The sequence below is a fragment of the Bos javanicus genome, chromosome 16 (genome assembly GCF_032452875.1).
Source record: "Bos javanicus breed banteng chromosome 16, ARS-OSU_banteng_1.0, whole genome shotgun sequence".
In the NCBI taxonomy this organism is placed as follows: Eukaryota; Metazoa; Chordata; class Mammalia; order Artiodactyla; family Bovidae; genus Bos; species Bos javanicus.
This window is the reverse complement of record NC_083883.1, coordinates 11494562-11566650: the sequence shown is the minus strand read 5'-3', so window position 1 is coordinate 11566650 and position 72089 is coordinate 11494562.

Genomic DNA, 72089 nt, shown 5'->3' with positions numbered 1-72089 from the left:
ATCTTTGTCAGGTTTTGGTATTAGGGTGATGGTGGCCTCATAGAATGAGTTTGGAAGTTTAACTTCCTCTGCAATTTTCTGGAAGAGTTTGAGCAGGATAGGTGTTAGCTCTTCTCTAAATTTTTGGTAGAATTCAGCTGTGAAGCCATCTGGACCTGGGCTTTTGTTTGCTGGAAGATTTTTGGTGACAGTCTCAATTTCCGTGCTTGTGAAGGGTCTGTTAAGATTTTCTATTTCTTCCTGGTCAGTTTTGGAAAGTTGTACTTTTCTAAGAATTTGTCCATTTCTTCCACGTTGTCCATTTTATTAGCATATAATTGTTGATAGTAGTCTCTTATGATCCTTTGTATTTCTGTGTTGTCTGTTGTGATCTCTCCATTTTCATTTCTAATTTTATTGATTTGATTTTTCTCCCTTTGTTTCTTGATGGGTCTGGCTAATGGTTTGTCAATTTTATTTATCCTTTCAAAGAACCAGCTTTTGGCTTTGTTGATTTTGCTATGGTCTCTTTTGTTTCTTTTGCATTTATTTCTGCCTAATTTTAAGATTTCTTTCCTTCTACTAACCTGGGTTCTTCATTTCTTCCTTTTCTAGTTGCTTTAGGTGTAAGGTTAAGTTATTTATTTGACTTTTTCTTGTTTCTTGAGGTGTGCCTGTATTGCTATGAACTTTCCCTTAGGACTGCTTTTAAAGTGTCCCACAGGTTTTGAGTTGTTGTGTTTTCATTTTCATTAGTTTCTATGCAAATTTTGATTTCTTTTTGATTTCTTCTGTGATTTGTTGGTTATTCAGCAGGGTGTTGTTCATCCTTCATATGTTGGAATTTTTAATAGTTTTTCTCCTGTAATTGAGATCTAATCTTACTGCATTGTGGTCAGAAAATATGCTTGGAATGATTTCTATTTTTTTGAATTTACCAAGGCTAGACTTATGGCCCAGGATGTGATCTATCCTGGAGAAGGTTCCATGTGCGCTTGAGAAAAAGGTGAAATTCATTGATTTGGGATGAAATGTCCTATAGATATCAATTAGGTCTAACTGGTCTATTGTATCGTTTAAAGTTTGTGTTTCCTTGTTAATTTTCTGTTTAGTTGATCTATCCATAGGTGTGAGTGGGGTATTAAAGTCTCCCACTATTATTGTGTTATTGTTAATTTCTCCTTTCATACTTGTTAGCATTTGTCTTACATATTGCGGCCCTCCCATGTTGGGTGCATATATATTTATAATTGTTATATCTTCTTCTTGGATTGATCCTTTGATCATTATATAGTGACCATCTTTGTCTCTTTTCACAGCCTTTGTTTTAAAGTCTATTTTATCTGATATGAGTATTGCTACTCCTGCTTTCTTTTGGTCCCTATTTGCATGGAAAATCTTTTTCCAGCCCTTCACTTTCAGTCTGTATGTGTCCCTGTTTTGAGGTGGGTCTCTTGTAGACAACATATGTAGGGTCTTGTTTTTGTATCCATTCAGCCAGTCTTTGTCTTTTGTTGGGGCATTCAACCCATTCACATTTAAGGTAATTACTGATAAGTATGATCCCGTTGCCATTTACTTTATTGTTTTGGGTTCGACTTTATACTCCGTTTTTGTGTTTCCTGTCTAGAGAATATCCTTTAGTATTTGTTGAGAGCTGGTTTGGTGGTGCTGAATTCTCTCAGCTTTTGCTTGTCTGAGAAGCTTTGATTTCTCCTTCATATTTGAATGAGATCCTTGCTGGGTACAATAATCTGGGCTGTAGGTTATTTTCTTTCATCACTTTAAGTATGTCTTGCCATTCCCTCTGGCTTGAAAGTTTCTATTGAAAGATCAGTTGTTATCTAATGGAATTCCTTGTGTGTTATTTGTTGTTTTTCCCTTGCTGCTTTTAATATTTATTCTTTGTGTTTGATCTTTGTTAATTTGATTAATATGTGTCTTGGGGTGTTTCTCCTTGGGTTTATCTTGTTTGGGACTCTGGGTTTCTTGGACTTGGTGATTATTTCCTTCCCATTTTAGGAAGTTTTCAACTATTATCTCCTCAAGTATTTTCTCATGGTCTTTCTTTTGTCTTCTTCTTCTGGGACCCTATGATTCGAATGTTGTAGCATTTAATATTGTCCTGAGGTCTCTGAGATTGTCTCATTTCTTTTAATTCGTTTTTCTTTATCCTCTCTGATTCATTTATTTCTACCATTCTATCTTCTAATTCACTAATCCTGTCTTCTGCCTCTGTTATTCTACTATTTGTTGCCTCCTGAGTGTTTTGATTTCATTTATTGCATTATTCATTTTATATTGACTCTCTTTATTTCTTCTAGGTCCTTGTTAAACCTTTCTTGCATCTTCTCAATCTTAGCCTCCAAGCTATTTATCTGTGATTCATTTGATTTCAAGATTTTGGATCAATTTCACTATCATTATTTGGAATTCTTTATCAGGTAGATTCCCTATCTCTTCCTCTTTTGTTTGGTTTGGTGGGCATTTATCCTGTTCCTTTATCTGCTGGGTATTCCTCTGTCTCTTCATCTTGTTTAAATTGCTGAGTTTGGGGTGTCCTTTCTGTATTCTGGAAGTTTGTGGAGTTCTATTTATTGTGGCGTTTCCTCACTCTGTGTGGGTTTGTACAGGTGGCTTGTTAAGGTTTCTTGGTTAGGGAAGCTTGTGTTGGTGTTCTGGTGAGTGGAGCTGTATTTCTTCTCTGGAGTGCAATGAAATGTCCAGTAATGAGTTATGGGATGTAAATGGTTTTGGGGTGACTTTGGGCAGCCTGTATATTGGAGCTCAGGGCTGTGTTCCTTGCTGCTGGAGAATTTGCTTGTTATGTCTTGCCCTGAAACTTGTTTTGCCCAGAAAGGTTTACAGCGTTATATGGAGAAGAGAAGAGTGAGGAGAGAGTTAGAGGGGACCCAAATGAGATGAGGTGGAATCAATAGAGGAGAGAGTGGGCTATTCAGTAATCTCTTCCTTATGTGCACTCCACAACTGGACCACTCAGAGTTGTTCACAGTTATACAGAGAAGAGAAGAAGGAAGAAGGTGGCAGAGGTGGCCAGGAGGATAAATGGGGGGGATGAAAAGGAGAGAGACAGATCAGCCAGTAATCAGTTCCCTAAGTGTTCTCCACCATCTGGAACACACAGAAATTCACAGAGTTGGGTAGAGTAGAGAGGGTTAGGAGAGACACAGGCGACCTAGTGGAGAAAAGGAAGTCAAAGGAGATATAGCAGTTAAGCCAGTAATCTCGTTCCTAGTGAAAATGCGTACTGAAGATTGGGTTCTTAAAGGTACAAAATTGTAACAAATACATAAAGCAAAAATTTTAAATCTAGAGTAGAGTTTGGAATTTCAAAATATGATGTTAAAGAAAGAAGAAGGAAAGAAAGAGAGAAAAATGAACAAACAAAACAAACAAGGTCGCAAAATTATACAGAAAATATAGGTACAAAATTGATAACTAATACCAAAAGCAAAGTTAAAAATCTAGAGTAGAGTTTGAATTTCAAAAATACAATGTTAAAAAAAGAAGAAGAAAAAGCAAACAAGAACAAACAAGGTCACATAAATTATAAAAAAAAAAAAGAATACAGGTACAAAATTGATAACAATACCAAAAGCATAAATTAAAATCTAGAATAGAGTTTGAATTCCAGATATACAATGTTATTTAAAGAAGAGAGAAAGAAACAGAGAAAAGAAAAGAAAAAGAAAAAGGGTCACAGAAATTATATAAAACAAAACAAAAAAAACTATAGGTACAAAATTGATAACAAATACTAAAAAGCTAAAATTAAAAATCTAGAGTAGAGTTTGGAATTTCAAAAATCCAATGTTAAGGAAAAGAAGGAAAAAGAAAAAAAAAGATCAAAAATTATTAAAATATATATATATTTGAAGTTTGCTTTAAAAAAAAATAGGGTCTTTTTTTTTTTTGCAAAGTAATCAGTTATAAAAGTGGAAATTAAAGGAATAATAGAGGACTTAAATTTTTTTTTTTTTTTTTTTATAGGTTCACTTGTTCAGTCGCACTGAAGGGAGGTAGGGAGGGATGCTGCAAACAAGTAACACTGGCGTGTGCTCACAGTGCCTCAGCCACACTGGGTCTGCCCCCCCGTTCACGGCGCGTGTAGCCTCTCTGCCCACGTTGCTCAGGCTCTAGGTTGCTCGGCAGCGAACCATCCGCGGCCGGCCCTGGGCTGCCTGTACTTCCCAGGTCCAAGCGGCTCAGGTTCAGGCACTCAGGTAGTCCTCAGAGGCGCAGACTCTCGGTTGGGCCTGCATTTTGTGCCCTTCCCAGACCCGAGCAGCTCAGCTGATGAGGTGTTTTGCGCGCGCGATTGCTGCAACTTATCGCCTCCCTGCTGCTGGGTTATCTAGTTGTGCACCGGCACACCTTCTCAGGCAGATGTTGACCGTCCAGACCCCCAAGAAGTTTTAGTTAGCAAAGAAGCCTGCTTACAGTTTTATAGATAATGTCTCTCTGGGGCTGCTATTGTCCCCTTCTGGCTCTGGCTGCCTATCACCAGAGGGGGATGGTCTGCCGCCAGCTATCTCTGTTCAGTCCTTTATTCCGTGCATGGGCCTGGTGGTGTCATAGGTTAGGGCTGGCTTTTCGCGTGGTAGATATCCCACAGTCTGGTTTGCTAGCCCAAATTATTTCGCTCAGATAGCGCTCGGGGTATTCAGGCCAGATTCTTTTGATGCAGCCCCCGCCGTGCCTCCCTGCCCAGCCCCGCTTGCTAATGGTGTGTGCAGGCGTCTGCGCTGCTTCTCCGCTGGGGAGTTACCGTAGGGCTCACAGTGTGCGGGTTTTAATTATTTATTTTTCCTCCCTGTTATGTTGCCCTCTGTGCTTCCAAGGCTCGGCACAGATTTGGCAGTGGGAAGGTTTCTGGTGTTTGGAAACTTCTCTTTTAAGACTCCTTCCGGGATGGAACTCCATCCTCCTCTTCTGTCCCTTTTTTTTGTCTTTATATTTTCCCTACCTCCTTTCGAAGACTTGGGTTGCTTTTCTGGGTGCCTGATGTCTCTGCCGGCATTCAGAAGTTGTTTGTGGAATTTACTCAGCGTTTAAATGTTCTTTGATGAATTTGTGGGGGAGAAAGTGTTCTCCCGTCCTACTCCTCCGCCATCTTAGCTCCCGCCCCTCATGGCATGTTTTAAAGAGCAGAAGTTTTAAAAATTTTAATGGAGTCCAGTTTACCACTTCTCTTCTCTAAGAAACTACCACTTAATGAGTTTTGGTATAGTATCTAGGAATAAGATCTAAGATGATCTGAAAAGATTATTAAAATAATGTTATCAAAGTACTGTAAGGTAAGAATTTCTTCATAAACTTCAAACAGGGCAAAGTATAGCAACATGTTAAAAGCAGAAGCAGATAAAAGAATTCAGCTCTCTTCTATCAATCTAGACATTAAAGAAATTGTAAAAATGTAATTCACTAGCTTTATTGTTGTTTAAAAAATGCAGTTAATTTTTATACAACATGTCTTTATATTAATATGTAGCAGGTTTATCACAATTATTTTAAGTAAATTAATATATACACCTTTAAATTTTTTTCTCAGTTCTAATTTCCAAGATGGCAAATGTACATCTATTAAAATTTATCCAACATAAAATCTATTTTGGGTGTCCTGATAATTTTCAAGTGTGTAAAAAATCCAAAAACCAAAATATTTGAGAAATACAAATTAAGACATATTGAGGTAGAGGTAGACAGGCTCCAGATTTGACATTTACAATCAGCCAGCCTCCTCTCTGCCTTTCCTGGGATAAAAGATTGGTGGGCTTCAGTATACATGCCCAGGACTGATATTGAAGTTGAAACCCCAATACTTTGGCCACCTAATGTGAAGAGCTGACTCATTTAAAAATACCCTGATGCTAGGAAAGATTGAAGGCAAGAGAAGGGGACAACAGAGGATGAGATGGTTGGATGTCATTACCGACTCAATGAACACGAGTTTGAGCATGATCTGGGAGATGGTGAAGGACAGAGAAGCCTGGTGTGCCATGGGTTGCAAACAGTCGGACATGATTGAGAGACTGAACAACAACAACACATGCCCAGAAAGGACCCTTGGACTCCAAAGTCAGAGGATAATTCCAAGCCATAATGAATCTTGCTCCTCCCAGAAACCTTCACTTGGAGATCCATCTTGGCTAAGGTGTGCACGTGCACCCCAGGAGAGGGTCCTAATACAAATCAACCAGGGGAAACAAAGCAAGGTGTTCGGCCTGAGGGAAGACAAAGACTCAACTTGGAGAACTGCCCCCTTATAAAGGATTTAAACTTCCCAAAGGCGTGACTCGCTCTCTGAGCTCACCCATGTGCCTTTCTGCATGTACTATTTTTTTTCAATAAACTTTTTACTTTACTCTTTACCTTCTGCCTTCTTGCCTGAATTTGTTCTTGACTAAGCAGGCAAGACTAGGGACCTTAGCCATTACAGCTGGCTCCTGTGGTCCAGTGGTTAGGACTCCTGGTCTGGTAAACTAAGACTTTGCTTCCAGCTACTGCTTGCTGCAAGCTGCCACTTACTACTGCTAAGAGCAACTGGAATCAATATAACTAAAACATATATGGGTAGAGTTGTCACTTTTCATCTAATTCACAAGAGAATTAATTCTCAGGTAAATCAAGTAATTTTTCCAGTGCCATCCAGGCTTTGATTTAGGAAATAAATTTGGAGAATGATGGAAAATATCAAGAATGCAGAAAAAGCAAAAAATACACTTACAAAAAAGAAAGGTTGAAATTTGATTGAAACAGGAGAGAAGAGGACAGGACAACCTTTAAGAGAAGGATATAGCCCAAGGACCTGACATAAACTGATCAGATCAAATAGGAAGATGACAGTCAACTCCCACTAGAACTTGAACCTCAGTATATGCTCATTGGAACATATTCCCAAGTTAAATGACACCCACAGATGCCATGACAGTTCCAAGGCGAATCGGAAAGGTCAAAGTGTGGGCCGTGGCCCAATTTATGGAAATCCCCACCCCCTTCCCCAAAATAGCCAGAATATTCCTCCCACTCATTAGCTTATGGAATTACCCACCCCTATTAAAAAAACTGACAATACTGAGACCACTCTTGCCTTCTGAAACAGCCAACACTCTGTGGACTGCTTCTCTCTAAATAAATTCACTCTTTGCCCTCAGGGCTTCACTGATGGCTCAGATGATAAAGAATCTGCCTGCAATGCAGGAAACCTGGGTTCAATCCCTAGATTGAGGAGTTCTTCTGGAGAAGGGAATGGTTACCCACTCCAGTATTCTTGCCTGGGGAATTCCATGGACAGAGGAGCCTTGTGGGCTATAGCCCATGGGGTCACAAAGAGTTGGACAAGACTGAAGGACTAACACTTTCACTTTCACAGACCTTCACCTATCATGGACTTCCTGGTGGCTCAGACAGCAAAGCATCTGCCTATAGTGTGGGAGACCTGGGTTCAATCCCTGTGTTGGGAAGATCCTCTGGAGAAGAAAATGGCAACCTACTCCTGTATTCTTGCTTGGAAAATCCCATGGACGGAAAAGCCTGGTGGGCTACAGTCTGTGGGGTCACAAAGAGTCGGACACGACTGAGTGACTTCACTTTCACTTTCCTTTGTCTCTAACTGAATTCTTTCTGAGACAAGACCAAGAACCTGAGCTTCATTAAGTCCTGAGACTAGGTGTGTCTTAGTTAAAGACTGACTTTTAGTCCCAATCTAGGTTTTGGTTGGGTTTGAGTCTTCACCCGTGGGTTCAAGCCCCAGTCTGAGTTGCATAGTTTCAGCATCATGAGAAAGAAGAGGGGATTATGAATTCATGATGCTGAAACTATGCAACTCAGACTGGGGCTTGAACCCACGGGTGAAGACTCAAACCCAACCAAAACCTAGATTGGGACTAAAAGTCAGTTTTTAACTATGACACACCTGGTCTCAGGACTTAATGAACTCCTATTTTGGGAGTCTAATGTACTTTCAGAATCTGTACTTTCTTATATTCTTCTTCCTCTGCTGAAATTTCTGGAAGATTTTTACTGTTGTTTAATTTTGAGTGTTGATTTTAGAAATCATCTTTGTTATTTTATGCTATTTTTATGCTTTTGCCTTCAAAGCTTCATTGAGAGAAGTTAGGCTTGGATATAATAAACATTTGTTTATAGCTAGTAATGACTTCAAGAGATTGTAAAGAACCTTTTACCTTACTGTTCTTCTATTTTTTTTTCTCTCCCATTAATTTCTGTTTCTTTTAAGTACTGGCACACAGTGCTCTTAATTTTTTTTTTTGTAAGCTCTTTTCAGAAGATGTCTGAAAAATGTCAAATTTATTCTAACTCCACCTTTCAGCATTATTCTTTTTCCTAATAACTTTAATATTTTGTTCCATTTTCTTTATACTCTTCTCACGTAGTTTGGGGATTCATAACTTGCCTTTAATAATTTGTTAAAGAAAAGCAATGACATTAATGATTCCTGCTGCCCACAGACACATGTATTTCTGCAATGAATATGATTTTTAGATGACATATTTACCATAGATCCTTTCATTTGTACAAGTGATTCTTTCATTTATTATATTTATTTTTGTAAAATTTTCATTAAAACCTATTCCAAATATATATTGAGTTGTTTAATGAATGTCAGACACTGATCAAGTATTGTGAAATAGTTGTAAAAAGGCAAATAAGGTATCTATTTTCAAAAACCTTATATTTGAGTAAGCACAGGCAAAGTAATTTAATTATTAATGCAATAAGACTAATGCAGATAGTATTAAGAATTATTATGAGAGTAAAATAGAAAAGGGATATGAACTAAATGACAGTAAGTTGTGTTTTTTTTTTAAATGGGTAGGACAGAGAAGCCTTCTAAGGAATTTGGACTGAAAAGTAAACAAGTGAAGGAACTAGTTGTAAGGGAGGAAAACTTCCTGATCAAGGTGGACCGCAGTGCAAGTATTCATATGCAGAAATAATTTAGGTGCTCTAAGACAGAAGAAAACAAAGCTTGTCAGCTCACAGTAGCTAGAGTAAAGGATAAAGTCAACGGTTAGATGAGAGCTAAATCGTTCAGGGCTTTGCAGACAGAACAAAATAAGAAATTTATCTTGTATTCTGAGTGCAATGAGAAGACATGGAGAAGTTTAAAGCAGAGTGACATAAAGTTATGAAGATTATTCCAGCTACTTTGTGAATAATCAACTGAGAGGGCAAGAGCAGAAGCAGGAAGATCATTTAGGAGGGTGTTACATGACTCCAAGAGAAGATCTAGAGTTGGCTCTCACTAGGATGGTATAATAAAGAGAGCAGACTGATGGAAATCAAGACATACTTTGGTGGAAGAGACTCGCTGGGGAATGATTCAGGCTGTTACTCAGTGTTTGGTCCCTACTTGCCTGGGGAATGACAGTAGCGAGATGGGAAAAATGGAATTGGAGGTATCTACATTATGTTTGTTGTTGAAACCGTCAATGCAGGCTTGTCCATAGCAATTACATTTACACTTATCCCATACAAATGCACATTGATGGAAAAGGAACAGTGCAGTTTTAGGTATGTTCATGTGAGTCTTTGCTATTTATTTTTGGTATGTTTAAACAACTTGTTATTTGTGATGATTGCTTTCACATGTTGGAGATATTCTTTAACTTTTCAGTAAAAGATGTCCAACAGTTAGAATACTAGAACTCTTTTTGCTATTATTAAAACCATACTTTTCAATACCCTTTAATGAAATTAATTTATTTTTTGTAATAAGTTTTAGAATGTTCATAATTTATAATTTATGGTCTCATATCTTGTAGTATTGTTTCAAGATCTATTTGATTTTTCAGTAAGCATTTTAATTGAATTTACAGTTTGAAAACATCCCACATTTTATTTTTATTTTTAATGTTGTTACCATGGTAACAATAGCTGTTTCTCATCTAACAATTTCACCTCAATGAAAAAGCTATGCCATTTTAGACAGAAATGATAGGGTGTATAGTTTCCTGATCTCTCCCTATCATTTTCTCTTTATCATCATGATGACTGAATGTAATGCTTATTTTGAAATTCTGATTGTGTAATGCCATCTTGCTCTAAGGTTTAGAGCAAGTCTTAATTCTCTTTATTTCATGTTGCTGTAATGTACATGTTAAATGGATACCTGATTTTACCACTTAACCAATAATCATTCTACTATTATAGTTTTGTGGTGTGAAAGTTGACTTACAAAGCTGAAACTCCTGCTGGGATACTCAGTGTATTTAAGCTTTGAGCTTTGCAATGTGCTGTCTCTGCAAGTCTAAATTTAAAGTGGGTACCCTGATGCAAAATTTTGTTTTATTTGGATCAAATGCCTATTTAAGCTCATTTAAAATTTTAAACACATCCCGCTTCCCCCCCCCCCCCGCTTTTTTGAGAAAACCTCATATAGGAGCTATCTGCTACTTGACTGTCCAATATCTATTCTCCCTTTAAAATATTGCATCTTGATTTTATTATGAGCTATGAAAGGATATCAGTTGAACTGTCTTCTGGGAGACCATGAAAGGTTCTCTTTCAGCTGTGATGTACACTTGTTTGTTTCTCTTTTCTTCTTACGTGCTTTCTATAGATGTTGACCAATCATTTCAAAGACCATATTGGGCCATGAATAAGTAATTTGAGCATAAGCATCATGAGGTAAGGATGGCCAGGGAGAAAGTTAAAAGAAAAAAAAAAAAGATCGAGCTTCTTCTGGTCATTTTGGACCCTCCATAACAGCCCTATACTATCTACCTCTGGATTTCATGTTATGCAAAGAAAGCTGAGTGCTGCAGAATTGATGTTTTTCAAATGTGCTATTGGAGAAGTCTCTTGAGAGTCCCTTGAACAGCAAGGAGATCAAACCAGTCAATCCTAAAGGAAATCATTCCTGAATATTCATTGGAAAGACTGATGCTGAAGCTGAAGTTCCCATACTTTGTCCACATGATGTGAAGAACTGACTCATTGGAAAAGACCCTGATGCTGGCAAAGGCAGGAGGAGAAGGGGACGACGGAGGATGAGATGGTTGGATGGCATCACTGACTCAATGGACATAAGTTTGAGCAAACTCTAGTAGGAGTTGGTGCTGGACAGGGAAGCCTGGTGTGCTACAGTCCATGGGGTCTCAAAGAGTCGGACACAACTGAGCAACTGAACTGAACTGAAACAACATAAACCTTTATACTTTGCTTAAGTCATTAGATCTTCTTTTAGTGCCTTTCAAATGTATTGCCTAACTCATGTGCCTTATATAATAAAGCCAACTGTGGTGTCTGTACACTTTGATATTCAACATCTGATAATATAATAATTCTGAGATTTAATTTATGTTAATTCTGTGAGTTAATCTGAACCTTCCATTTGATCTTCATAGCAACTCTATGAAATATGTATTATTAACTCAAATACTCTGGCCACCTGATGCAAGCTTCTGACTCATTGGAAAAGACGCTGATGCTGGAAAGATTGAAGGCAGAAAGAGAAGAGGACCACAGAGGATGAGATGGCTGAATGGTATCAGTGATGCAATGGACATGAACTTGGGTAAACTCCAGGAGATGGTGGGGGACAGGGATGCCTGACATACTGCAGTCCATGGGGTCATGAAGAGTCAAACATGACTTGGTGACTGAACAACAATGAACAATTATCATCTCCTTTGTTTAGATGAGAGAACTTAAACATATGGGGTGGGTAAGAGTGCTTATGAAGGTCACATGGCTTCTGGGTTGTGTTGGCCATTAAATCCACTCGACTTATCCCAGATGAACATTCTTGACTAATAGCTTTATATGCCCTCTAGAAAAAGGTCATCACAGACTCAATGGACATGAGTTTGAGCAAACTTTAAGAAACAGTGAAGGATAGGGAAGCCTGATGAGCTGTAGCTCATGGGTTTGCAAGGAGTCAGACAGGGCTTAGCAGCTGAACAACAAGAAAGCTGTAGGTCTGTATTGAAATAGGGCCCTAAATGGAGTCTGAAAGAATATTTTGCCATTAAAGGGAAACAGCTCTAAACCTGGTTAATGAAGTCACAATAGTTTGCAGTTTTACTCAACATCTTATTCTTTTTTTTTTTTTTTTGCTTTTTGAGGCAGATTCCAATTCATCTTTTCTTTTTTTTAAATTTAATTTTCTTTAACTTTACAATATTGTATTGGTTTTGCCATATATCAAAGTGAATCTGCCACAGGTATACATGTGTTCCCCATCCTGAACCCTCCTCCCTCCTCCCTCCCCATACCATCCCTCTAGATCGTCTCAGTGCACCAGCCCCAAGCATCCAGTATCGTGCATCGAACCTGGACTGGTGACTCATTTCCTATATGATATTATACATATTTCAATGCCATTCTCCCAAATCATCCCACCCTCTCCCTCTCCCACAGAGTCCAAAAGACTGTTCTATACATTAGTGTCTCTTTTGCTGTCTGGCATACAGGGTTATCATTACCATCTTTATAAATTCCATATATATGCATTGGTATACTGTATTGGTGTTTTTCTTTCTGGCTTACTTCACTCTGTATAATAGGCTCCAGTTTCATCCACCTCATTAGAACTGATTCAAATGTATTCTTTTTAATGGCTGAGTAATACTTCATTGTATATATGTACCATAGCTTTCTTATCCATTCATCTGCTGATGGATATCTAGGTTGCTTCCATGTCCTGGCTATTATAAACAGTGCTGCGATGAACATTGGGGTACACGTGTAAAAATTAATTTATTTTAAATTGAAGGATAACTGCTTTACATAATTTTGCTGTTTTCTATCAATCCTCAACATGAATCAGCCATAGGTATACATATATCTTCTTCCTTTTGAAACTCCCTCTCATCTCCCTACCCATCCCACCCCTCTAGATTGATACAGAGCCCCTGTTTGAGTTTCCTGAGCTATACAGCAAATTCCTGTTGGCTATCTATTTTACATATGGTAATGTAAGTTTCCATGTAACTCTCCATACATCTCACCCTCTCCTCTCCTCTCCCCATGTCCATAAGTCTATTCTCTATGTCTGTTTCTCCATATTCTTTAATTATCTGATTTAACATACCTTTGTGGTTATTTGTTTTAAACATTATGTTTCAAGGATAGGCATTGATGTTAAGCAAATACTCTGTAGAAGAATGTTTTTTTTCTCCCATCAAATTACCATTAGTAGTCCATGAATCAAAATAAAAGAGTAAAATTCAGTCTCAGAGTCAGAAATAAAGGAAAACAATAATGTCTTAATAAAGAACAAAGACTCTGTCTAGAATTCTATGGGAATTACTAAGATGGGTCCTAAAATCACAGGGATATCAATTATTTATTGACTAAGCTCTATCTGCTGTAGTGTATGCAAACCTCAGTACAGAAATTGTCGTATTTAAGCAACAGCATTATGTCTAGAGTACAATACTTTCCCCATTTTATAGATGGAGAGATGGAGAACTAAATGAATATTAAGCAATTCAGAACATTCACACTCCATGAGTATATAAACAGCATCTTATTTCATGTTGTATTGCTTCTCCTTAAACAGTGCCTGTCATATGGTAGATACTCACTAATAATGGTCTTGAATAAAAATCACACATCTGGAAAGGGATGGTGTTGGTTTTAACACTCCATGTTTATACAGTGCAACTTTACACCACTATTCTGTAGTGTTTAATTTGGAGAGAAGTTGAAAAGTCTGTTCTTAAGATAGAATTCCAAAGAGGTAACAGTTTAAAAGATGCTTGCAAAGTAGATAATTATCACACTTAGGCATTGGTTTGGGGGAAGAACCCTTTGTTATTAGAAGAAAACCAGGAACTTGAACGCCAGATTAACATGAAGCAAATTATTTATATTTATATGTAGTTATTCCTGTTGTTGTCATCAACTCATTCAAAAATATAACTATGAATATTAGCTTTGAAACCTGTATTTCTCCCTTGGCTCTATTTTGTCAGGAGCATGATGCATTACCACATATTATTAAGTTCAAAATTTTTCTCAACTACTAGACTTATAATTAAAAAAAATTATTGGCTATAAATTTGTAGTGTTAATGATAGTAACTCAGGAGTACATTTACTCTGGCTTTTCTTATTCCCCATACTGACTCTGATGATGTATTGTGATAATGCATATAGAAGCATTAAACTCATGCTATTGATTAAACTTGTGCTCTAAATACCATTTTAATTATATGAATGTATGTTTGTGAATGATGTGTGTGAATAGATGTAATATTTTTTTCATGGTTGTGTGAAAGATTTTGGTTGAATTAACCATAAAACCAGATAATTGCTTCTTAAAGTATTTAACTGTTTAGCAACTATACCTGACATATGTAAAGATGTTACAATAATTAGACAAATTAAATCTATCTTATTAAAACAGAAAGAAATTAAATCACTTGTCTTTAACCTGTTTATTATTAACCCTACCAGGAGTTCTTAGACATTATTTTTCTAATTACTCTCATGTGAAGTTTTATACCACAGTATATTCTGTATTTCTATACTTAATGCATATCTGATTTATACATTAAAAGGTAAATAAGTTTCACTATCCCCACCATCTGTTTCAGCATCCTTTCCCAGGTGGTGCAGTGGTTAAAAAAAAAAAAAAAGAAATAGCCTGTAGTGCAGACGACTTGGAAGATATGGGTTCAATCTCTGGGTCAGGAAGATCCCGTGGAGAAGGAAATGGCAACCCACTCCAGCATTCTTGCTTGGAAAATTCCATAGACAGAGAAGCCTGGTGGGCTACAGTCTATGGGGTCTATGGGGTCACAGAGAGTTGGACACAACTGAGCATGAGCATCACATCATGCATAGTAGCTTTAGTAAGAACTTCATGATAATTAAAATAATTGACTTGATGCAGATTGAATGAGACCCACTGTATTACTGGATCATAATAGTGAGACTAAAATTTGAAGTGTTTACAAGTGTGCACAAAATTTTTGATAGCTCTCCTTTCAGGAAGTAGAGCTTGATCCGCCTTCCTTTCAGTGTGGGCTGGATTTGGTGGTGGTGGTGGTGTTCAGTCACTCAGTCATGTCCAACTCTTTTCAACCCCACTGACTGCAGCACGCCAAGCTTCCCTGTCCTTCACTATCTCCCGGAGTTTGATCAAACTCATGTCCACTGAATTAGTGATGCTACCTAATCATCTTATTCTCTGCCACCCCCTTCTCCTTTTGCCTTCAACTGTCCCCATTATCAAGGTCTTTTCCAGTGAGTCAGTCCTTCACATCAGGTGGCTAAACTATCGGAGCTTCAGCAACAGTCCTTCCAAAGAACATTCAGGATTAATTTCCTAAAGGATTGAGTGGTTGAATCTCCTTGCTGTCCAATAGACTCTCAAGGATCCTTTCCAAAACCACAGTTCAAAAGCATAAATTATTTTGTGTTCAGGCTTCTTCTCACATTCATACATGACTACTGGAAAAACCATAGCTTTGACTAGACAGACCTTTGTAAATAAAGTGATGTTTCTGCTTTTTAATTTGCTGTGTAAGTTTGTCATAGTTTTCTTCCAAAAAGCAAACATCTTTTAATTTCATGGCTGCAGTCACTGTCTGCAGTGAGTTTGGAGGTTGTCACTGTTTTCATTTTTCCCCTTCTATTTGCCATGAAGTGATGGGACTGGATGCCATGTTCTCTGTTTTTTGAATGTTGAGTTTTAAGACAGCTTTATCACTCTCTTCTTTCACCTTCATCAACAGGTTCCTTAGTTCCTTTTCACTTTCTGTCACTAGGGTGGTCTCATTTGCCTATCTGCGTTTATTGATATTTCTCTGGCAATCTCGATTCCAGCTTGAGCTTCATCCACCTTGGAATTTCACATGATGTTCTCTGTGTGTAAGTTTAATAAGCAAGGTGACAATATACAGCCTTGGATGTACTCTTTTCCCAATTTTGAACCAGTCTGTTGTTCTATGGTTCTAATTGTTGCTTCTTGACCTGCTTACAGGTTTATCAGGAGACAGGTAAGGTGATCTCATATTGCCATCTCTTTAAGAATTTTCCACAGTTTTTGTGATCCACACAGTTAAGATCTTAAGCATAGTCAGTGAAGTAGAAGATATTTTCCTGGAATTCCCTTGCTTTTTCTATGATCCTGCAGATGTTGGCAATTTAATCTCTGGTTCCTCTGCTTTTTCTAATCCAGCTTGTACATCTGGAAGTTCACGGTTCACATACTGTTGAAGCCTAGTTTGAAGGATTTAGTGAGTTACTTCTAACAAGTAGAATACAACAAAACTGATGGTGTAAAACTTGTAAGAGTCAGTCATCAAGATTCTGTCAGCCTCCTCCTTACTTTCTTCTTGAATCACTGGCATTGGGGAAAGAGAGATGTCATGTTGTGAGAACACTTAAGAAGTACTTTAGAAAGGTTCCTATGGTGAGGATCTGAGGCCACCTGTTGACAGCCATGTGAATGAGACATCTTGACAAGTCTTTCATCAAGTGTTCAGACTGCCCCAGCCACAGCCAGTACATTGACTGCATCCTGGTGAGACTTCCAGATGAGAACCACCCAGCTTAGGCTTCTGGAGAACCACTCCCAGAATTCTGACCCATAGAAACTTGAGACTGAAAGTTTGTAATTTGAGGGAATTCCTGAGTGGTCCTGTGGTGAAGACTCTGCATTTTCATCGCTGAGGGCTGGATTCATTTCCTGGTGAGGAAACTAAGATGCTGCAAGCCATGCAGTGTGGCCAGAAATAAAAATGTGTGCATATATGCTCAATTGAGTTCAACTCTTTGTGTCTACATAGTCTGTAGCCCCCCAGGCTCCTCTGTCCATGGGATTTTCCAGGCAGGAATACTGGAGTGGGTTGCCATTTCCTCCTCCAGGGGATCTTCTCAACCTAGGAATTAAACCTATGTCTCTTGTGTATCCTTCATTGACAGGCAGATTCTTTACCTCTGTGCCGCCTGGGAAGCCTGAAAAAAATAAAATAGTTTGCAATTTTAAGCTGTTAAATTTCATAGCAGTTTGTCATGCAGCAATTGATAAGTAATATACCATGGTTAATTATTTTTTGCACATATTTGCTTTCCTTTTGATATAATTATTTCCTCTGTGGGAATAGGTTCTATTAAATTGTGTTATTACACTTAAACTATACTCATAAATTACCTCTTCTAATATTCCAAACTTTTCAGTTCAAGTATCTGCAGATACCCTAGGTTTTAAGGCTGTGGTCATAATGAAATTTAATTTTATGTTTGCATGTTATTTAGAGTTTATAAACACTTGAACAAGTATTGCTATGTTTAAATCTTAAATAATGCTAAAAGATGCATTAATCATATTTTCTGACTTTCTAAGATTAAAAAACAACTCAGCACTTTTATACATTATGTTCTCAGAGTCACACAGCAGGTGAATCAGTGCCAGGTCTTTGATTCAGTAATAATGTTTTTTCCAAGGCTTCCTGTTGGAATGGTTTCTAATGTATGCCATGTAAAGATGAAAGAAAGGGATATTGGCTACTGTGTTGCCATGAATAAAATGTATCTATCTGAGACATGTTTTATTGGAATGTTAAAATGTATATTTATGATATGATCATTTTAAAGAAATTATCAAAGTTAACTATATTAAAACATTTTAAAATATGATTAACCCATTAGAAATACATCACTTATTTTGATTGAGTTTCATTATAAGAAGAGACTAAGAATGAATCACAATGTCAGACCAGCTCCTCTTTACTGTATTAAGGATAAATAATTAGTTTGAACATAACACAGTGAAGAGACATAGCTATATCTTTTCCATTTGCTGTTTGGTTTTAGATACTTTCTTTTCCCTCTGTGTTATTTTTACATTTTAGTGGAATGTTTAGGGACTGTGGGACAATTTTGTTACTGCTTGTTATTTGATAACTAAAAATATAATTACATAGATTGTGTTGAACAGTGATTTTTTTGAGCAATATTAATTTTTGTAATTAACAATAGCTACAATATTGAATTGCTCATTATAAGGAATTAATTTTAATCATATTAAATATTTACTTATCAGATGGACTTACTTGTAAACATAGAAACAGCATCATATTAACTTCAAAAAGAATGGATCTAAGTTTTGTAAAAGAATCTTGCATATATTAAATTTGCCTTCTGAATACCTAAGGAAGATAATCAGCCTTGAAAATGACATAAATGATACATGAAAGTGGGGGCTTCCCAGGTGGCACTAGTGGTAAAGAACCCACCTGCAAGCACAAGAGACCTAAGAGATGCAGGTTCGATCCCTGGATTGGGAAGATCCCCTGGAGGAGGGCATGGCAACCACTCCAGTATTCTTGCCTGGAGAATCCCATGGATAAAGGAGCTTGGTGGGCTACAGTCCATAGGGTCAAAACAATCAGACACTACTGAAGTGGCTTAACACACATATTGAAAGTTATTGTCTATTTTTTCCAGGAGGATCCACAGGTGGGACGTATAAATTAGGTGGGATATGAACGCTACACCAGATATGAAGCAGTAATGAAGATATACCAGATATGAAGATATGAAGGAGAAATACAATCAGGTAGTTAAGCATGTGGGTTTAGTTGACAGACTATGAGTTTGAAATCTAACTCTACCACTTACTCTATGTGAGATCCTGGACAAGCTATTTGAATTTAATTTTCTATATCTTTCTTAAGCCACTGGATTTTCACTTGTATATTAATGGTTACAGTTTCTAACTAATGAATGTGATATTATATCATCATCTTTGCACAATTTGTTATAATATTTTTTACTATTAATAATGCTAAATGTTAGTACTTAGAACAGTAGCCTACACAATTAGGTCTTCATTACTATTAGAATTATAAACAGCACCTGTATTGAATCCAAACTAGTGATAGAGTCCATCCATGTTATAATTTCTTCTAAGATTTATGTCCATAAGTTAGCATTTTATATTTCCAAAAGCTACTCTAGAAAATTTCCTTTCGCTTTAGGCCAAACAGGCTCAAAATGAAGGTTTATTTTTTCATTCTATTAGTAGAATATTAAATTTTAATAATATTCTACTAATAGAGAAAATAAACCTCATAAATAAATAAATTATATTTATATATAATTCTTTTATATTCTTTTCATAAAAATTTTTGTTGGTTTTACACTGTAACAGGAGAAGGAAACGGCAACCCACTCCAATATTCTTGCCTGGAGAATCCCATGGACAGAGGAGCCTAGCAGGCTCCAGTCCATGGGGTTGCAAAGGGTCAGACAAAACTGAGTGACTGAGCTCTAAACACGATGTTCATACTATCAACATGTAAATTAAGTTTCTGGTCACACACCTGGATTCTGCTTTTACTTGTTCAAATCTGCAGGATGAATGGGGCCCTAATATTACCAACCATGTGACTTACTTTAACCAATAGGAAGTGAGTAGATATGATGGCAGCAGAGAGTTGATACACTTGTGTGGTCATGATGCCTTTCTTGCCTGTCTGACATTGCAGTGAGAAGTTACCCTAGCTAGTCCCTTCCTCCAAGGATTTAGATGGAACAGACACAGATCCAAACTGAAGCAGAGAGCCAGGCTGAGCCCAGTCTGACTCTACATCTTTCAACCATCTGATGCATAGACACATGAGGCTGTTTTCTAATGCTTTGTGTATAGTATTGTGGCAGTAACTGCTTGACACACCTACTTATAAGGATGAGTCAACTATGTAGAAAAGAGTTGATAGGGATCTGAGGAAGTTAAATATAGGGCCTTAATCCTGATGTTGTTTTGGAGAAGGAAATGGCAACCCACTCCAGTGTTCTTGCCTGGAGAATCCCATGGATGGAGAAGCCTGGTAGGCTGCAGTCCATGGGGTGGCACAGAGTCGGACATGACTGAAGCGACTTAGAAGAAATCCTGATGTTATTTAAAATACGTGTATGTGTACTAAGTTGCTTCAGTTGTGTCTGACTCTTTGTGACCCTATGGACTGTAGACTGCCAGCTCCAGGGAAGAATACTGGGGTGGGTTGCCATGCCCACCTCCAGGGGATCTTCCAGACCCAGGGATCAAAACTGTCTCCTGTGACTCCTGCATTGCAGGCAGATTGTTAACCACTGAGCCACAGGGGAAGCCCTATTTAAAATATAGTTAATAAAAATTTGAGAAAGTAAATATGTTTTTCCATTCAAACAACAGAATGGTGTTGGTGCTGCAATATGTCATCAAGCTGGGAATAGTTATGATTAGCGTTTGTTGTCATATCCACTCTCTACCATTTCCAATAGATAATTTTTCCTAGAATGCAGCTTAGAAATTTAACTACAAATGATACATTCCATTGCATGTTGGTCTCTGAATATGGGTAGTGATGCTACTGGCTAGGAGTGCCTGAGGCACTCACAGGGCCATACTGCTTGTACAGAGCTCCCACAGACATTCAGACAGTAGGAGCCAAGCTTGTGGTTCTTTTTATTAGTGTAAGATGTTGTAAGATACACCTCAATAACAACCAGCAGGTAATTGAAAAAACAAGGTTTATTCTCCCAGGTCCTGGAGGCTACATGGTGGGCCTGAGAGTCACATACGGAGGTCATGTAGGGGTGGGAGAGAAAGAGAGAGAGATGCCAAAATCATGGCCCCTGTGTTATTGTTGTTCAGTTGTTAAGTTGTCTCCAATTCTTTGCAGCCCCATGGACTGCAGCACACCAGGCTTCCCAGTCCACCTCTATCTCGTGGAGTTGGCTCAAGCTCATGTCCATTGAATTGGTGATGCTATCTCACCACTTTAACCTCTGCCACTTCTGCCTATCAGTGTCAAATAAAATCTTGAAGACAGAGCTTTGAGTGAAATAGAAAAAAAAAAAAAAGCTTTATTGCTTTGCCCACCCCACTCCCTCGCAACTGTGTCCCAACCTAGGAGGATTTGATGAGGAGTTTTATAACAATGGTTCTTCAAGAGCAGGGATACTCATAAGATTAGGGTGTGTTCAGGGACATTACTCCTTTGTTGTTTTTGTTCAGTTGCTAAGTTGGGTCTGAGGCTGTGATCCCATGGACTGTAGCATGCCAGACTTCTCTGTCCTTCACTGTCTCCCGGAGTTTGCTCAAACTCATGTCCATTGAGTCATTGATGCCATCCAACCATGCCATTATCTGTAGTTCCCTTCTCCTGTTCTCAGTCTTTCCCAGCATCAGGTCTTCTCTAATAAGTCAGCTCTTTGCATCAGGTGGCCAAAATATTGGAGTTTCAGCTTCAGCATCAGTCCTTCCAATGAACACCCAGGACTCATCTCCTTTAGGATGGACTGGTTGGATCTCCTTGTTGTCCAAAAGACTCTTAAGAGTCTTCTCAAGCACAGCACTTCAAAAGAATCAGCCTTTAGTGCTCAGCCTTCTTCTGTACATGACTACTGGAAAAAATCACATCATTGACTATATGAATCTTTGTTAGCAAAGTGATATCTCTGTTTCTTAATATGTTATCTAGGTTTGTTATAGCTATTCATCCAAGGAGCAAGTGTTTCTTAATTTCATGGCTGCAGTCACAGTGACATTGGAGCCAAAGAAAATAAAATCTGAGACTGTTTCCACCTTTTCCGCATCTATTTCCCATGAAGTGATGAGACTGGGTGCCTTGATCTTAGTTTCTTGAATGGCTCCTTTAATTTCATCAAATTTGTTAAGTTTTTTTTTTTTTTAATGTGTACCATTTTTAAAGTCTTTATTGAATTTGCTACAACAGTGCTTCTGTTTTAGGTTTTGGTTTTTTTTTTGGCCTGGCAGCATGAGGAATCTTTTTTCCCTGGCTAAGAATTGAACCCACACACCCTACATTGGAAGGCAAATTCTTAACCACTGGACTGCCAGGGAAATCCCTCAAGTAATCTTCTTGATGAGTTCCTCTGGTTCTTTTAATGTAGCCTCAGGTGATTTTTCTCTGGTTTGGAGAATGCTGATACCTTAAAGAGCTCAAAGATACTGTTATGTGTATCCCTTGAGGGGGAACCAGGACCTGCCCCAAGACTGCACCTTTGTTTCCTGGCTGCACTTCCCTTATCTCTGCATCCCATCCCTTCCAGGATATCAACTGTCCTAGAGTATATGCTTTGGACAAGGAAGGTCATGGAGGCTGGAGCCAAAAAGCAAGGAAGTGAAAGGCTTTCATACCCAGAAGCCATAGGACCCTGTTCGGTTTCAAGACTGTGTGTGCATATGGACCTGGAATTCTGCCTTTCCTGGGGACAAGGATGGGGTGCCTAGGATTTTGTGGGCTCGCTATTACTTTATTTAAAGTTTAAGAGTAGGAATTAGGATGAGGGAAGGGAAAAGCTTTTGGTTATCTATATCACCCAGAGCTTTCTATAAAGGAAACTTTATGCGTGGGGTGGCCTGGTTCCTTATCTAGTTGTTTTGTTAGTAGTTGTGACTTGAAATCCAGTACTCTTGCCTGGAAAATCCCATGGACAGAGGAGCCTGGTAGGCTGCAGTCCAGGGGGTCGCTAAGAGTTGGAAACGACTGAACGACTTCACTTTCACTTTTCAATTTCATCCATTGGAGAAGGAAATGACAACCCACCCCAGTATTCTTGCCTGGAGAATCCCAGGGACGGGGGAGCCTGGTGGGCTGCCATCTATGGGATCGCACAGAGTCGGACACAACTGAAGCAACTTAGCAGCAGCAGCAGTGACTTGAAATTGTTAATTGCTCAATGGTGTCTGACTCTTTGCAACCCCATGAACTGTATCCCATCAGGCTCCTCTCTCCATGGGCTTCTCCAGGCAAAAATAGCAGAGTGAGTTGCCATTCCCTTCTCCAGGGGATCGTCCAGTTAGGTAATTAGAATAAGAAAAAGGAGTCCAGATCGGTGGTGGCTAAAAGACAATGAGGGGAAAAGCCCACAAAAATAGAACAAAGGAAGGTCTGAGGACTGGAGTGAGAACAAACCTCCTGGCTAGCCAGATTTACATAGGGCAGCCTCAGGGGGAGGAGAAATAGCAAATAAAAAGAGGAGCCAAACTTGAGCCAGGGGCTTCTCTTCTCTTCCAATCTTTTGGGTCGGCCCATCCTCACGCCTCAAGGATGTATTTCCCTTTGCTTGCCAAATAAAACTGAGCTGTAACATGGAGCTGTAACACTGGTCCATCCATTCTTTCAAATTTTTGCTGCAGCAAGACAGAAATGAGGAAATTACAAACTCCTCCAATATTCCTAACCAAGGGATTGAACCCCGGTCTCCTGTGTTTCAGGCAGATTCTTTACTGTCTGAACCACCTAGGGAAACCCATACAGCTGGCAATATATTTGTTAAAGAAGGATGACTTTGAAATGGATTTCTCAGCAATCTAAAGCTTAATGTCAGGCATATACATTACAATCAAAAAAGCTTCTTTTTATGCACTTATAATACTTGCTTATATAATTTTAAAGAATGGTTGGTTGGTTCAATTGCTCAGTTGTGTTCAACTCTGCGACCCCATGAATTGCAGCACGCGAGGCCTCCCTGTCCATCACCAACTCCTGGAGTTCACTCAAACTCAAGTCCGTCGAGTCCGTGATGCCATCCTGTCATCTCATCCTCTGTCGTCCCCTCCTCCTCCTGCCCCCAATCCCTCCCAGCATCAGAGTCTTTTCCAGTGAGTCAACTCTTCACGTGAGGTTGCCAAAGTACATTTTAAAGAATGGAGTGTCTTTTAAATTGTTATGTTCATAGAATGCTATGAAAATATGTGTATGTGTATACATGTATATGTATAATATTTACTACTTACCAGGGAAATCTGTATGCAGGTCAAGAAGCAACAGTTAGAAATGGACATGTAACAACAGACTGGTTCCAAATCAGGAAAGGAGTATGTCAAGGCTGTATATTGTCACTCTGCTTATTTCCCTTATATGCAGAGTACAGCAGGTGAAATGCAAGGCTGGATGAAGCACAAGCTGGAATCAATATAGCCAGGGTAAATATCAATAACCTCAGATACGCTTTGATACCACCTTTATGGCAGAACTTGAACTAAAGAGCCTCTTGATAAAAGTGAAAGAAGAGAGTCCATGGAATTTCAGAGTCAGACATGAGTGAGTGACTGAACTGAGGGAAATATTTAAATAATAGATTTCCAATCCCTACAATTCATAATTAGAATTTATACATTTCCAGTTCTCCTCATAAAAACTGAGGTAGCCCCTTCACAACTCTATTCTAATGTTTGAGTATTTTGTATTTTGTGATATTTTCTAACTCTTCAACCAGCAGTGATTAGAATATAACAATAGTATATTCTCTAATTGTTTTCTTTCCCTGAATGTACCTCTGAAACCTTTGTGAACACTACATTGTTTAGAGAATAGCTTATTACATTTGGTGAAAGATTTTGAAGATAGGAGCTTGTGATATACTGTTGGGCTGAACCCCACAAGTCTCTAAGACCTGCACTTGCCCAGCTTCAAGATCAAGTTTAGTTCAGTCACTCAGTCGTGTCCAGCTTTTTGCGACCTCATGGACTGCAGCACACCAGGCCTCCCTGTCCATCACCAACTCCCAGAGTTTACCCAAACTCATGTCCATTGAGTCGATGATGCCATCCAGCCATCTCATCCTCTGATTTCCCCTTCTCCTCCTGCCCTCAATCTTTCCCAGCATCAGGGTCTTTTCAAATGAGTTAGTTCTTCACATCAGGTGGCCAAACTATTGGAGTTTCAGCTTCAGCATCAGTCTGTCCAATGAACACCCAGGACTGATTTCCTTTAGGATGGACTGGTTGGATCTCCTTGTTGTCCAAGGGACTCTCAAAATTCTTCTCCAACACCACAGTTCAAAAGCATGAATTCTTTGGCACTCAGCTTTCTTTATAGTCCAACTCTCACATCCATACATGACTACTGGAAAAACCATAGCCTTGACTATATGTACCTTTGTTGACAAAGTAATGTCTCTGCTTTTGAATATGCTGTCTAGGTTGGTCATAACTTTCCTTCCAAGGAGCAAGTGTCTTTTAATTTTATGGCTGCAATCAGCATCTGCAGTGAAGCTGATTGCAGATGGTGATTGCAGTTTCAAGGTCAAAGAAACAGTCAAAGTCAGAGACAGAGACATCAATGGTTTAATAGATGGGGGAAGGGGCTTACATGTTGGAAGCAGGGTCCTGGATACACGCTGTACAATGTACAGCACACAAGAGGCAGGACATTGTCAACTACACATTGGCTCTTCCAAGGGCATTTACAATCTACCTCTGCTGGACTGAATCCAGTGTTGCTCTATTTGTTGACTTTTGTCATGCTCTGAAAGGAGTTCAGGGTAGAGAACAGAGCTGAGGCAAATGTGTTCCAGGAAAACTGGTGGAACAGGTCTTCAGATAGTTAAATATTTTTAGGAACTGATTTTGTGAGCCCAATCCTTGCATCTCCTTATATCTAGAAAGCACTAAATCCATTCATGGTGACATTAGCTCCTTGTGACTAGCAGAAAACCTTTTGTAGGATAAGTGCTCGATTGCATTGAACTCCCTCTTCACCAAAATCACATATATTTACCTTCCCCCTCTGCTTCTTTGGAACAGTTTCTCAGAGCTATCCGAGGTGCAGCCTCTCGGGCTGCAGTCCTCATATTGCCCGAAAGAAAATTGAAGTCGCAACTCTCACATTGTGCCTTTTTTTTTTTTTTTTGTCCACAATATGGTGGCAATCTTTATTTGAGGAGAATGGAAGATTACCAGTTACCAGTTACGGGGGAATTGATGTCAGGTGGGCTTATTGGTTACCAGGGAAACAGCAGAGGGACACACCACTCACTACCCTTTTGACAAGAACCATCACTAGTTGGGATCTAGTGCAAATACATAGGAAGGTCAGTCATTTGAGTAGGGTACAGTTGAAGCAGGCGCTGGTTGGGCAAGGAATGTACAGAGAACAAAAGGACAGCTATTTTGAACATGCATATAATTTTTTTTCTTTCCAATTAAAATTATTTTGATTAAATATGAAATCACAATGCCTTCTCTTTAAATTGAAAAGCATAAATCTAGGAAATGTTTGTGTGTGTGTCTTTTAGTTGCTCAGTCGTGTCTGATGTTTATGCCTATATAAATCATCTTCCTCAAGTGTGTAAATCAAGTACATTGAGGAAATAATTCTTTGCTTTTGATCAGAAATTAACATTTTCCATGATTAATCTTTTGAGTGGATGAAACTTTTCAATTCTACAAATTTAAGGATAAAATAATTATGTTTGTAAAGAATTTCTTAAACTGAGTTTGGCTTCCTGGGTGGTGCTAGTGGTAAAGAACCCGCCTGCCAGTGCAGGGGATGCAGGAGAAGTAGGTTTGATCCCTGGGTTGGGAAGATCCTTCAGAATCAGACACGACTGAGTTAAGCATGCATGCATAAAACTGAATTTTGACACAGTTATTTTTAAAGTTTACTGCTTAGAAATATGTATGAAAACTGACAAAATGTTCCTTTTCTTTTTCTAAATACATCTAGAAGTGATTCTAGAAGGGGGTGGGTGGTCATTCTTTTCCCAGAAGGGCCATTTTGAGAAAGATTTTTACTTATAAACAATGTTTTTATTGTCCTGGTAATGGACATGTGTTATCTGCATGAACTGGTATATTGGAGATCATATAAAAATTGTGATAGTTAGCAACAACAAAAATATTAGGGTCCCTGAAAATGCTACAATGATGACAAATTTTTGGCATGTCAGAGGCTGATGTATCATATGTAGTGGTTATCATCACAGTGATTCTGTTTGCACATCATTGTATCTTCTGCCCTGGTGGTGCCTAAGAACTACTTATATCATGAGATAGGTATTCATTTATTAAAATTTGATTTCCTTTTTATCCTTCATACTAGAATTACAAGGCAGAATGATAAAAATATGTTTTAATATTTAGATCCAGTGAACACTTTGATTTTGGTGTCAGGTCAATACTGTCCTCACAATGAGTTCAGAGTGTTCCTTCTTTTTCTAGTTTCTGAGTTTGTCTAAAATTGAAATTATGTATTCATTAAATGTCTGCAAGAATTTACCAGTTTACTCTCTCAGAGTTTTCTATGTAGTGAGAGATTGCATAATGAAATTTATTTTATATAAAGACTACTTAGGCTATCTATTTGTTTCATAGACTAACTTTCTTAGTTTGTGTCTTTCAAAAAAATTTGCCCCATTTATTAGTTGGGAAATATATTGGCATAAAGTTTTTCATATGTCTATATTATCATTGTAAGGTCAGTAGCATCTGTAGTGCTATCCCCATTTCATTTCTGCTGTTTCTCTATATGTTCTCTGCTTTTAATTTTAACAGTCTGCTGGGAAGTTTATCAATTTTCTTGTCTTTTCACAAAACTAAAGGGTTCTGTTCATTTTCTCTATTCTTTTTATACTTTTAATGTTACTGATTTCCTTTCTTATCTTTATTATCTTCCTTATTTTTTGTTTTGATTTTAATTTACTTTCATTTAATGTTTTTAGAAGCTAGATATTTCATTTGAGATACTTCTTCACTGACATTATGTACTTATTTTTAAAGATATATAAATTATGCATTAATAAATGCTTTAGGTGCATCCTGCAAATTTTGATATGTTGAATTTTCATATTAATTCAATTTAAAACATTTTGTAATCTTTCAAGTGGCTTCATTTATTAATGTATTATTTCTCATTGGAAAAGACTGATGCTGGGAGGGATTGGGGGCAAGAGGAGAAGGGGACGACAGAGGATGAGATGGCTGGATGGCATCACTGACTCGATGGACGTGAGTCTGAGTGAACTCTGGGAGTTGGTGATGGACAGGGAGGCCTGGCGTGCTGCGATTCATGGGGTTGCAAAGAGACGGACACGACTGAGTGACTGATCTGATCTGATCATGTCTTCTTGTGTTTATATAATTATGCATAGATGGCATTTTCTTTCTATCGGGGTATTGTAGAACATCTGTATTTAACCTGATTAAGACGTTAAAGTTTACCATTTTGCTACTTATTTTTGTTTGTTTGTTTTTGTTTTTTCTCTTTCTCTATGCTTTTGATTTATTCAGTAGTGTTTAAAAAATCATTCCATGTTGTCAACCTTTTTGGCTTACTGCTCCTGCTGCTGCTGTTGCTGCTACTGTCATTTCAGTCATGTCTGACTCTGTGTGACCCCATAGATGGCAGCCCACCACTTACTACTTATATTTAATATGGATTAATATATGACTTTGGATTGGGGCACCCCATATGGAACATGAGATGTAAGTGACTGAAAAGTTTGAACCAAAGCTAGTTTTTATAATTTAAGGGATTCTGCAGTAGAGAATTGCCCCCTCAGGGAACCTGGGAGAGCTTACTCCTGTGCCTTGTGAGAACACCAGCATTTGGACACCTGCTACAAAGAGGTTATTATTTGTGAATCAGAGCTTCCCTGATGGTTCACTGGGTAAAAAATCTGCCTGCAATGCAGAAGACAAAGCAGACACAGGTTTGGTTCCTGGGTTGGGAAGATCCCCTGGAGTAGGAAAACAGCAAACCACTCCTGTATTCTTGCTTAGAAAATGTCATGGACAGAGGAGCCTGGAAGGCTACAGTCCATAGGGTGGCAAAGATTTGGACATGACTGAGTGGCTGAGCAACCAGCAACCAACATTGTGAATCAGAAAAAAGTGATAATCAACTTAGACCTAAATACAAATGCTAATTAAAAATGTGTCACATATTCACACATTCTTACTCTTAGCATTTCAACATACCAGAGGTGAGAGAACAGATTTTTTTTTAAAAAGGAGGAAATTACTTTATTTGTATTTCAGGATATTTGTCCCACTAGCATGATTAGCAGTGGAGACAGAAGATGTTTTAAATTAGATAGAACATTATGGTTTTAAGGTGGATGAACATTTAATAACTGAAATGTACAAGAGAGTTATATAATCTTTCCAATACATGGTAAAATATCTGCCACTGGGGAAATAGAAGATTTCACTTAGTACAGTTGGATGAAGTAAATGAAGGAAAGTGAAAGGACTTCATGCATTGGTGAATTGAGGTTTTCAGTATGCTTGTCTCATGTTTCTTTAACTCTCCAATAATTCTTAGGCTTTTTTTTTTTTCAGTTGCCTAGTATACAGAAGGAGAATGGTACACTCTCATCAGTAATACCAACTGAATCTAGCAGTGATGATTATTTTAACCTGTTTATGTAGAAGCCCTGAAAGTTAAGCCAATTATCTCAGGATATCTAAGTTAAAAATACATATAATCAGAAAAAGTTTGTGATTCTTAAAATTAACTCATTGAGAATCACATTTTATGCTGCAGAAGGAGAAAAGTAATAATGAGACAGGAAAAACTGTCAGTGAGAGCCAGTTCAAAATAGTTTACAATTTGCTACTGGAGGGAATATTTTTGAAAGGTTAGGATGAAAATGTAAATGCTACTGAGAAATCATGACTGATGATCTTTGGATTTAGCATTTAGTAAGCCATTGTGGTAGTGGAGAAGACTCTTGAGAGTCCTTGAACTGCAAGGAGATCAAACCAGTCCATCTTAAAGGAAATCAGTCCTGAATATTCATTCTAAGGACTGTGCTGAAACTGAAACTCCAATATTTTGGCCACCTGATATAAAGAGTCGACTCACTGGAAAAGAACCTGATGCTGGGAAAGATTGAGGGCAGGAGGAGAAAGGGATGACAGAGGATGAGATGGTTGGATGCTGCAGTCCATGGAGGTTGCAAAGAGTTAGATATGATTTAATGATTGAACAACAACAAAGATATCAAGATGGTCAAAGATAATAGTTTCAGGGCTATGATTATCATAGTAATAACTTTATAGGTACTGCAGAAATGTATTTGACTAAGATCATTTATTCAAAATATTTGTGAAGGTAATATGAAAAAAATCCTGCCTAATAAATAATGGCAAAGTGGCAAAAGAAATAAATCAGAGTAGATCTGTAGATATAAACGGATAAAGAGGTGGAGACTGAAAACTGAAGGTTTATTAATAGTAGGGCATCTTTGAAGAAAGAAAGAAAGAGGCAAGTGGGATAAAAAGGAGGAATCAGTAATTAGTTCCTAAATAAACCCCTTTCCCCCTCTTGGGCCACAAGGATAAGAAAAAAGAATGGGGAATTCAACTTTACCCATGGATTGAAAATGAAATTGTAATGCATATGTTATTTTGGAGCTGTATTAAAACCCTGGCCTTTTGGGAAAAACCCATTAATTTCTTTATCTTGTGGTTCCTTTGAAAGGTAAAGGATCTGGAGAAAAAAAAAAAAAAAGTCATTCTCTTTACCACCAGATTCGATGCCAATAATTCAGGTGCATTGACCTCTTCAAAACAGATCCTTAAGGAAAGCAGAACTGAATCTCCAGAGATCAAACTTATCAGTCAGACTTGTCTTTCTGATATTGTATTCAGATTGGGTTTCTGAATTCTGAAAAAGTTAAACTGAAATCAACAGAAATCCCATGGGTCTTGTATCATTATTATGTTTACTTTTTACGTGTTTGTGCAAATCATTCATCTCCCAATTCACCACATACAACTCTCCATTCTGGGTACAGCTAGTATCCCCTCATGTATCCACAGAAAGGATGTGGGCTATCTTCTTAGAATAGTGATGTTGTAAGAAGCTCTCATAATTCACATAAGATATTGAGATTCTTTCTGCAAGGTTAAATGACATTTAATTTGCATTTGTACTTCCAGGCTTTTTCGTTTGCTGGTGAGCATTTTGAAATGCTTGTACAATCTTTCAAAAACAGAAAATCTTGCACAAGCCTCCCACCAATTCCACTCACTTACCATGATAGTAGGTGGTAATCATTTTAACTGAATATTTCATATTGGGGGTAACTAGCACTAGATTATTTTCCCTTTAGTATTTTGTCCATCAAAGTCTGTATTTGTTCTTTCTCCCCTCCTCCCCCTCCCATGTATTCCAATATGCATTTCTAAGGAATATGTCTCAGGCATTCTGTTAAATATTGGGAAAACCACAGGGAGTCTAGCTCACAGCAGCTTCTCATTTCACGGAGTTTACAATCTAGCTAATAAAATTTAAACATGAGATTATAGTTGAGATTGTGTGCAGAAAGTATTGTGAAGCACAAAACAGGGTGCTTATGGTAAATCAGGGTACTTGTTTGCCCAAACAGAAATATTGTAACTTAGGCAGCAAAGGAATCAGTTTCAGAAGATACCTAGTAGTTCCGAGAATGGCAGGGAAAGCTGGAGGAAACCTGTCTCAGATGGGAACCACAGGAGGACGGACAGAGACATCACCCTCCCACAGGCCCTTCATTCAGTATTTACATGTTGTCTTGACTTTGAAGATGCCATTCTGAGTCATCCCAAGGATCTCACAACACTGAACCACCCCACAGGATTCAAAGTCCTGTAGCAGGAATATTTTTAATTACCAAATCTAATATTCATCATCTAGTCAAGGCTATGGTTTTTCCAGTGGTCATGTATGGATGTGAGAGTTGGACTGTGAAGAAAGCTGAGCACCAAAGAATTGGTGTTTTGAACTATGGTGCTGGAGAAGATTCTTGAGAGTCCCTTGGACTGTGAGGAGATCCAACCAATCCATCCTAAAGGAGACCAGTCCTGGATGTTCATTGGGAGGACTGATGTTGAAGCTGAAACTCCAATTCTTTGGCCACCTTGTGTGAAGAGTTGACTCATTGGAAAAGACTCTGATGCTGGGAGGGATTGGGGGCAGGAGGAGAAGGGGATGACAGAGGATGAGATGGCTGGATGGCATCACTGACTCGATGCACATGAATTTGGGTGAACTCCAGGAGTTGGTGATGGACAGGGAGGCCTGCAGTGCTGCGATTCATGGGGTCGCAAAGAGATGGACACGACTGAAAGACTGAACTGAATATTCATCATGTGCTGCTGGCTGTTCTAAACTCTCTCTATATTTTAACTCAAACCTCATCATAACCTGGCATCACTGACTCAATGGACATGAGTTTGAGGAAACTCCAGGAAATTGTGAAGGGCAGGGAAGACTGGCACGCTGCCGTCCATTGGGTCACAAAGAGTCAGAAACAACTTAGCAACTGCACAACACTATAACCTAAGGAGCTGGAAAGTGTCACTGTAGTCATCTTATCCACCTTTTCCATTGGAGGAAGGTGAGGCAGAAGGAGAAGAGAATTTCTGCGGTCGTCACACAGCCAGAAAATGACAAGACCTCGTGTTGCACTGTGTTGCCCTGGCTGACTGATGTCTGAGGTCAAGGACATGCACGGGGAGAGGTAATTTCTGACCATCGTGCTTTCCTTACAAGGAAGTGGCACTTGTTTCCCATTTATCTAGGGGTTCACCTCAAGTTGGGAGTTGGATCCTGGACAGCCAAAGTGAAAATTGTTCATTAACGAGTTTACTGAGCGCTGAAGAATTGATGCTTTTGAACTGTGGTGTTGGAGAAGACTCTTGAGAGTCCCTTGGACTGCAAGGAGATCCAACCAGTCCATTCTGAAGGAGATCAGCCCTGGGATTTCTTTGGAAGGAATGATGCTAAAGCTGAAACTCCAGTACTTTGGCCACCTCATGCGAAGAGTTGACTCATTGGAAAAGACTCTGATGCTGGGAGGGATTGGGGGCAAGAGGAAAAGGGGACGACAGAGGATGAGATGGCTGGATGGCATCACTGACTCGATGGACATGAGTCTAAGTGAATTCTGGGAGTTGGTGATGGACAGGGAGGCCTGGCGTGCTGCGATTCATGGGGTCGCAAAGAGTCGGACACAACTGAGCGACTGATCTGATCTGATCTGAATGAGTTTGGAAAATAGGAAGGTGATACGTTGTAGGGTTTCTGGGGATTCTGAGTATAGTAATTGTGGAGCACTGGTGCTGTGTCTTCTGTGGGGAGGACTCAATCTCCATCCACCTTCTTTACCTATTTCTGACTCAGTTTTCAGTATATGCCTTGTGTGTGTGCATGCTAAGCCTCTTCAGTTGTATTTGACTCTTGGCGACTCTATGGACTTTAGCTTTCCAGGCTCCTCTCTCATCCTCCAGGCAAGAATACTGGAATGAGTTGCCATGCCCTCCTCCAAGGGATCTTCCTGACTCAGGGATAGAATTCATGGTGTCTTATATCTCCTGCATTGGCAGGTGGGTTCTTTACCAGTAACGCCACCTGGGAAACCCACATTTTGTGCCGTATATCTCCCTTTTTATTAGAAGATCATTCTTGAAGGGATAGAAGCTCCTTTTATATGTAATCATCATGCCCTCAAATAGCACCATAACCTCTCATCATTACCAAATTCCTCATTTTTCACATTTTAAAATGTAGAAGGAATAGTTTGAGTGCAAAGAAAATCATATTCTTTCATTCTTGACTTTGCCATTTATAAAATATAGATTTAATGTTTTTATTGTGCTGTGTGGTTAGTCACTCAGTTGTGTCTGACTCTGCAACCCCATAGACTGTAGCCCACCAGGTTCCTCTGTCCGTGGGATTTCCTACGAAAGAATACTGGAGCAGGTTGCCATTTCCTTCCCCAGGGAATCTTCCTGACCCAGGAATTGAACCCTTGTCTTCTACACTGCAGATGGATTCTCCTACCACTGAGCGTCAGGGAAGCCCTCAATGTTTTTATTAGTTTAATAATAATTGTCAGATTGAGTGGCATGCATTCCAAATCAGCAGAAAGTAAAGAACACATGTCATAGAATAAAGAGTTCAAATCAAACTAAATGCACAAAACAAGATGTTAAAATCATGCACGTTATAAAAATATGCATAAACATTTTCAACTCAGAGTGAATTAAAAGTTATTTTTAATTGGATCATCAGGTACAGTGCCAGGCAAATAGTAAGCCCTCAGTAAATACCTGCTGAATGCACAGACTTTTCAACTTACAAAAGATTTATACTAGACAATAAGTAAAAACAAAAGGATGATATAATATTGACTAGAAAATTCAAATTAAATGTTTATCATTGAAAGTTAGTTTTATACAAAGTTAAATGGAAGGTATAGAGAAAATTTTAGTTGTAAAATGGACAGTTACATTTAAAAACTAATAGTTCAAAATATTTAAGTGGCAAATTACATGTCATCAAATATAAAGTGAAAACTGTTAGGTTGTCCGGTTGATCTCATTAAAAGTCCCAGGCAATTTAAACATATCAGTAGTGCTTATCACAATCTGGCAGAATCATCTACTAAAAAACACCATCATTATTTTTAATAATCCTTATTGCCATCTTTGTAATCTATTAGAATTACAAAGTTATGTAAGAATATTAGAAAAGAAGAGCAAAGAAGTCAATACTTGTTCAGATTAAATACTAAGAAGTGATACAAAAATAACAGAAACATTTTTTGGAAGAGGCAACTTATTTTCTGCCCTACCACTCTTCCCTTTTTTCTTACTAATAACCTTTCTATTGGAATCCAATATATACAGGTAAAAGACACATTTTGGAAATCATTGAGAGTTGGTTGGGTAATGTGACTATTACCTAACACATGGAATAAAAGCTAAACCTATTGGAAAGTTTGTGGATGATTCCATAAGAGGTGGGTGTAGGTACAGACAGCTGGGAAGGTCACATTTACCCTTACACTGATACCTGATACTTGGAGTACAGATGTGTAGATAGAGCTTCGTCAACTTATTTTGGGCCATGAGGATAGAACTTTGAGTCAGAGGAGAAAGGTAGAAGCATTGTTCTTGATAAAACCATTGATCTACTGCATCACACCTAAACTCCAATCTGTAGACATTTTTATATGAGGAAGAAATACATTTTATCCTGTTTAATTCACAATTGTTTCTCAGAATTCTTAATATCAGTTCATTATAATTCTAAATAAACAGTGCTGCACATTGTAAATATTCAATAGAGCAACCAGATAAAAATTAAAAATAGTAGATTTTAATGTATCATTAACATTTGTTAGATTATATAATGAACAAATGAGTCCATTCACTTCCATGTCTTTGCGATTATAAATAGTGATACAGTGAACATTGGGGTGCATGTATCTTTTTGAATCAGAGTTTTCTCTAGATATATACTGAGGAGTGAAATTTCTTGATTGTGTGGTTACTCTACTTTTAGCTCTTTATGGAACCTCCATATTGTTCTCCCTAGAGGACCTACCAATTTATGTTTCCACCAGTGTAGGAGGGTTCCTTTTACTTCACCCACTCTTCCAGGATTTATTGTTTGTAGACATTTTGATGATGGTCATTGTGACAGGTGTGAGGTGATACTTCACTGTAGTTTTGTTTTGCATTTCTCTGATAATTAGAGATGTTGACATCTTTTGATCATGTGGATTTTATTCTTCAATATGTCAATATGGTATATCACACTGATAGATTTGTAGATATTAAAAAATTGTTGCATCCTTGGGATAAATTCCACTTGGTTATGGGATATGATTCTTTTAATGTATTGTTGGACTCAGTTTGCTATTATTTTGTTGAGGATTTTTATGTGTATGTTCATCAGTGATATTGCTCTGTAATTTTCTTGAAGTATCTTATCTGGTTTTGGTATCAAGGTCATGTTGACATCATAGAATGAATTCAGAAGTGTTCCTTCTTCTGCATTTTTTGAAAGTTTCAGAAGAATAGGTGTTAACTCTTCTCTAATTGTTTGGTAGAACTTGCCTGTGAAGCCATCTGGTCCTGGACTTTGTGGCTGGGAATATTTAAATTAGATTCAATTTCAGTACTTGTAACTGGCACATATTTTCTGTTTCTTTCAGGTTCAGTCTTAGGAGAGTGTACCTTTCTAAGAATTCATTCATTTCTTCTAGGTTGTCTATTTTATTAGCATATAGTTTATTGTAATAGTTTCTTACTGTCCTTTGTATTTATAAATTTATTTCAAATACATTTAATATTTGCTATCATGTCAGTGATTCAGTTAATTCAATGATGAAACTCTTGAGAGAGCAAATATAAGTTGGAGAAGCTAAAATCAAAATCTGTCAAAGATCTGTTACTATGACAAACTCAGAATCATGTAGATAGTTAACATATTTTAGTGCATTGTAAGTACAAAATTGTGACACATGTTTAATTTTGACATGTTGTAGTGTTTTATGATTATTTTTTAAACATTTTTAGTAAAAGCTTAGATAATGTAATTTTTATAAGCTTCTATAATCTTTCATCTGTCACTGTTTACATTTTTAATGACAAGTATGCTACTTACTTGTCATTAAATATATTTGAAATGGTCATGCCAAAGTCATCTCGCTTCAAGCCTGGGAACATCTTAGTATATGAGTAACATGTCCTCTGTGTATAGAGCTTAAATATCTTCTTTTCCCTTCCCATTGTTTTTCAGGTTTTGTTTCTTTGCTTGTTTGTTTTCAACTACTTTTGTGGAGAATTCATTGATTACTTGGACGGTTGACAGCAAAATCTTAGATTAAGATGAAATGTGTGACACCGCATATTTCTTCCTCTTGATCACTATGTTAGAAGTGACCTAACTATATCTAATCAGGATGAATCTCAAAAGTTTGCCTTACCAAGATATTTAACTTGGATATAACTCATTAATTCTAAATGAAATCAGCCCTGAATATTCATTAGAAGGACTGATGCTGATGCTTTGATACTTTGACCAATTGATGAAAAGAGCCTATTCACTGGAATAAATCCTGATGCTGGGAAATGTTGAGGACAGGAGGAGAAGGGGGCGACAGAGGATGAGATGGTTGGATGGCATCACCGACTCAATGGACATGAGTTTGAGCAAACTTTGGGAGATAGTGAAGGACAGGGAAGCCTGGTGTGCTGCAGTCCATGGGGGCACGAAGAATTGAACACAACTTACAGACTGAAAGAAAAACAAAGGTAGCCACTCTGAGGAGGAAGATAAAAAAATGGAACCTGAGATCAGGTGATGTCATGCCCAATTTATCTAACTGTGCCTATAAATAACACCAGTGATTTATTCTTCAGAATTATTCAATTCCTATAAATCATAGTTGTAGTTTAAGGGTATTTGATTTGGATTTTCTGAAACTTGTAACTGGAAATTATAATTGGATTTATATTCTTTGAAAATGATGCAATGCGCTAAGCATATTAAGTGAAAAAGATAGTTTACAAGGGATCAGAGACCTTAGCCTAGTTCTCTTGGTGAAGATATTATAATAAACAAACAGGTCTGGGTGTTTAGGGGAAAACACTAGACATTCCATGGGAGGCACACCATGGGAGTTGAATATAATAGAAGAGGGAACATGCCAGTAAAAGTAAAGTTAGGTATAGTGGGCTGGGAGGGAAGTTATGAATTTTGAACCAAAAAGAATATTCAGATAATGACTAAGTTTCATGGTTACAACTTGCTGAGTATTTATTGAGAAAGTGTTTAATCACTCAGTCATCTCCAACTCTTAGGGACCCCGTGGACTGTAGCCCACCAGGCTCCTCTGTCCATGGGATTTCCCAGGCAAGAATACTGAAATTGGTTGCCATTCCCTTCTCCAGCGCACCTTTCTGACCCAGGGATGTAACCCAGGTCTTCTGCATTGCAGGCAGATTCTTTACCATCTGAGCCACCAGGGAAGCCCTGAATATTTATTGGTTTTGACAAATTTTGAGCAGGTAATAGATCTATGTGATACAATTCAGAACACATCACAAGAAGGTACAAGACAGTGGGTGGTTAGGCATAAATTTGTGTTTCTACTGCCTTTTGATAACAAAATATACTTGAGGACAGTGATGCCTGACATTGGTGTGGAGGGCGCAAGTAAAGAAACTTGAAGGTTTTCTTGCTAGTTTTTATCATCTTATTGCTGAGCAATAAATATTCCTTCCTGTAGGTTAGCTGTTTAGCCAATTAAAGAAACTGCAATAATCTATTCCAGGAATAAATCTGCATTAGCCCTTCACCCCTGCCATACTTCTTTATTTCATACTCTCAGTGCCCCATAAGCAGGATTAGAAAGTGGAGTCAGCCAAGGGTGAGACTGACATGTAACTCCCAATTCTGAACAAGAACAAGGTGACTCGAGGAAGAGATTATCTCACTGCCCCCCAATTCTACTGGGATCCCAAGGTCTTGGACAGCTGTGGTCCCTGTAACATTCTCACTCCCCAATCACAGATATCTCTAACCCTGGAGGATTATTACAGGCAGCATAACTGGCTGACTATGAACAAGCATATGCTCCAAGCTTCCTCAGCATGAATTTTGGACCCTCTTGACAATAAGCTTTTATAATTTTCCAAGCCTCTTAAACAACTTTTTCTTTTGTAAAATGAGAATAATAAGAACAGTATGGCATCGGGTTGTTTTGAGAATTGTTTAGTACATATAAAGAGCCCAGCAAAGGTCCATAAAGGAAATATTTTAGCTAAAGATCTTTAACAATTCTTTTTTCTATTTAAGAATTACTCCTTAAAGATCAATAAGTATAGTTTTACAACTAGTTCATGATTTTTGTGCTCATTGGGAAATGAAGTAACATGAAATTTCATGTCCAACCATGACTTATTGTATTTCTACCTAGTTGATAGAGATATTTATTCTACAGGATACCCCAATATATTAGATTTTCATCATGAAAATCAATATATTAGATTTTCATCATGAAAAACTGAATTGTCAGAGAAGTTAATCAGGGTAAACAACGTTGTAATATATTCTGATTCATTCTAGAACACCTAGCTGACCCTAGAAGACATAGACTCTATTGTATTGTAGACTGTAGAATACATCCTAGAGTATTAATACATTGATTGGATAAAGGATGTGTTACTTCCAGTATGCTCCTAAAATTCAACAAGTGGTATTGGAAATATAGTCTCTTTGAAAAAAATATTTTAGTAATTGTGATATAAAACAAATATCTTTAAAAATACTAAGGAAATTTAAAAATATATAAAAAATTTTATAATGCTTACTTTATAAAAATTGGTGAAAGAAATACACAGTATTTAACATAAATGTATAGGACTAGAAACAAAAAGTCCAACCTTAATAACAGAGTATAAAAATAATATTATATATAAAATTAATAGAAGCATTTAAAAGCTATTTTTGGCTTACCTCTGGGAATACTATAGTTATGATTTCTCATTTATTACCTATAGGAATATAAAAAGGAAGAGTCTTTTTAGAGTAAAATTTGGTGAAATTTTAAAACTATTCATATTTCCATTTTTAAGATCATGATAAACTATTAACATAGGAAGAAAAAGCACATTTCTATTCCTTATTTATAATTGTAAAATATTATAAACTATAGCCAGGTTTAACAGTGGTTAATTGCCTTATATATACCTATTGAAATGTTAAATAGCCATTAGCAACAAGATTTTGAAAATATTGACAAGGGAAACATCTGGCATAATACATTAAAAGTCAGTATTGAGCACTTTGATTCAAGTGTGTAGATGTGTGTGTATGTGTGTCTGTGTGCATGCATGTGTGTGACTTTGCAATACCACCCGTGTGTCTACTGTATGTTAGATCACTGGCCAATCATGATGATTCCATTGCCTTTCCTACCTGCTGATTAAGGGACAACGATGTGGCTTAAGTCCGAATAATGCATCTGGAGAAAACCTGGGGCATTCCTGGAGCATTTCCTTACTCCCAAGGGAGACACACAGGAAATGACACACTCTCCTCCCTCTAAGGGCTATTGTGCTTAAATTCTAGCAATCGTATCTGTTTCAGCAACTACTACAGTCTTTCTATCCCATAAAAATTAAGTCAATATTATAGACTGCAGGACCTCTGAATGATTCAGTTTTGAGGTCCATCTACCACTGAACTTGATGTTATTTTTGTATGTTTTTTATTTAAACTAATTGTCAATTTTAGCCCAACATGTATCAATTAATACTTCCTAAATCATAGCCTATATATTAATCTGTACAGAAAAATATTTTTAAAAAATATATATACTATACTATATATATTTTAAAAATATACTGTAGTATATATTTCAGATTTGGTTATGTAGTATATGTTTCAGATGTGGTTATGTGGAGATGGGCCATTCTTTTGTCATTACTCAGGATTTTCATTTTTGATGGGCTTGAGTTATTCTTTAATACTTTTTACTTGAATTCCTATTTTGAAAAACTGGTTTACTTACCCTTTTTTGAGTATGTCATATTGGTTCCCATTTTATTATTCTTTTTCTTTTTTAATTGTCTTCTAGTATCTAACACTTCTGAATTTTCTGTCAAATTATGTACTTTTACATTTAATATTGGTTCATTAAGAGACACAGGCTACTATATATAAAATTTGTAAGCAACAACAATATATTGTACAGCACAGGAAAATATAGTCATCACTTTGTAGTAACTTTAAATGGAGTATATATAACCTATAAGAATATCAAATCAGTATATTGTACACCTGGAATTAATATAGTATTGTAAGCTAGGTATATGTCAATTAAAAATTAACAACAAAAAAAATACCTTCAGATTTCTTCTTAAAGAAGATGTTGAATGATATTATGCCTTACAGTAAAGTTGTGATGACTCTTTTTATAAACCACAAAGACCACCCTAGAGCTACACTGAGAAAGCAAAAAGTTAATCCTTAAGTGTGGGCAAAGAAATCAATTAAGGAATGGTATGCAACCAAGATACTATTCTTGTCTTTTCTCTATTTCTTTTTATGTATCTGCTTCACTTTTAACAGTCCAGGTTCGATGCACGATACTGGATGCTTGGGGCTGGTGCACTGGGACGACCCAGAGGGATGGTATGGGGAGGGAGGAGGGAGGAGGGTTCAGGATGGGAAACACATGTATACTTGTGGCGGATTCATTTTGATATTTGGCAAAACTAATACAATTATGTAAAGTTTAAAAATAAAATAAAATTAGAAAAAAAAACCAAAAACTAAAGACAAAAGAGCTCCCCCTCCACTCCCATCTAGGTTACAGTACCAGCGTGTTTGCTTTTTCTTGGCAGCAGCAAATTGGATTAAGCCTTTGGATCTCATAGTTCCAATTCCAGATTGTCAGAGCGAACACTGCCTTAAATCCTGGACTAATCAAATTTGAGAGAATGTGCATTCTAAATTGTGCAAAATGAGTCAAAAAGCTTGCCTTATAAGGATGTTAAAAGAAGACACAGTTCCTAGAAAGGTTTCTGTATGTGTGCAGCAGAGGAGGACTGGATATACAGGCACATAAGCATCCACTGGGTAGCATTAATATGTGAGAACAGAGGGAACATTGTCCTGGATTCCAGTCTTCAACTTGTTGTTATCCAGATGTACATTTTTGGAAAGTCATTTACAATCTGTGAAATAATTTTTCCTTCATAAAATTTTGTGTTGGACACAGTTCTAGCTTGACTTCTTCTTATATTAATGTTATAGTTTTCTCCAGGTGTATAATTTATTTTAAAATTCTTTTCAATTCCCACCCATTGATATGCATTGCAGTTTAATCTACTGCTTTTTTGGTTATGTTCTATAACATTTGTTATCATTAAGATCAGTTCCTAATAAATAAACTGTAAATATCATAGGGCACAGACTATATATAAACTTGATAGTGCCACACACACACACACATATATAATAGGTACTTATATATATAAATAGGGGCTTCCCTGGTGGCTCAGACAGTAAACCGTCTGCCTGCAATGCAGGAGACCCAGGTTCGATCTCTGGGTTGGTAAGAACCCCTGGAGAAGGAAATGGCAGTCCACTCCAGAACCCTTGCCTGGAAAATTCCATGGATGGAGAAGCTTGGTAGGCTACAGTCCATGGGGTCACAAAGAGTCGGACACGACTGAGCAACTTCACTTCACTTCATATATATAAAAACATATATGACTATGTGTGTTATATATACACACACACACATACGTATATATTCAAAAGTCTAGAGAAGACACTGTGCCTATATTTGAGAAAAATCTTGATAATTATTTTGACATGTATAATATGAAAAAAGTCCTATACAATTTAAAATCTGCCAACATCATTACAAAATTTTTCAACATTTATCCAAGAAACAAAAGAGCCACCAAAAGAATAATTACACACATATAATAAAAATTGATTGAGCTCTTCAAATTGTATTAAATTGCAAGAACAGAATTTGTTAAGTGGTTAAAAAGGAAAAAAAGCAGTCAGATCTCTCTTGCAGTTTGCTCTTAACCTATTTGTGTGATAAAGCATCTTATTGATGCTGTCAGAAATTCTAGACAGCATCACTTAATATTATGATAAAAATTATAGATGATCATTTTAACTGTTAAAGTTGATGTTAATTATAGTTAAGTACCTCATTAAAATTTAAAATTTTTTCATTTGAATATTGTAAATGATTTTAACATACATTGCCATTAACTTTTATTTTTTGATTACACAATTAGTTTGTATAAAGACAATATAATTATTTTTTTGAGACTTCTATAAATATCCTTCAAAATCCTCTGTAGTTAACTCAAATGTGCTCTGAAAGTTTAATTTTGTTGTGTAGTACCATATGGAAATGTTAGCTGCCTCTGGTCTGCTTGGTCTGAAATAAGTAAGGTACATAACATTGTGGTTTTCAAAATTAACTGATGAACACACTTTGATTCATAATCAAGACAAGCTCCATGCAGCTGTAAAAAAAACATAATGAAGATTGTATGTTTTTATACAGTGATATGATATAATATATAATGGTTTGTCAGGTATATTTTAAGTGTGACATGTTTGTGTCAGACAATAGAGAAAAGGAAAGTTATATACACACAATAAAAATTTATATACACACAAATATATACATACATGTATGTGTATGTTTATATAGATGGAATATATGTGATATATGGGTTTCCCAGGTGATGTAGTGGTAAAGAATCTGCCTGCCGATCCAGGAAATGCAAGAGATGTAGGTTCAATCCCTGAGTCAGGAAATGGCAACCTACTGCAATATTCTTGCCTGGAAAATTCCATGGACAGAGGCGCCTGATGGACTATAGTCCATGGGATCACAAAGTGCCAGACATTACTGAGCACCATCACCACCATATTTGATATATGTGTGCATATGTATTTTATATTTACATTTGGAAATGAAAAAAATGGTAATAAAAGCCTGAATTAAAGTTTTTTAAAGGAGAAAAGAAAGTGTGGTATTGGGTGGAAAATGAAATGTACCTTATAGTATAATAAAATTAAAAAATGAATTGTACCTTGAAGCCATATAACTATTTTAAATGAAAATGGTAAAATGCTATCTCAAAGGATGAATAAAAATCAATCCTGCATAACTGCAAACAAGCAGAGGAATCTCAATATATGTCAAATCTGTGGTATAATAACCCAGAGAAAAGATGAACTTCAAGTGACTTTAAAAAAGACTTTTTTTTGTGTATGTACTCACTGTTTTATATCCTGGGCACAAAAAGAACCTCAAATAAATTCTATCATGATTTTAATAACCTTAATATTGTTAGTGATATTTGTATTATTATTCAGAAATTGTTTTAAGTATATATTGTAGGTATATGTTATATTGGTTGCAGAATGAAGCAAAAAGAATTGATCCTCATTATTCACAGAATCTTTATTTGTGAATTCATCTACTCATTAAAATATATTTTCAACCTCAAAACCAAAGAGTGCTTTGGTGGCCATTTGAGGGCAAATGCAGAGTGGTCATGAATTTGAGTCCCTGGACACATGTTCCCTGCTGGAGTCAAACCAGGTGATGCTCTGCTTTCTCTCAGCTCTCTTACTGTAGATAAGGGTCTTTTTTGCAACCTATTATAGTTCACATATTTTTTTCAATTTAATTTAATTTTATTTTTTAACTTTACAATATTGTATTGGTTTTGCCATACATCAAAATGAATCCGCCACAGGTATACATGTGTTCCCCGTCCTGAACCCTCCTCCCACCTCCCTCCCCATACAATTGCCTCTGGGTCATCCCAGTGCACCAGCCCCAAGCATCCAGTATCGTGCATCGAACCTGGACTGGCAACTCGTTTCATACATGATATTATACATGTTTCAATGCCATTCTCCCAAAGCATCCCACCCTCTCCCTCTCCCACAGAGTCCAAAAGACTGTTCTATACATCAGTGTCTCTTTTGCTGTCTCGTATACACGGTTATTGTTACCATCTTTCTAAATTCCATATATATGCATTAGTATACTGTATTGGTGTTTTTCTTTCTGGCTTACTTCACTCTGTATAATAGGCTCCAGTTTCATCCACCTCATTTTGTTATAGTTCGCATTTTATTATGGTTCGCATTTTGTGCTCTTTGTTGGTGACTTTGCTATTTATAATGGTCTATACATGTAGTGTTGAAATGCTTCCTAGTGTTCCCAAGTGCAGGAAAGCTATGATGTGCCTGATGCAGGAAATAAAATTTGTTCCATAGTTTAAAAACTTTAATTTTAGATTCCCAAATATCAACTAGGATGATGAATTCAATTGCTATTTTCATTTCTATAGTATATGAATTTGCTAGTCTTTATATTCACATCTCCCTTCACATTTTGTTTTTAACTTATGAATCATTTCAAGTGAAGTTTGATGTACCAACATGAGAGTTAAAAGAACATTGTCATGCATTTTTATAGTAATGTGGAATAATCCAGTTTTTTGTCACAGAATGTTCTGTAATGAATTTCTTCCTATTGAATAATTAATGGGAGATAATAATTTATTTTTGTCCTTCATAATATATATGTTTAAAAATATAAAAATAACTAATTTCAAAATAAGAGAAGTAGCATCCCTAGCATCCCTACCCAGTTTTGGGTAGAGATTATTAAGTAAGGCCAAGGTAAGCAGTAGTTGTGCATACATTGTATCAGATAGAATAACCAAACAGTCCACGAGGAAAAGTGGAGAATTTTTTCTTTGCAGAATGATTTCACCTAATACTTGAAAAAGAAGTGATAGCTTTTCTTATAGTCACAAATTTAACATCCCTATTGGAGTTCATACATTTATTTAATATTCCTACAACCAGGTGAATGGTTAATGGGTGATTTGTGATAAAGGAATCAAGTCAAAACCATCTGGCTTGTTGATTTGTTGTAGCATCACCAGTTATGAGACTGACAACACATAATATTGTATATGTCTCCTAATGGGAATGTCCTAGAAATGACAAATTACCACCTGTAAGGTATTCTTTGCCCCAATCCTGAATTTTAACATATTTGAGGCTCTAGATATTTTATAATGGATGTGGGAGTGTTGGAATCTAGAGATTATGATTTAATCTCCTTTGGATAACTGCTCAGAAATGAAATTGCTGAATCACATGGTAGTTCTATTTTTAATTTTTTGAAGAACTTCCATACAGTTTATTATAATGGCAGGAAATTTTTCCATAAATTATATTCTTGCCAACACTTCTTATCTTTTGGCTTCTTTGATAATAATAAAAATCCTAGGTGCAAGTTGATTTCTCACTGTGGTTTTGGTTTTTATTTTCTAATGATCAGTGATCAAATCAGATCAGATCAGTTGCTCAGTTGTGTCTGACTCTTTGCGACCCCATGAATCGCAGCACACCAGGCCTCCCTGTCCATCACCAATTCCCGTTCACTGAGACTCACGTCCATCAAGTCAGTGATGCCATCCAGCCATCTTATCCCCTGTCATCTCCTTCTCCTTCTCCCCCCAATCCCTCCCAGCATCAGAGTCTTTTCCAATGAGTCAACTCTTGGCATGAGGTGGCCAAAGTCCTGGAGTTTCAGCTTTAGCATCATTCCTTCCAAAGAAATCCCAGGGCTGATCTCCTTCAGAATGGACTGGTTGGATCTCCTTGCAGTCCAAGGGACTCTCAAGAGTCTTCTCCAACACCACAGTTCGAAAGCATCAGTTCTTCGGCGCTCAGCCTTCTTCACAGTCCAACTCTCACATCCATACATGACCACAGGAAAAACCATAGCCTTGACTAGACAAACCTATGTTGGCAAAGGAATGTCTCTACTTTTCAATATGCTATCTAGGTTGGTCATAACTTTCCTTCCAAGGAGTAAGCGTCTTTTAATTTCATGGCTGCAGTCACCATCTGTAGTGATTTTGGAGCCCAGAAAAATAAAGTCTGACACTGATTCCACTGTTTCCCCATCTATTTCCCATGAAGTGGTGGGACCGGATACCATGATCTTCGTTTTCTGAATGTTGAGCTTTAAGACAACTTTTTCACTCTCCACTTTCACTTTCATCAAGAGGCTTTTGAGTTCCTCTTCACTTTCTGCCATAAGGGTGGTGTCATCTGCATCTCTGAGGTTATTGATATTTCTCCCAGCAATCTTGATTCCAGCTTGTGTTTCTTCTAGTCCAGTATTTCTCATGATGTACTCTGCATATAAGTTAAATAAACAGGGTGACAATATACAGCCTTGATGAACTCCTTTTCCTATTTGGAACCAGTCTGTTGTTCCATGTCCAGTTCTAACTGTTGCTTCCTGACCATGATCAGTGATACCGAGCTCATTTTCACATACCTGTTGGCCATTTGTATGTCATCTGCAGAGAAATGTCTATTTGGTACATTTCCCATTTTGAAACTGAATTATTTGTTTCTTTGCTATTGAGTTTTAGAGGTAACTTATGTATTTTGCCTACTAACCTCTTATCTGATATGTTTGCAACTCTTTCCTCTCATTCCATTTGTTACCTTTTCTTTTATTGATTGTGTCCTTTGCTATGCAGAAGCTCTTTAGTTGGATGTAATCTCACTTGTTTAGTTTTGCTTTTGTTTTCTGTACTTTTGGCATAGCATCCAAAAATATCATTGCCACCATCGACATCAAGCAGCTTCTTCCCTGTTTTCTCCTAGAAGACTTATGGTTTCAGTCTTATTTTTAAATTTTCAATTAATTTTCAGTTTATTTTTACATGTGGTGTGACATATGAATCCAATTTCATTCTTTCACATGTGGCTATCCAGTTTTCAGAACACCATTTATATGAGAGAGTACCCTTTGCCCATTATTTATTCTTGTCACTCTTTTGAAAATCAGTAGATCACATATATGTGGGTTTAATTCAGAGAAATTTATTTTGTTTTATTGGTCTATGCATCTGTTTTTATGAGGATTTTTTTGTTTGTTTTTATGAGGATGCATAGACCAATAGAACAAAATAAAGAGCTCTGAATTAAAAACTGACTTTCATTAGAACCTAATTTGAATGACTAACTACAAAGATTGTTTGAGGTATTTGGGGAAATGTAACCATTAAGATTTTATTAAATGATGTTGAAGAATTACATTAATTTTGGTAGGAAGTAGTGTATAATGGTCATTACTATATTACATAGTAATATATAAGATTATTATGTTTTCCATGATGAAGTATCTGTGGGTAATATAACATCTAGGATTTTTTTTTTTCAAAATGCTGGATTGGCCAAAAAGATCCTTAGGGTTTTACCATAAGATGTTACAGAAAAACGCAAATGAACTTTTGGCCAACTCAATACTTGTGATTAAAAAGGTGTAGATGGATAATGCATTAAATGAATGAAACACTGCTTACTTTTGAAGTTGAGTGATAAGTAATTAGACATTATGTCATTTTTTCTGTGTTTTGTTTCTGAAAATTTCCACATTCACAAATTAAAAACAGTATCATGAAAACATTATTTTACCTTCCTTAGAAATAATCAAACTGTGGTAATATAAGTAATGTGAACACTGAATATTAAAAAGCAAAAATTTTTCCAGTTAGGGTTAGTATTTTTAATAGGCTTCTTATTCTTATCAGTTTTCTCATTATTTTTCTTTTATCTTCTCCATTCTATGAAATTATTTTTTTTAGAAAAAGAAGAAATCCTGCTTTAGAAATTGTTTTCTTCATTTCTTCATTCTTTTTATTCTGACTAGTTTTCTAACTTTGTAAATATCCTGCCTCCAGCTATCTCTTCAGTCTCACATTGTCATTTTTGGCTTCAGAAATCTTTAATAAAATATTAAGGACTAGTCTTTTGTTTTGCTGAAAATGAAAGTATTTCTTTTTTTAAAAAGTATTTCTTAATATTTCTTTGAGAGTAACCCATGATTTTGCCCTATGAAAAGTCTGTCAGTCTTCCCTGCCACCGTGTCTTCTGACTTCATCTCTAAATATTAACTGTCTCTGAACCACTGACCACAGTTTTGTCTGTCTTTGCCATGAGTGAAGAAAGGATCCTTTCCATCTATGCTTTCTTGCTTTCTAAAGTGTGTAGCAGACTTTTAATTACTCATAGTCCTCCTGAGATAAAGTTGTAAAAGCTTATAGGATTTAATGGAACCCTTAGGAAGAACAGATATGAATTAATTACATAACACAGAGTAACTTAAACCTGCTGCTCGACGTGAATATTTTACAGCCTTCTGGTCTAGATGTGTCTTTGGGGGCTCTGAGAATACATTATGTTCTTGTTTCTGATCTCCCTGTGTATAATAGATCCCAGCTGTCCTGTGTCATCACAAGTGAGCAGATCATGCCTAGATACTTCATTATTCAACTCACTGTAATTTCCAAAGATGCTGATATTCACCTCTGTACACCATTAGAAACCAAACATCTGTCCCAGGAGCCTAAAATGTAGATGGGGATGGGAATGCAAATGCAGCGTGGGTGACAGAAGACCCTGGTCCTGGGATATTCTTTGGAAGTGGTGCCGGTTACCATGTGTGGTAACACATGGGCTTCCCTGGTGACTCAGCAATAAACAATTTGCCTGCAGTGCAGGAGACCCTGGAGAGAGGCGTTGATCCTTGGGTCAGGAAGACCCCCTGGAGGAGAGCATGGCAACCCACTCCAGTGTTCTTGCCTGGAGAATCCCATGGACTGAAGAGCCTGGTGGTCCGCAGTCCTTAGGGTCGCAAAGAGATGGACACGACTGAAGCGACTGAGCACAGCATAACACCTTAGGGTAACACATGGACGTGATGAGTATGAAAATAAAAGCTCTAGTGGAAGCCTTTGAAAACAAGATTGTGAAACCCTGAGAGAGGTCAGTCAAAGATGGAGCCTACATTTTATTTCCTTGTGCAAACCACTTAGGTGTCATCTAGCAAAAGCTTGTTTTACTTGTTCAGGTATTGGTGCTTGGATAAGTATAGCCATGAAATTAAAAGACCCTTACTCCTTGGAAGAAAAGCTATGACCAACCTAGATAGCATATTCAAAAGCAGAGACATTACTTTGCCAACAAAGGTCCGTCTAGTCAAGGCTATGGTCTTTCCTGTGGTCATGTATGGATGTAGATTTGGACTGTGAAGAAGGCTGAGCGCCAAAAAATTGATGCTTTTGAACTGTGGTGTTGGAGAAGACTCTTGAGAGTCCCTTGGACTGCAAGGAGATCCAACCAGTCCATTCTGAAGGAGATCAGCCCTGGGATTTCTTTGGAAGGAATGATGCTGAAGCTGAAACTCCAGTCCTTTGGCCACCTCATTCGAAGAGCTGACTCATTGGAGAAGACTCTGATGCTGGGAAGGATTGGGGGCAGGAGGAAAAGGGGACGACAGAGGATGAGATGTAGATGGGGATGTAGATGGGGATGGGAATGCAATGGCTGGATGGCATAACTGACTCGATGGACGTGAGTCTGAGTGAACTCCGGGAGTTGGTGATGGACAGGGAGGCCTGGCGTGCTGCGATTCACGACTTAGCGACTGAACTGAACTGAACTGAACTGAAGTATAGGTGGTGTTTGTTCCTAGAATTGGTGATAACTGTTATTTTTCAGAGGTGGGTTTGGGCTTGACAGAATTATTCTGAGCCTATGATATTCATCAGCATCCTCAAGGCACTCAAAATATGTAGCCTACTTGCATAAAAATATGTTTGTGTAATACATGTACAGCTTTATAATGACTATCTAAACGTTCCTTTGTCTTTCTGCCACATAGACTGCCTCTTTCACAATGATTTTGCTCTTCCTAAACTCGCCTATGGAAATCCTGGAACACAGTGGTCCACTACTAGCTTATTTCTCAAAGTTTTCAAACAAAAATAAGTTTTGATATTTAAAATGTATTACTTATTTATAAAATGTTATTTAATTTCTAAACATTTGAGAAATTTATTTTATTTTATCATTTTATTTATTTTTATTATTATTATTATTTTTACTTTACAATATTGTATTGGTTTTGCCATACATCAACATGCATCCACCATGGGTGTACACGTGAGAATTTTATGCTCATCCTTCTCTAATTGATTTTTAGTTCAATTTTACTGTGGTCAGAAAATACCTGTATGATTTCAAATATTTGAACTTCCTAAATCTGGAGTTACATAGTAGTGTATAGTAAAGTTTGGTAAATGTTTGAGGTATACTTTAAAAGAATGTGTATTCTGCTGTCTTTGGGTGTAATAGTCTATATCCTATTTAAGTCAAGTATATTCGTATGTTTAATTATTATAGCATGTTACTGATTTTTATTTGCCCCTTCTTAAAGAACAACTGGATAGGGATGATAAAATATTCAAATATTTTTGTACATGGATCTACTTCTCCTTTGCATTGTATCAAATTTTCATAATAACATTAAAATTATGTTATTCTTTGCATGCAAATTTAGGACAGTACATTTGTTCCTTTCAAATTGAATATTGGCTAATTTTCTTTCTTTGAATCTAGAATGATTATTAGCTTAAAATGTTATTTTTTCATCAATTTAGCTTCAAAGGTCTTATTTAGGTAAGCATTCACATTGCTTAGTGGCTCTGCTGCTGCTAAGTCACTTCAGTTGTGTCCGACTGTGTGTGACCCCATAGACGGCAGCCTACCAGGCTCCCCCGTCCCTGGGATTCTCCAGGCAAGAACACTGGAGTGGGTTGCCATTTCCCTCTCCAGGGCATGAAAGTGGAAAGTGAAAGTGAAGTCGCTCAGTCGTGTCCAACTCTTAGCGACCCCATGGACAGCAGCCCACCAGGCTCCTCCATCCATGGGATTTTCCAGCCAAGAATACTGGAGTGGGTTGCCATTTCCGACTCCAGGGAAGCATTCACATTGTGTGTGTGTGTGTATATTTATATACTGCTGCTGCTGCTAAGTCGCTTCAGTCGTGTTTGACTCTGTGCGACCCCATAGATGGCAGCCCACCAGTCTCCCCATTCCCTGGGATTCTTCAGGCAAGAATACTGGAGTGGGTTGCCATTTCCTTCTCCAATGCATGAAAGTGAAAATTGAAAGTGAAGTCGCTCAGTCGTGCCCGACTCTTAGCGACCCCATGGACTGGAGCCTAACAGGCTCCTCCGTTCATGGGATTTTCCAGGCAGGAGTACTGGAGTGGGGTGCCATTGCCTTCTCCGATACACACACACACACCCCCCACACACACACACATATTTAAAAATCGGGACTATATGTGTATATATAGAGTCCTAAAAAGGACAGTTTTAATTCCAATCCCAAAGAAAGGGAATGCCAAAAATGTTCAACTAGTGCAAAATTGCATTCATCTCACAAGATAGCAAAGTAATGTTCGATATTCTCCAAGTGAGGCTTCAACAGTACGTGAACCAAGAACTTCCAGATGTACAATTGGATTTAGAAAAGGCAGAGGAACCAAAGGTCAAATTGCCAATATCTGGTGGATCATAGAAAAAGCAAGAGTTCCAGAAGAACATCTACTTTTGCTTTATTGACTCTGCCAAAGCCTTTGACTGTGTGGATCACAACAAACTATGGAAAATTCTTAAAGAGATGGAAATACCAGAACACCTTACCTGCCTCCTAAGAAATCTGTATGCAGGTCAAGAAGCAACAGTTAAAATCGGACATGGAACAACAGACTGGTTCCAAATTGCGAAAGGCTGTATATTGTCATCCTGTTTATTTAACTAATATGCAGAGTACATCATGAGAAATGCTGGGCTGGATGAAGCACAAGCTGGAATCAAGATTGCTGGGAGAAATATCAATAACCTCAGATATGCAGATGACACCACCCTTACAGCAGAAAGTGAAAAGGAAATGAAGAGCCTCATGAAGAAAGTGAAAGAGGAGAGTGAAAAAACTGGCTTAAAACTCAACATTCAGAAAACTAAGATCATGGCATATGGTTCCATCACTTCATGGCAAATAGATGAGGAAACAATGGAAACAGTGAGAGACTTTATTTTCTTGGGCTCCAAAATCACTGCAGATGGTGACTGCAGCCATGAAATTAAAAGACGCTTGCTCTTTGGAAGAAAAGCTATGAACAACCTAGACAGCATATTAAAAAGCAGAAACATTAATTTACAAACAAAGGTGGTCTAATCAAAATTATGGTTTTTCTAGTAGTCATGCATGGATGTGAAAGTTGGACCATAAAGAAAGCTGAGCACCAAAGAATTGATGTTTTTGAACTGTGGTGTTGGAGAAGACTCTTGAGAAGTCTTCTTGGACTGGAGAAGACCCTTGGACTGGAGAAGGCCCTTGGACTGCAAGGAGTTCCAACCAGTCAATCCTAAAGGAAATCAGTCCTGAATATTCATTGGAAAGACTCATGCTGAAGTTCAATCTCCAATACTTTGGCCACCTAATGCGAAGAACTGACTCATTGGAAAAGACCCTGATGCTGGGAAAGATTGAAGGCAGGAGGAGAAGGGGATGACAGAGGATGAGATGGTTGAATGGCATCACTGACTTAATGGACATGAGTTTGAGCAAGCTCCAGAAGTTGGTGATGGACAAAGATTCTGGTGTTCTGCAGTCCATGGGATTGCAAAGAATCAGACACAACCAAGCAACTGAACTGAACTGAATAGAACATCCCTTTATTTTAAAATATTTTTGTATTTTTATATTATCATAAGTTTTTCCTTAAAATTTCTGGATTTTGCAGTTTATATTTAGAAAAACTGTAGATATGTATCTGTTTAAGTCAATTTTGCTGTTTGATTTATATTTGTTTCTTCTTTGTTAATTTTTCTCCTGTCTGGATAAGTCATATATTTCTGTGAATCATATTTTTATTATTTTATATACATCACATTTTACATCTCTTATGGATTTACATGCATTTTATGCATACAAATACTTATTATCTTATGGTTCTCGTGTAGTAGATTCAAAATTTGAACCATCTGTGACTTTGTTTCTAATGTCTCTTCTTCCTATTGGCTTTAAGTCACAAAGTTTTGTTTTTAGCTTAAAAATTATGAAAACTCTAAAAAGCATTTTCTTTTAAATAGGGATTTATTTTTCTTTAGACTTCTATGCTCCTGGGATGTCCAGTCAGAGGTTTGGTACCTGATGGAAATACCTACCTACCTTCCTACAGATGGGCCTACCTGTGCATACCTGATAAAGAAATCAACCTAGCTCTTGAGTAGGTGGGCAGTTGCCCCTCTGTAGGATTCATATGAGATCGGAAGGCCCAGATGAAGTACATTAAGGTAGAAGAAGCTAGAACTAGTGCCCTTAGTTCATCTGATATTACAATGCTGGTCCAGGGAGTTGGCCTGTGGCCACACTATCAGTAACACTGGGCATGAGTATTTCTGTTCTTCAAATGGCACAGACAACCATCCCACTGATGATCAGAAGGATCCTAAAAATATAACCGCTAGGGTCTTGGATATCTGTGCTCAGATTTGGAATGCATTTTTGTGGCTTACACCAGTCTATGGACATTTGAACAACTGGGTTTGGATACAGAAAAATCATTCTAAATAGAGTTAACCCAACTGTAATGGGCATATAAGAAGGATATCCTATCACCCTAAAGGATGGCCACTGATTTTGCATGGATGGGTTATGCCACTCAGGTATTTATTGGGTCCACCTGAATGGGACCCAGTGGTTATATAGCACAAATCTTTGGCCATACCTTCCACCTGGGAGGTTGGGCTTCTGTATTCTGGGTTTTTCCTAGGTACAGGAACAAAAATTTCCAACCTCCTCTCTACAAGGCCAGATGGCATATTCTTTTTTGTGTTGGTATGATCATTTTGCTGCCATCTCTGTTACCCTCACTGGCCTGAAAGACATAAGCAAATACATGCCCAGACTAAATTCACCCACCATTCACCTTAAATGATGGTTGGCCAAGCCTGTCTTTACTGAACACTAATGTATGTCTAATGAGGAAGCTGTCTTCCAAAATACAGTGCCATTGGACATTTTTACAACTTTGCAAGGAGGCTGTATGTTCATACCTGATGAGTGTGTTAATGAATCATCTTTATTAAACCACATTGGGCCACAAATGAACATCTTGAGTGATCTGACCTCCAGTTTAGGGGAATTAACATGTCAATGATTTGGATCATGGAGCTCCTATTGGAAAACAAAATTTTTATTTAATTTGGTAATCATTTTTTAATCCTTTTCTTGTTACATGTGCCTCTATTATCGCTGTGACATCTGTTCCAAGGCAATCAGATAGCCACCAAATGAACCATCCCCCGTGATGAAACCCCTTGCTGAATTCTCCAGTGCATGGCAGGAGGTAAGGGGGGCATGTGGGATTGGCAGAGGAGGTCCCCAAGGGCAGGGTGTTGGGAGAGATCATCAAGAGAATGTGACCAATGGTTGAACTGAGAGCTGAGCTTGGGCAGTTGGAGAATGCTCGCCCTCTCCTGTCCTTGGCATGTACATTCTGCCCACTATTCACATAGCAGGGGACTTTTTCAAGGGCCTTGAGAGAGCAGTGCATTGTTGAGACCATTCTGCATGGTATTCCACACAGAACCCAATCAAGGCCTCTGTATAAATGTTTAAGATTCTAGTGGTTAGATGAGAAGGTATCCTCTTCTGCCTTGTGATTGCCCAAGAGAAAGAATTACCAAGCTCAAACATTTATTTACTTTTTTAAACTTTGTATTTTGTATTAGGGTATAGCCAATTGACAATGTTATGACAGTTTCAGATGGCTAGCAAAGGAACTTGGCCATACATATACAGGTATCCATTCTCCCCCAAGCTCCTCTCCCATTCAGGCTGCCACATAACATTGAACAGGGTTTTCTGTGTTGTACGGTAGGTCCTTGTTATCTGTTTTAAATATATCAAGTTCAGAAGTTTAAATAAGTATTCTAAGGAAACACCTATTGGCTGAGCTAGTCATCTTTCTAGTGTTCCTACATTTACAATAAAATTGAAATAGGGATTTGTGTTGGTTCAGTGACCTTTGGCATTTACAGTTTGGGAAAGGAGTATGTATGTGTGAGCATAATGTGTATGTGTGTGTTTCCTTCCCATGTTCGATATGTATATCCTCCTAGTGTGCACATTTTTATATAGAATAATTCTCTATAAAAATGCTGTATGCATTAGGACTAAGAGAGCAACTCTTTCCCTAATACATTTTATTGAATGATTAAATGTTTGCCAAAGTTTTAAATCATAGATAAAATTATGTGTTAGTAATTCAATCTTATTTAAATTTAAAATGAAATTCATATTCTCTACAGTCTTAAGTATATTTTTATGAAAATCCTTTTGGAAAAATTACATGTCCATACAATATTCCCAACTATTGGGTTGGCTAAAAGTTTGTTTAAGTTTTCCAAAACATCTTATGGAAAAACCCAAATGAACTTTTGTCCAACCTAACATAGCTTGAGAATTAGACCTATGATTATAAAAACATTCTATGATTCAAAGTTGAGACTGAAAGCATTAGTTTAAGCCCAAGGAAAAACTTATTTCTTTAAAAAAAATTAATTACTTTCTAAAAAAATGAGTTTTGGTGTAAATCGTGCAGTATTTGTGGCAATCAAACTAAGTTACCATTTTTATTCTGCACCATGATATGAAAACTTTTATTTTTTTAAATCTCATTTTAAGAAATTTACCTTCACTAGTTACTTAGATTTTGTGATGTAACAAACTCTGAAATAGCCTATCAAACAGTCTCGAAATTACATTGACTACTTTCTGCTAATAATGAAGGACTTTTCTACTAATCAATAAGGTAGTACTTCAACTTTCAGTTAAACCTTTTTATCCTTTTTGATTAATAGGACCCTACTTAATAAGACAAAGATAATCAAGGTATTTAAAGTTGACATAGCTTTTAAAAAACTAAGAGTAGAGGTGCTTAATATAAAATATAATCATTTTTTAAAAAGAAAAAAAATTAAACAAAAGCAATAGTTTCCTCAGCCTAACTACAGGTTATTATTCTGGTATTATGCAGTTAAACAAGGATAAATAAAAGGCAATGCTTTATGCAAGATACCATCCTATCCTTTACCCAGTATATGCTGTAAATGGGGCTGAGGAAGTTTTACTAGCCTAATAATTCATTCATTTTATGTTTGTGATACTCATTTGTGAACACAATCTTTGATTGTCTTGAAAAAATAGTTGCATGATTAAAATGTATACTCCTGAAATCAGAGGCTTTTCCCTTCCTTCTTTTGTATCTTTAGTTAGTACAGAAGAGAATTTCTGTTATGAAATTGCAGCTGTAATAAATAACCCAATCAAAAAATGGGCCAAAGAACTAAATAGACATTTCTCCAAAGAAGACATACAGATGGCTAACAAACACATGAAAAGATGCTCAACATCACTCATTATCAGAGAAATGCAAATCAAAACCACCATGAGGTACCATTTCACAGCAGTCAGAATGGCTGCTATCCAAAAGTCTACAAGCAATAAATGCTGGAGAGGGTGTGGAGAAAAGGGAACCCTCTTACACTGTTGGTGGGAATGCAAACTAGTACAGCCACTATGGAGAACAGTGTGGAGATTCCTTAAAAAACTGGAAATAGAACTGCCATACGACCCAGCAATCCCACTGCTGGGCATACACACTGAGGAAACCAGAAGGGAAAGAGACATGTGTATCCCAATGTTCATCGAAGCACTGTTTGTAATAGCCAGGACACGGAAGCAACCTAGATGTCCATCAACAGATGAATGGATCAGAAAGCTGTGGTACATATACACAATGGAGTATTAATCAGCCATTAAAAACAATACATTTGAGTCAGTTCTAATGAGGTGGATGAAACTGGAGCCTATTATACAGAGTGAAGTAAGCCAGAAAGAAAAACACCAATACAGTATATTAACGCATATATATGGAATTTAGAAAGATGGTAAAGATAACCCTGTACGCGAGACAGCAAAAGAGACACAGATATATAGAACAGTCTTTTGGACTCTGTGGGAGAGGGAGAGGGTGGGATGATTTGGGAGAATGGCATTGAAACACATATAATATCATATAAGAAACGAATCGCCAGTCCAGGTTTGATGCAGGATACAGGATGCTTGGGGCTGGTGCACTGGGATGACCCAGAGCGATGATACGGGGAGGGATGTGGGAGAGGGTTTCAGGATGGGGAACATGTGTACACCCATGGTGGATTCATGCTGATGTATGGCAAAACAAATACAATATTGTAAAGTAATTAGCCTCCAATTAAAATAAATAATTTTAAAGGTTAAAAAAAAATTTTCAGCTATAGATGTGGTTTCACTAACTGAATTAGGGCTTAAATAAGGTCTGCTTTTAAAGACTTGATGTTGTGCATATGTATGTATTTTATGTGAAGTGCTTAATGCTTATGTGGATGGACTTCTTAGGTAAGTTAGATTTAAATAAATAATATTTTTCTATTGATTAATGTTGCTCAGTCACTAAGTTGTATCCAACTCTTTGCAACTGCAGAGCTACACACTAGGACTCCCTTGTCCTTTGCTATCTCCAGGAGTTTGCTCAAACTCATGTCCATTGAGTCAGTGATGCCATCCAACCTCTGTCGCCCTTTTCTCCTTTTGCCCTCAATCTTTCCCAGCATCAGGGTCTTTTCCAATGAGTCAGTCCTCAGGTGGCCAAAGTATTGGAGCTTCAGCTTCAGCATCAGTCCTTCCGATGAGTGTTCAGGGTTGATTTCCTTTTGGATTGAATGGTTTGATCTCCTTGATGTCTATGGGACTCTCAAGAATCTTCAACACCACAGTTCAAAAGCATCAATTCTTCACTGCTCAGCCTTCTTTATGGTCCACCTCTCACATCTGGACATAGCTATGGGAAAAATTATAACTTTGATTATAGGGACCTTTGTTGGCAAAGTGATGTCTCTGATTTTTAATACACTGTCCAGGTTTCTCATAGCTTTTCTTCCGAGGAGCAAGCATATTTTAATTTCATGGCTGCAGTCACCATCTTCAGTGATTTTGGAGGCCAGGAAAATAAAGTCTGTCACTATTTCCACTTTTTCGCCATCTATTTGCCATGAGGAGATGGGATCAGATGCCATGATTTTCATTTCAAATGTTGAGTTTTAAGCTAGCTCTTTCACTCTCCTCTTTCACCTTCATTAAGTGGCTCTTTAGTTCCTCTTTGCTTACTGCCATTAGGATAATGTTATCTGCATATCTGAGGTTATTGATATTTCTCCCAGTAATCTTAATTCCAGTTTGTGAGTCATCCAGCCCAGCATTTCCCATGATGTACTCTACATATAAGTTAAATAAGCAGGGTGACTAAATATAGCCTTGATGTACTCCTTTCTCAATTTTGAATCAGTCAGTTGTTCTATGTCTAGTTCTAACTTTTGCTTCTTGTACTACATATGGGTTTGTCAGGAAACAGGTAAGGTGTTCTGGTATTCCCATCTCTTTAAGAATGTTCCACAGTTTATTGCGATCCACACAGTCAAAGGCTTTAGTATAGTCAGTGAAGCAGAGGTAGATTTTTTTTTTTTTAAATTCCCTTGCTTTTTCTATGATCCAACTTTTTCTATGGTAAAATCGATCACTTGAAGAATTGTAAGAAGGCTTTATGACAGATTCTCAGAAGTAGGAATTAAGAAGTTAGTTAACATTGACCAGCTATGCACAAATGGAACTTTAGGACTTGTTATATAAACTGCTAAAAATAGTTCTTTAGAAGAGGAAAGCCTGACCTTGGTAGAGCAAATCTGTTGATCAAGAGGATAGGTGCATATGTCCATGTTCAGTTGCTAAGTCACATCTAACTCATGAGACCCCCAAGGACTGTAACCTGTCAAGTTCCTCCATCCATGGGATTTTTCAGACAAGAATACTGGAGGTGCTTGGCATTTTTCTCCTCCAGGGGATCTTCCCAACCCAGAGACTGAACCAACGTCTCCTGCATTGGCAGGCAGACTCTTTATTGCTGAGCCACTGGGGAAGTCTATAATAACACTAAGACTGGTATATATTTGTATGTATATATTTGCCTACCCTGGGTAAAGTAAATGAAAACGAGATAGACTATCTAGTGTCTTTTATGATCTCGCATCATTTGAAATGTTGCTTCTTTCAAAACCTAAATGTTTCCTTGAAATCTCAGAAAGCATCCTTTCCCTCACACTTGTTATTTTTATCCTCACAGCATATTTCATTCTAATGCCTTTGACTTATTTATTTTTCTATAAAATAAATATAATCATATTAAATGCATTGCCACTGGGAACAATAAGATATGATTTAATCAAAATGTCTTCATTAAGAAGAAAGTTAAATAAGTAAAGCAGTTCTTTTTCTATTTCTCAACATCTAAACATATGGAACATATTTGTATGTTTTAGAATGTTTTGATGAATAGTATTTTTGACATCTTAGATTTGTATATAAGTACTGCCATTATGGCGACCCTCTCCCATTTTCTTGCCTGGGAAATCCCAAGGAAAGAGGAGCCTGGCAGGCTACAGTCCATGGGGTGGCAAAGAATAGGATGTGAGTGAGCAACTAACACTCACTTTCAAGGTCTACATATTAACACATTTCATTGATAAGTTATGTGATTTGTGGAGACTTAAAAGTCCACACTCTGATCTATTCATTGGCTTGGAGAGTCTTTATGAGAGGAAATAATATTTATTTCAAAAATATCTGCGTTTGCTGAAATGAAGATTTTTTTTCATATAAATACTATAGTCCTAAGGTTAGAAAGCTTTTTCTGATAGCTCAGCTGGAAAATAAAAAGTACTTCTAACGTTTTTCACTCTTCCTACTATTCTCACTCTTTTAAAGCATTTCTTGCTAATATTATGACATGTCACATCATATATTTCAAATTTCTAAGCATCAGAACAAAGCCCTGAAAGGTGTTCTGTTTTTGAGACTTATCAGAGAACTTTTTGTTTCTTTCCAAATTGTTATTTTTTTTAAACTTTCAACTTTGCCATTTTAAATTAGGATAAGCTCCCAGTACTATTTTAACTGTACAGCAATGTGAATTTTGTAAGAAAGAAAACATCTGTGTTGGCCACCCACATCAGTAAATGGAAAATTACAAGTTCCTCAGAGTCCAATTACTCATCTCTTCTTATTCCTATCCCACAAAGTACACTACCAGGCTTTTTTTTCCCGTGTGCCAATCCTTTATAGTTTTTTTTTTCTTTTAATTTAAGTATGAATTCCTAAATAGTGTCATTTAGTTTTGAATAATTTTGAATCATATGTAAATGTAAATGTAGGGTAAATATTATGTTGTCTGTAGTTTTCAAATTTTTTTGTGTAATTCACCTATGTTGTCTATATCTAAAATATGCTGATTTTCATAGTACTTCATTAATATAGCACACTTTAGCCAATTGTTCTTTTCTCATAGAAAGTAGCCTACATCCATATTTGGTCACTGCAGAAATGTCTCTTGTTGCATATGCATTGCTGTTATGTAGTTCAATTTTGGTATTAATAGTTCAGCAGCTATTATATTTTCCATCTCAGAACTCCATTTCATTCTTAAGAATTATTGAGAAACTGAAGACCTTTTATTTATTTGAATTAATTCTATTGTTTTTCATATTAAATTTGATATTGGTAGTTACTATAGTATAAATTAAAATGAGAATATGTATATTATAGTGTATACATTCCCTTAAAAGCAATAACATTAAACTCTATAAAAGAAAAATAAAGTGAAAGTTAAAGTCACTCAATTGTGTCTGACTCTCTATGACCCCGTGGACTATAGCCCACCAAGCTCCCTTGTCTGTGGTATTCTCCAGGCAAGAATACTGGAGTGGGTAGCTATTCCCTTCTCCAGGAGATCTTCCTGACCCAGAAATGGAACCAGAGTCTCTTGCATTGCAGGCAGATTCTTTACCGTCTGAGCCATATTTATTCCCTTAAAAGCAATAACACTAATCTCATTATCATTTATTTGCTAAGTTGTATCTAACTCTTTTGTGACCCTATGGATTGTAGCCAGCCAGGCTTCTCTGTCTATGGGATTTTTCAGGCAAGAATATTGGACTGTGTTGCCATTCCCTCCTCCAGGGGATCTTCCTAACCCAGGGATTAACCACGTCTCCTGCACTACTGGCAGACTCTTTACCACAGAGCCTCCTGGGAAGCACAAATAATATATTTTTTTTGTGAAAAAATGTATATATTTTCCAAAGAAATTAAATACTGAGCAAATGGCATTGATTTTTGCATTTTTGCAAATCTCATTAATGTCCTTGCTCTTAGGTCTGATGAAGACAGGTGACTCCCATATCTGCTTCTATTGATGCATTCTGTCTGTTGAAATTTTACACATCATGGAGCACTATTTACCCCTGAGTATATAGAGTATATAGTGTATAGAGTATATAGGGCTTCCCTGGTGGCTCAGAGGGTAAAGCGTCTGCCTACAATGCGGGATACCTGGGTTCAATCCCTGGGTGGGGAAGATCCCCTGAAGAAGGAAATGGCAACCCACTCCAGTACTCTTGCCTGGAAAATCCCATGGTCTAAGAAGCTTGGTAGGCTACAGTCCATGGGGTTGCAAAGAGTCGGACATGACTGAGCAACTTCACTTCACTTCATATAGAGTGAAGCAGAAAATCATGTCTTAGCTTTGTGTAAACATTTTTCACCTCACAGACCTTTAAGAGAGCTCTTAGGAACCCTCCAGAAATCTCAGGACTATCCTTGAGATTTGTGGTAGATCATGTCCAACTGATTTGTAGATGAATTGTACTCTCACTATTGATAGCTTATGGATTCATGATCTCTGAAGAAGATTAAGCCTTGGGATCAGGGACCAGGCTTGATTACTCAGAGCTTTTGTGTGGCAGATGTTTTGTTACAGTGAAAAAGGGCAGAGAAAGCTTCTAACATAAAACATTAGAAGGGGGACAGAGGGTTCCCCCCTCGCTAGTCTTAGCAAGGGTGCTATATACTTTTTCAATTGTTTATTACAGAATCAAAAGAATGTCTCAAGGTTGTAAAGGTCTTACCAGACCCACTTCCACAATTTACCTTGTGTTTTATTATCATTCAGTTTCTTGTTCTTATTCTATTCCTTAACTTCATTTATTATATAGTTCTTTACTTTTGACTTTTTATTCTGTGTATTATACTTTGTGTCTTCTACTTTGTACATATCATTTAGTTGATAAAATGATTGTTATCTGGAATTCTTCTAAATGCATTCATATTTTTTATCATTCCTGTTCTTACCCACACATTCCTGATTATTTTTCTTATTTGAACAATACTGCATTTGAAAAATTGTAGAAACTATTTGAGGTCAGAGATTATGTTATTTTCCTTCTGAAATCTGCAAGTATTTGTGTTTGATTCTATTGATATCAGATACATACGATCACAGGGAAAGAGGCCACAGCTCAGCCCCTAACATTTGATTCTGTGCTTCTAGTTTACTGATATTATACTTTACATACCTTTCTTTGAATCACTTCTCATCTACATTTTGTATTATCAACATTACATATTCTCCCTTAGACAGGTTATTTTAGAAGTGGAATAGCCATAGGAGCTTGATCACTCTTCCCTACTTAAAACCTTGGACTTCACCACACTTCAGTCTCTCCCACAGCAGTATCTTGTTGCCATCAGTCTTTTCATTAGCTCATCTCTCTGATTTCTCAGTGTTGCAGTGACTCAGCACCCAGTGTTTGACTCTTCTGTTCTTTATCTATATTCACATCTTTGGTGGTTTAATCCCATTTCTTGGCTTGAAAAACTATGTCTTGAAGAAATACCAATGTATACCTGCAACTTGCACTTCCGTCTTGAACTTCAGATGCATGTATCTTGCACGACATCTCCACTTGAGTGCTTAATAAGCATCTTAAACCTAACCTCCAAAAACAAGTTTTGACTTATTCACCCCCACCCCAAAATAACTTTTTCCATTTCAATTTTTTGTCTATTTCATAAATGGAAACTTCATTCCTCTCGTTTTTCAATATTCTTTGACTATTTTTTCTTTCTCTTACACATGTATCTAGTTCTCCAGGCAATGGTATCTCTAAGTCCTTCCAAATATATCTAGGTTGTGACCACTTTCTGGGATCTCTCTATAGTAATCATCATCACCAGGTCATCAGCACTTAATTCCTGAATTGCAAGCTCAATATGGCAGAAATGGCTCTTAGAAATCACAGAAATGGCAGAAATCACTCCTGACCACTCACCTAATGACTATTATGTAAAAAGTGAACTTTTATCTACTTTAAGCCATCTTATTTTTGAGGGACTTTTTCTAAAATATATGCTTAGCATCTACCCTAAATAATGCAAATATATAGATACCACTTTGGTGAGTTTTTAGCAAAATAGCTTTTATGGTAATGATGAAAGGCATATACTATAACTTTGCTTCTCAAATTCTAATGTGCATAGAGTAACCTGGTGATCTTAAAATATAGATTTCAAATTAGGGCACCTAGATTTCTGTCTGAGAAGTTCTAAAACCGATGCCCCTGGTCCAAGTACCACGTTTTGAGTGTCAACTTGCTGAGAAGAAACTGTATCAATTTACCCATCCTTATGGATGACATTAACAACTACTTACTTAGTTTCATTTTTTTTTTTTTTTAGTTAAAACAATGAGATTCATGAATAGGTTTTTCAGAATTAACCCATTCAAAAGCATATTTGCTTCAAATTTTCAAAGACCTTTTTCTTCTATTTTATTAGTGGACTGACAAACTAAAGCCAGTTGGAAATTACTTTGGAAAGAGTTTGACAGCTGAAATAAACCTTACTTCCACTCACCTGGATGAAGAAGGTAACACTGACTGGCCTTGGTCTTTGTGATCAGTATTCTGGGATACACACATTAGCTCCCCAAAAGGAGACAACAATACAATTAACTCTTGAGGAAACATAAGCACAATTGACTATTAGAATTAAAGCCCAGTAATAATGAGCCAGGAAAATTCCCACTACCACCATAAAATCTCATCACCTAATTTGAGAGGATGTATAAGTATGAATCTGGAACATCCAGAAATTTAAATGAGAGGGAAAAAATAGTTCAAATGAGGTTTTTAATAAAATCCAAACACCTAGCAGTTAGACTAGAGTTTCTCTGTCTCAAGAGAGTAGGAAAATTGAGATTGTCACCGGGGAAAGCAGCAGGGAAGAATTTAATTTGTTGTGAATCTTGTTCGTTTCCTTCTTGTATTTGAGAATTGAAAGCTTTTGCTGCAAGAGTACACTTTCTATGCACTTTTAGAAAGAATTTAAGGGAGAATGACAAGTTATGGCATTTGCCATTTTGGAAGATAAGTCAAAGTTCACATTGCTAGGAAATGTGGAGCTCATTTGAGGATCTTCAACATTTCACTTTCTACCACCTCAATTGTTTTTCTTACTTTTTTTGTTAAAAGAAATGAATATCATTTTTAAAAATCAAGCTTGTGATGATGGAACTGACATTATTTTAGAGTTCAGGAGGAATTTTGGCATGAAGACCCTCCTTTAGAAAGTTGACATTTGGGCCATACATTGAATAAGAGGTTTTATTTTTTTTCAGTCACTCAGTTGTGACTGATTCTGTGACCTCATGAACTGCAGCACGCCAAGGTTCCCTGTCCTTCACCATCTCCCAGAGCTTGCTCAAACGCATGTCCATTGAGTCAGTGATGCCATCCAATTATCTCATTCTCCGTTGTCCCCTTCTCCTCCTGCCTTCAATCTTTCCCATCATCAGGGTCTTTTCTAACAAATTGGCACTTGCATCAGGTGGCCAAAGTATTGGAGCTTCAGCATCAGTCCTTCTAATGAATATCCAGGGTTGATTTCCTTTAGGATTCACTGGTTTGATATTCTTGCAGTTCAAGGGACTCTCAAGAGTCTTCTCAAACACCACAGTTTGAAAGCATCACTTCCTCAGTGCTCAGGCTTCTTCATGGTCTAACTCTCACATCCATACATGACTATTGGAAAAACCATATCTTTGACTATTCAGACCTTTGTTGGCAAAGTGATGCCTCTGCTTTTTGACACATTGTCTAGATTTATCATAGGTTTTATTCCAAGGAGCAAGCCTCTTTTAATTTCATGGCTGCAGTCATCATCTGCAGTGATTTTGGAGACCAAAAATAAAGTCTGTCACTGTTCCTATTGTTTCCCCATCTATTTGCTATGAAGTGATGGAACCAAGTGCCATGACCTTAGTTTTTTGAATGTTGAGTTTTAGGCCAGCTTTTTAACTATTCTCTTTCACCTTCATCTAGAAGCTCTTTAGTTCCTCTTCACTTCCTGCCTTTTCTGAGGTTATTAATGTTGCTGCCAGAAAACTTTATTCTAGTTTGTGCTTCATCCAGCCTGGCATTTCTCATGATATACTCTGCACATAAGTTATATAAGCAGGGTGACAATATACAGCCTTGAAGTTCTCCTTCCCCAATTTTGAATAATTTGGTTGTTCCATGTCCAGTTTTAGCTGTTGCTTCTTGATGTGCATACAGGTTTCACAGAAGGCAGGTAAGGTGGTCTGGTATTCCCATTTCTTTCAGAATTTTCCACAGTTTATTGTGATCCACACAGTCAAAGGCTTTAGAGTAGTTAGGAAAGCAGAAGTAGATGTTTTCCTGGAATTCCCTTGCTTTTCCTATGCTCCAACAGATGTTGGCAATTTGATCTCTGGTTCCTCTGCCTTTTCTAAACCCAGCTTGGCACATGAAAGTTCTCACTTCATGTACTGTTGAATCCTAGCTTGGAGAATTTTGAGCATTACTTTGCTAGTGTGTGAAATGAGTGTAGTTATGTGGTAATTTGAACATTCTTTGGCATTGCCCTTCTTTGGGATTGGAAAGGAAAACTGACCTTTTTCAGTCCTGTGGCCACTGCTATTTTCAAATTTGCTGGCATATTAAGTGAAACATTTTCACAGCATCATCTTTTAGGGTTTTAAACAGTTCAGCTGGAATTCCATCACCTCCACTAACTTTGTTTGTAGTGTTGCTTCCTAAGGACCACTTGACTTTGCATTCCAGGATGTCTGGCTCTAGGACAGTGACCAAACCATCATGATATCTGGATCATGAAGATCTTTTTTGTATAGTTCTTCTGTGTATTCTTGCCACCTCTTCTTAATATCTTCTTCTTCTGTTAGATCCACTTTGTTTATGTCCTTTATTGTGCCCATTGTTGCATGCCCTTGCTATCTTTAATTTTATTGAGGAGATCTCTAGTCTTTCCCATTCTACTTTTTTCTTGTATTTCTTTGCATTGTTCACTTAGGAAGGCTTTCTTGTCTCTCCTTGCTATTCTTTGGAACTTTGCATTCAGATGGGTGTATCTTCCATTTTCCCTCCTCTCAGCTATTTGTAAGGCCTCCTTAGACAACTATTTTGCCTTTTTGCATTTCTTTTGGAAAGCATATGATGCTGGTTCTACTTACCTGTAATATCATTATAACTTAATAAAAGCAGTTGTAGAGTATATAAGAGATTAATCAAACCATAAAATGTACAAGTCTTTACATCTCCCAGTCTCCTGTTGCATGAGTTTGCTGAAAAACAACTTGAAAAATTAGTGGCTTACCTAAGCATTTTGCCCACTCATGAATCTAGAGGTCAGTGTTTTGGGCTGGGCTCTCCTGGGTTGTTTGACTGTAATCACTTGACAGCTCCACTGAGAATGAATAACCTAAGAGGCTTCATTCCGATGTCGAGTAGTTCTTGAGGGCTATTTGCTACATGGCCTAGTATCTCATTTACTTTTTTAAAAATTAATTTATTTTTTATTGAAGGATAATTGCTTTACCGAATTTTGTTGTTTTCTGTCAAACCTCAACATCAATCAGCTGTAAACTCTTGATTACATTGTTTTTACTAATGACCCATTGACCAAAGTAATCACATGACCAAGCACAACTTGAATGCAAGGAAAAAGACTATGTAAGTGTTTGGTGAATCCTTACAGAGAACTGATTAACAGGGGGCTATTGTAAAAATCTACCATGCTTCCCTTCATGAGTCAAGAAGGTAAATCCAATTTCACTCCAGGAATCATAAAATTAAAGATTAACACTGTATAATTAAACCATAAAATCATAATTACTTCATCATATTTTTTCTTTTGTGGCTTTATGTTACCAAACCAAACTTGGATCTGCTCATCCACATACAATTAAACCAATATACCGACACTGGGTTATGTTGAATGAAAGTGAAGTATTTATTGTAAGGCGCCATTTAAGGAGTCCAGGCCAGCTAGTGTTCAAAAAAGCCTGAACTCCCCAATGGTTTCAGGAAAGCATTTTTATAATAGGTAAGGGAGATGCATCTCAGGGTATGTGATGAGCTCTTGCACAATTCTGATTGGTTGATGATGAGGTAACAGCTTGGTGTCACAGGGGTTAACATCATCAGTCCTGAGGCTCAAGTATGCCTGACTATGTGCTGCTGCTGCTGCTGCTAAGTCGCTTCAGTCGTGTCTGACTCTGTGCAACCCCATAGATGGCAGTCCACCAGGCTCCCCCATCCCTGGGATTCTCCAGGCAAGAACACTGGATTGGGTTGCCATTTCCTTCTCCAGTGCATGAAAGGGAAAAGTGAAAGTGAAGTCATTCAGTCATGTCCGACTCTTCCCAACCCCATGGTCTTCAGCCTACCAGGCTCCTCCGTCTGTGGGATTTTCCAGGCAAGAGTACTGGAGTGGGGTGCCATTGCCTTCTCCAGACTATGTGCTCATTGTCATCAAATAATTATTGTCTTCCATTTGGTGGAAGTTTTAGTCCCTGATGGCTCAATGCAGGAGACACAGGAGATACAGATTTGATCACTGGGTCAAGAAGATCCCTTGAAGGAGAAAAATGACTACCCACTCTAGTATTCTTGCCTGAAAAATCCCATGGACAGAGGAGCCTGGTGGGCTACAGTCCAAATACAAAGAGTTGGACATGACTGAGTGACTAAGCAGAAAAGAACTCAGGAAATCTGTATCAGATACTGTTATCTAAGTCCTTTTTGTTAATTTCTCAGTCATGTTTGACTCTTTGCAACCACATGCACTGTAGCCTACCAGGCTCCTCTGTCCATGGGATTTCCCAGGCCAGAATACCAGAATGGGTTGCCATTCCCTTCTCCAGGGCATCTTCCTGATCCACAGATTGAACCTACATGCTCTGTGCTGCAGGTGGATTCTTTACTGTCTGAGCCACCAGGGAAGCCCATCAAAGGACTTTAGAAAGGAGCCAAAGCATAGGATATGGGGGAGGGGTCTCTCCAGGGATGGCCTTTTAGGGTCCTGCTCAGTTAGGTTACACTTCCTTGCAGTGCTAAGTCACTTCAGTCGTGTCTGACTTTGCAACTCTATGGACTGTAGCCTATCAGGCGCCTCTTTTCCATGGGATTCTCCAGGCAAGAATACTGGAGTGGGTTGCTGTGCCCTCCTTCAGGTGATCTTCCCAAGCCAGGGATTGAACCTGTGTCTCTTAAGTCTCATGAACTGGCAGGGTGGCTCTTTACCACTACTAGCTTCACTTGAGAAGCCCCAACTTCATAAAGGGTCTTTCAAAAAGCAAGAGTCATTGAAAACATTAGATTTCCATTAAGACTCTTACAAATTTCTGTGGTGTGCTCCTTTTCAGAACCACATGGTTAATTTATGAATAGTTGAAATGTGCATTATATTGTGCTTCTTAGTTGTCTGGCTTCTTAACACTTAGGTATATTACATTTGATGTTTTGAAATATGAATATGGCTGTTCTTCCCTGAACCTGGCTCTTCTCTTTGAAGAATCAAAAAATACACATGTCTAATTCCAAATTTCTTGAGACATAGTTTGGATTTTAACTATTAATATAATATAGTCTTGTCAGTGAGGCTTACTCTGACTCCTTATTTAACACTGTTTTTGCCAACTTGATACTTATTACTATTTAAAACATATTGTATTTAACTTTATAAAATGTGTTTACCTGTCTTTACCCTCTAGAATGTAAGCTTCAAGAAAGCAGGCATTTCTGTTTCTGACCTGCTTTATTCTAAGAATCAGAATAATGACCATCATGTTGTTGTTGCTCAATAGTCTTCTTCAAATGAATGAGTGTATGATTGAATTAATAAATGCTACCTCAAAAGGATAGTTTATTGGTTTTAGTTTATTTAAATATAAATTTATTTATTTTAATTGGAGGCTAATTACTTTACAATATTGTATTGGTTTTGCCATACATCAACATGAATTTGCCACAGGTGTACACGTGTTCCCCATCCTGAACCCCCTCCTACTTCCCTCCCCATCCCTCTGGGTCATCCTAGTGTACCAGGCCCGAGCATCCTGTATCATGCATCGAACCTGGACTGGCGATTCATTTCACATATGATAATATTCATGTTTCAATGCTATTGTCCCATATCATCCCCCCCTTGCCCTCTCCCACAGAGTCCAGAAGATTGTTCTATACATCTGTGTCTCTTTTGCTCTCTCGCATACAGGGTTATCGTTACCTTCTTTCTAAATTCCATATATATGCATTAGTATACTGTATTGGTGTTTTTCTTTCTGGCTTACTTCACTCTGTATAATAGGCTCCAGTTTCATCCACCTCATTAGAACTGATTCAAATGTATTCTTTTTAATGGCTGAGTAATACTCCATTGTATATATGTACCACAGCTTTCTTAAATCAGCATACTATAAAGGCAACCTCCTAAATCCACAAACCAGCAAAAACCTCAAATGTTGACAAATGATGTAAATATTGTTAATTTTTGTAAGGTGATCTAGTCATTTTAATTGAGTTGTCAAGGAAAGCCTCTCATAAGAAACACATTTAAACGTAGACTTTTAGTACAAGAAAAGTCACAGGTACAAGTTTCACTTCAGGCAGAAGTCACAATAAATATAATGTCAAAGGTGAAACTTATGTTACTGTGACTGAGAAACATGTCAACGAGTGTATCCTGTGCAAAATGGCATAGAAGAAACTGTTATCAAGTTATCAAGTGTTCATTGCTCAGTGTGTGCAACTCCTTGCGACCCCATGGACTGTAGCCTGCCAGGCTTCTCTGTTCATGGGTTTCTCCAGGCAAGAATACTGGAATGAGTAGCCATTACCTCCTCCAGGGGATTTTCCCAAAGAAGAGGGTATCTTGTGCAAAATAGCATGGAGGAGACTAAGGATTACTAATTCTGTAAATTTTTATGGAACAACAACTCTGTCAGGACTTGTGTATGAAACAGGAAACAAAGAAAGTGTCATGTTCTCATAGAATTCAGCTAATATTTTAGTGGGAAAGAGAATTGGAAATCAGGACATGTGAGGCCTTGGGCACAGTCGGAAGAATGAAGTTCATTGTTATGATCAGAGCTTGATTGATAAATTTGATTTCTCTTTGAGAATAAGTCACTCTGATGCATAGCGAATGTAATATAGAGAGGCCATCTGCAGGCATATTGAGGTGAATGTATATAGCAGGCGTGACTTGGAGAGAACTGTGGGAATAGACAGGCATGGTCCCTGAAGATGATGAGTCAGAGCTGGCATTCACAAGACTGACTGTGCATTCTGTGTGGGCTGAGACAGAGTGTAGTCAGGCATGACTGAGTTTTCCTTCCTGTTAACAGCTCGGTCGTAACTTGGCTCTTTTGTGTCCTACTAAAGAAAAGGTAGCTTCCATTTTGAGGACACTGTAGTTATGAATTTCTAATCTTCAAATGTTTTTGCTAGTATGTCCCAGAAGTCTAGCAGTAGAATTGCTTTTAAGCAATTTTTTATCTTGGTGGATGTTATTAAATTTACTAATTTAAGAATTTTAACTAATTTTTAAAATCACATCAAGATTTAATGAGCGAGGACTCTGTTGTAGGCATTATAAAATATCTTCTTTAATCTCACAGCTGAAAAACATTTTGCCATTGTTATTTTGGTCTGTTTCTCTTTCTTTATGAACCTAAATTTCCTTTTATATATTTATTGTTCATTTATGTATTTTTCTATGTATGTCATGCCTATTGTCCATTTTGTTAGCTTATTGTTCTTTCTCATGAATGATGCTAACAGATTTTATATATATATATAATCTTGGAATTAATTTTTCCAGTTGTTTTTTTGTTTGGGGACATTTTGAACTTCTAGTTATCAGTGATTTTTAATGGTTTTTTAATATTCTATAAAACATTGCCCAACACATGTAAAATTAAGCAAAACAGAACAAGTTAGGCTTTTTTTCTAGTAACTACACAGTTTTTCTGTGTGTGTTAAATGCGTGTATTTGATAGTTATTTGTTTCAAGGACTGATCATTAGTAAGTATTATTTCCTCTCTCTTTCCCTTCTCCCTTTATTCCTACCTTTCTTTAGTTCAGTTCAGTTCAGTCGCTCATTCGTGTCCGACTCTTTGCGACCCCATGAATCGCAGCACACCAGGCTTCCCTGTCCATCGCCAACTCCCAGAGTTCACTCAGACTCACGTCCATCGAGTCAGTGATGCCATCCAGCCATCTCATCCTCTGTCGTCCCCTTCTCCTCCTGCCCCCAATCCCTCCCAGCATCAGAGTCTTTTCCAATGAGTCAACTCTTACTTCCAAATAACCATTGGATTTTCTTTTTAATTTTATTTTATTTTTAAACTTTACAATATTGTATTGGTTCTGCCATGTATCGAAATGAATCTCCACAGGCATACATGTGTTCCCCATCTTGAACCCTCCTCCCACCTCCCTCCCCATACTATCCCTCTGGGTCGTCCCAGTGCACCAGCCCCAAGCATCCAGTATCGTTTATCGAATCTGGACTGGCGACTCGTTTCATATATGATATTATACATATTTCAATGCCATTCTCCCAAATCATCCTACCCTCTCCCTCTCCCACAGAGTCCAAAAGACTGTTCTATACATCACTGGATTTTCAAAGCATCATTTGTCTCTAAAAAGAAATGCCACTTTCATATATCATAAATTTGCATGTTCAATTTGATCTATACCTGGACCAACCTGTTTATTAATCTGTTTATATTCCATTACTAAATAGTTTATTTTCTTG